General features: G+C 45.4%; 5 protein-coding genes, 1 long non-coding RNA gene and 3 pseudogenes across 7 annotated transcripts; 2 read left to right on the top strand and 7 right to left on the bottom strand.

Moving 5' to 3' along the window:
* Positions 1-1,926: 1,926 nt before the first annotated feature.
* Positions 1,927-2,234, bottom strand: LOC146193225 (uncharacterized). Its single transcript, XM_084600504.1, has 2 exons — positions 2,223-2,234; positions 1,927-2,175 (listed from the first exon to the last, which is right to left on the bottom strand). The coding sequence occupies exons 1-2, from the start codon at positions 2,232-2,234 to the stop codon at positions 1,927-1,929; spliced, it is 261 nt and encodes an 86-aa protein (XP_084456630.1).
* Positions 2,235-10,538: 8,304 nt separating this feature from the next.
* On the bottom strand, positions 10,539-24,119 carry LOC146193224 (uncharacterized; annotated as a pseudogene).
* A 121-nt stretch (positions 24,120-24,240) lies between these two features.
* Positions 24,241-26,244, top strand: LOC146193223 (uncharacterized). The gene is made up of 2 exons (XM_084602618.1): positions 24,241-24,552; positions 25,503-26,244. Exons 1-2 carry the CDS (start codon positions 24,241-24,243, stop codon positions 26,076-26,078), a joined length of 888 nt encoding a protein of 295 aa, XP_084458744.1. The 3' UTR covers positions 26,079-26,244.
* On the top strand, positions 26,210-27,149 carry LOC146193222 (uncharacterized; the record flags this gene model as incomplete). Its single annotated transcript, XM_084600503.1, has 1 exon — positions 26,210-27,149. A coding segment is annotated over one exon (927 nt), but the record flags the coding sequence as incomplete, so codon positions are not given.
* A 26-nt stretch (positions 27,150-27,175) lies between these two features.
* Positions 27,176-31,198, bottom strand: LOC146193221 (uncharacterized). Its single transcript, XM_084600502.1, has 7 exons — positions 31,113-31,198; positions 30,687-30,889; positions 29,985-30,084; positions 29,245-29,302; positions 29,135-29,204; positions 28,329-28,656; positions 27,176-28,268 (listed from the first exon to the last, which is right to left on the bottom strand). The coding sequence occupies exons 1-7, from the start codon at positions 31,196-31,198 to the stop codon at positions 27,572-27,574; spliced, it is 1,542 nt and encodes a 513-aa protein (XP_084456628.1). The 3' UTR covers positions 27,176-27,571.
* A 6,823-nt stretch (positions 31,199-38,021) lies between these two features.
* Positions 38,022-40,092, bottom strand: LOC146193220 (uncharacterized). The gene is made up of 4 exons (XM_084600073.1): positions 39,356-40,092; positions 38,970-39,071; positions 38,764-38,831; positions 38,022-38,503 (listed from the first exon to the last, which is right to left on the bottom strand). Exons 1-4 carry the CDS (start codon positions 40,075-40,077, stop codon positions 38,022-38,024), a joined length of 1,374 nt encoding a protein of 457 aa, XP_084456199.1. The 5' UTR covers positions 40,078-40,092.
* Positions 40,093-43,437: 3,345 nt separating this feature from the next.
* On the bottom strand, positions 43,438-48,202 carry LOC146193219 (uncharacterized; annotated as a pseudogene).
* A 3,358-nt stretch (positions 48,203-51,560) lies between these two features.
* LOC146193218 (uncharacterized) lies at positions 51,561-59,190 on the bottom strand. 2 transcript variants are annotated; one of them, XR_014706803.1, is made up of 4 exons: positions 58,689-59,190; positions 57,163-57,288; positions 56,517-56,683; positions 51,561-51,742 (listed from the first exon to the last, which is right to left on the bottom strand). It is a non-coding gene; the product is annotated as an uncharacterized LOC146193218 (long non-coding RNA). The 2 variants fall into 2 exon arrangements; XR_014706802.1 differs by lacking the exon at positions 56,517-56,683 and having other exon boundaries at positions 58,689-59,169.
* Positions 59,191-62,074: 2,884 nt separating this feature from the next.
* On the bottom strand, positions 62,075-68,047 carry LOC146193217 (uncharacterized; annotated as a pseudogene).
* Between the last annotated feature and the right edge of the window lie 2,534 nt (positions 68,048-70,581).

Raw genomic sequence — 70,581 nt, 5'->3', positions numbered from 1 at the left:
TGCCTGTGCCCTTCCCCTGGTAAAGCTCCAAGTCGTGCGCCAAGCCATCAGCACTGCAACGAACGAAGATTTTGACTCCCTCCGGGTTTGGCTTCCCTTTGATAAATTGCTTCGCGGCAACCCTTCCGGTGAATGGCATTATCTGCTCGTCGATGCTTTGAACGGGCAACGGGTGAAGGTCAAGACACCGGGTTTGTACTGCTTTGATTATTGGCCTCACTTTCCAAAACTTGTCTGTTGTAGGGTCCCTTGGGCTGTTGACATCAGTGATATGCAGCATGGCCCTGAGTTTGAAAAACCGCTTGGATGACATCATGTCAGCAATTCCAGGAATCCTTGTACCCTCTTGCCAATACATGCGTATCCTGGGAAACTTTAGGACTGCCATCCGCATCATTATTCCGAAGAATACCTTAATTTCATCCGCTGTAGTCTGCAGCTCTATTCCATCTTCCTGTAATGCGTAAATGTTTGTGAACTTGGCCAGCTCACTAAATATGTCCTGCGTAAAATACTTGAGAAAGTACTGAAGAGGCTCCAGCAATGAAGTTATAGGCTGCTGACTGAATGTGCAGTCAGTATTTGTAGGAGTAAACTCCTTAGATATCCACTTTACTTCCACTTTCTTTTTTCGTTTTGGTTGGGGCGGTTGGGGCAGCAGGGGCTCTTCGTCCTCGCTATCCTCACCAAATGTACCTGTTGCTGTATTTTCACTCTCTTCAGGCTGTGAGAGAGTCTGTTAAAGTAAACAAGAATTAGATGATGAATGTTATTTGCAGAAATGTTAGATAAATAGACACTTACTGTTACTTCTGCGGTCTCATCCAGCTCATCGTCGGAGAAGTCGCCATCCGAGGCATTTCCATCGGCAATTTTTAGCAACAATTGCTCCGCTGATGATGTGGTGGCCTTTAATCTTGCCCGCGAGTGATCTTGGAGACCTATAACACACAAAACACGCCCTTCAATCCACTGTAGCATACGTAAGGCGCGTAAGCAAGCGGTGTGTGTTTAACGAGATTGTGGGTATTCAGGCGCGGTGTGCACTTTTGTGCACGCATATAACTTTCTCGTCGTCACGCCAGCCTCGCTCCACAGATGCAAAAACAAATATTATTAGCAGAAACCTGATATCTTATATAACAACTCACCACAAAATGCAGTTACTATTGAACAGGCACGATGGCAAAATGAGGAGATTTTTCGGAGGTACTCACGTGTCAACCCGTAGAACACGGAAGCGTCCATCTTGACTGTTTGTTTGTGGTTGAGCTTCGCACTCTCAAAACGAGATGGCGCTAGTAGTCCATGCGCGAGGCGTACACAAATGTGCACACAGCGCCTGAATTCCAGAAAAGTCTTTTTACTTGCGGCGACCGCTGTTAGAAGTTAGCGTGCACAAATGTGCACACCGCCGCTGAAGGGGATAATTTGCTTACAGGAAAGGCACAGTATATCTGTCACTCGCGGAATCCCGCGCTGTCATTCTCACCGTAGACGAGGAGAATTATGAACAGTGTTTCACAATCTGGGGTGTGGCGCAGTTGGTAAAGCGCTGGGCTGGGGATCCATCCAAGGGATGGAAGTTTAATTCCCGGTGGAGACAAGCCTTATTAATTTATTTTTAACTCTCGCTCTTGAAAATGTGACACCTCTGCCGACAACCTTCTGTCGTCAACAATGAGGCATTAAAGGCTTTCACCTTAAAATGTAGCCAGCAAGACAGACGTGCATCAACCTGCATTTCTGCAAGCTGTGCTATTCAAGGTAGATATTCTCAGACAATGGCAACACATTATTCACTAAAACCACTGAAGTATATATTAAGAACTTCCATTGCTACGGAGCAACTTATAATTAAAGCTGGACACATGCAGGAATATCCTTACAAAAAAATTACCAAGGAATAAGGAGAGGCATATGTTGTCATTTCTGCTCAAATATGAAGTACTTACCAATAACTGCATTCACTCTGACTGGGTCAAGTGCCTCCTTTACTGGGCCATCCTTTTTTGCATTTGTCCCTTTTCTGTAAAGGGACCTTCCTCTCAATTCCTCTGTGGTGAAAACACTCTTTAAGAGATGCCGCGCAAATTTTGCTGCCGCTGTTGGGCAGTGTGCATGGAGGCGGCTCATTACTGACTTTTCTACCATGACACTACCTCCAATGTTGACCTAGAATAATATAAAGAGAAGCAAAAATAAAAAAAACCCGCACTTACACGAGACCACATTTACCATTCCAAGTGATAAAGCACTCCATACTTGCAACTGATCAAATACAATTTATTGTCTTGCACAACATTACTTGGAATAAAGCATTCAAGGACTGTACTAATAAAATGTACATCGAAGGTCAACTTTTGGCAAGCTCCAAACAAAAGGAACTAGCTTACCACAAGTGCATTATTTTGCAAAGACACCAAATGAGGGAAGAGGTTAAGTAAGGCTTAATACCCGACCTAAACATCCTTCTACAGGTCAAAAATAAGTTCAATTTTTCAGTTAACAGTGGCACATCAGTAAAAGAATGTCGAATTAAATTTGTAAAACTGAGCAGCGTCTGACAGGCTTCCACAGTTAACTTCCTTTTGCTAGAGTTGTACTTAATTAATTTATGCACAAAATTAAAAAAACATGAAAGCTAGGGATATATTCTGTAGCAGTAGCACCATAGGAATAACTATCACATGCTTTGCTAGGCCACTTAGAACGCTTTTACGTGCACACCAAAAAGTGATACCTCTTTGCTGCCTGCTAGCAAAGTGCTGTTTGCTGTTATCGATCACTTAGCACAGTTACTCAGTTATAAAAAGTAAGGCAATTACCTCAAAGAATGATTAAGTGCCATAAAAATTTAAGAGTCAACTTCCATATCTGTTCAGAGGTGGTTGCTTTGCTGCTCTCAATGTACTGACTCAGTGGTTCTCCGCAAGCTTACCGAACTCAGGGTGACAAAACAATAACGTAAACTGGATATTCAAAAACTTGCATCTCTGTCTGATGGCTCCACTACTTAGCTTCCCTGAATTTTTAAATGGTGAGTGCGCTTCCTCTTACAGGCACAGTTCCAATTATGAGCATATAAACTACAATCCGCAAAAGATTACGGAAAACAATCCCCTGAATAAAATTTACTGTAGCTCTGCCTTGTGATCTATTCATGTAGTATTATTATCAGTGGGTGCCTTTACACATTCCAGGCAACTAGATTATATAACTGGCAAAAATTCTTTCTGCACATACACATTCCTTCAAGCTCACAAAGCGGCAAAGATATGGAGCAGAGCATGCAGACCCTTTTTTAGAGTGCTTCAAAGTCTTTGCTGCAGACTGGTTCTTCGACTGTATGGACTGAATTTTATCTTTTAAGAATCTTAGAGAAATTCAGGTAACCAAAACCTTTTTTTTTGGCAGATGCAGCACATAGTGCAACAGAGGGTGGACAACAATATGGAGGACACCTATAAAAATGTTTTGACTGTGAATATGATATTTTATGGCCAATTCTGCATGATACTCTGTTGCTCATTAAATATTAATTACTTCTGTCATTTCAACACCACTGTCACTGATCTAAAAACCAATGGTCATAATGCCACAACCGCCTTACCTCACTATTATTTTTCTACCTTTATTCAGCGTGAACCAGAGAGCCTTCGCACCCTATAGGTAGCATGCTCAACTTACAATCTGAAGGTCCTGTGTTAGGTACTCACACCAACCAAAATTTAAACTCAAATACACTGTTGCTTCACTTAGTGGTCTGGGCCCCTGCTACTGCAGCTGATCATGATGTATTAACTTTGACGTGCCCAGGGCCATTTGTAATAAACTGCCTAGCCTGTTCTGCTCAGTGCAAGATGCAGCCAGCATGAAAGCCAGCAAATGGCATGTCTTTATAGCTCATGCTATCACTTTAATAATACATCACCAAAAGGCATGCTGTGGGCTATACAAGCATTGCTTTGTGTATCAACTATAAGGTTGCAAGATATGTTTCGGGGACATTCTCGAAGAGCTACCCACTGCAGCAAAAACAACAGAAGGTGCACAATTTCAATAGCAAACTGGCAAGCCACCGGATGATGTAGCGAATTTTTGCCAGCTCTTGCATATACTTTGCATTTTTGTCCTTAAAGAGCACACTACAATTAGTACATTTCAAAAGAACAAAAATTTACCTTCTCTGCCTCTACTTCCGGAGTTTCCAGCCTTCTGGTTATCCTTCTTAAATTTTTGACCATCTTGTATGAATCTGAAGAAAAGAGAAGGGGGATTAAACTTCCAGTAGACACAAACTCAATCAGTTAAACATTACGGGAAATCACTCCCAGGTAGAGTAGTTTGAAAGTTGGCAAAAAAGATTGGTGGCTGAAAAACAGAGATGTGACATAAGTTAGAAGTGCAGAAATGAAAACGATGACTTAATGGACCTATTGATTACAACGATAAAGTGAAAGGGGAGAAAAAGCCGAGCATGGTGCAAATTGCCACCACCCCATTTCAAAGGGAACGCTTATATTCCATACAAGTAATTCCCTGAGTGCAGCCATGAGACTACAAAGAAAGCTTTTCTTTGTAGCCAAATGACTATGCTCAGGTGGATGTTATATACTAATTGCACCTGATTCAAGTGAATAAGGCTGTTAACCATGCACTACAGTTTTTTTTTTTTTCAATGACTGAATACAAAAATTTGGTAAATACAGGAGGAGGATCCAAAGCCAATGGATGCAAAACATGCATGCAAAACAAAAATGATTCAGTACAAACAACAGCGGGTGAAAACTGCAACTTTTATGTAATATAAATGTAGAACACAAAGAAATACAAGATGTCATAAATGTAAACAGAACATAATTTGGGAACATGTTATATAAATGTAAAACAGAGGCAAAAGACCGAATGACCAGTTACGAGAAAGTGACAAAATTTTACCGCCTAGCTCGACGGACAATGCCGCCGCCTCACCCGGCTCTTAGTCTGGAGGAGGCGGTCATCCTAAGGCAAATGCAAACCGGGTCACTCCTAGCCCCGGCAGTGCTACACGTCCTCCACCCAGACATCTACACGAGTGATATGTGCAGTGTACGTCAAGTGGGTCCGGCGGACCAATGGCACATCATGTGGGACGGTGCCAGGTTCCCGACCGAAGCTGCATCCAGGACATACCCGCCGGAACTTCAAAGTGCTGTGCAGAATACAGACAAGGACATGCAACTATGGGCCGTCCAGCAGGCCCGGGGTGCACTCGAAAAGCACAAGCCTCACAACCCACCACAAACGGGACAAATGAGGTAGTGCAGAGTAGGGCTTAACCCCGGGTAGACGCTTGGCCAACGTCATGACGCTTTAACCCGTCATTTTCCGCCTCCCTAATAAAGTTATACATACATACACACATACATACATACATACAGAGGAAACAATTGAATGTGGGTTAAGTATTTCTTATCAATGAAAAAAAATATTTAGCGCGATAGCAGAAAAGTACGAAAGCTACGCTTAAAAGCATGAATGTTAGAGGATTGCTTTATTGTGAAAGGTAATGAATTCCACAAAAATGAGGTAAAGAAATTAACTGTGGATTTGAAAGGTAGCCAAAACAGGAGAATGAAGAATGGCGCTAATCTTTATCTGAAACTGCAACTTGTGTTTTTTTTTCTAGAGCAGTAAAATGGGGCAGTGATCAAGACGATGCAAACCTGAACCATTGGCCACTATCCACAGAGCAATATCACTTGTAGCAAACCTTATTGCGCTTACCAGTAGACGTGATGTCTGCTAATGCAGTTATCTTAGCAGGAGAAACAAGGGTTAGCTCACACATGCATCTTCTAACTTTATTTTGTCAACAATACCCAGCCCTATAAATGCATGCATGACATTTTCTGTATGCTCATGATGCTAGGTACACTCTACTACTTTACTGAATTGCTGCTGTCAAATAATGTTGGCTGTTGTGCAACATGTGCAAAAAAAAAACTCATGCCCCACAGCTCCACAGTGATTACATTTGTGTTCTTTCTGGTGTCAATTCGACATTAGCACCGCATTCCCGGTTTATTCAGACTTCACAAAATATTCGACATTAGATGGCCTGTATGTGTTCGCTACTTTTCAGAAAAGGATTCAGTGAAGAATGTTGCTAGTGTCACATACTGGATGACAATGCAGTGCAATCAGTTTTTGCATTAAAAAAAATTCAGAACCCCCCTCCCCTCCCAATTTCCCAGCCACTGAAAAGCAAAGTCAACTACTCTCCAATGCTAGAGACTGACAGACCCCAGTAGGCTATAATGGATGATGCCTGTCACTATTGAGCCCATTCATGACATGCACAACAAGGAAAAGATTAAAATACTTAAAGCTCAGGATTAAATAAGACCGCCTGAGGTTCTTTGACGTGCAGTCACTGCGTGGCAGATCAATCCACAACAAAAACAGCATCAGTTTTCATTTCAATCTGTGCAGCTCCCTTTTCACTATAAAAAGGTTGTTTGAAATTGTTACAAAAATCCTCAGTAAGTCAATCCCATGAGAAAGAGCCAAGTTGAAGTGACCATTGACTCAATAGCTCATTAAACCCAATATGATAGGGGTTAAAATCAGCAATTGAGGAACGCAATGTAATATTTGGTACAACTTGATATACAACTTACTGTGCAATAGTGGCTTTTGCATTTTTTTTTCAAAATTAGGTTGTTTATGGCAATGATGAAAGCAACTATAGAAGGCATGATAAAGACGGCTTCAATTTGTAGTATAAAAGCCGCCCATACCATAGTTGTTCTCAGCCACTACCAATCTTTCTTCAATATTTTCTGTATACACCCAAAGCTGCCGCAGTTCTGCCGCGGCACAACTGCAACCAGGCACCTACAGAGGAAATAATTTTCATCAGCTTTTTTGCTTGTTCTTTTCATTTTAAAGCAACTCACCAAGCATTACTCAACTACACTAGTACTGACATAGTGGATCACAAAGATAGCATGAATGCCTAGGCGTGTCGAGTTTTGAGTGCTAAAACTGAGACCATGCTAGTGTGTGTCAGTCACCGCAAACACACCATGCAGCATGACCTCGTGCTAAATTGTAAACTGACAACTGTAGTAATGTTAATATTTCTCAAGGTAATCTGAACAATGACATTTTTTGATTACTTGGACAACAGCCTGATTGCAAAAACCAGTGTGCTATAAGAAGAAACCAGTATTTTTTTTTTCACGGCGTTTTTGGCTGGGGTTGCCTGTGGTTGGCTAGATTCATTCGAACTGTGATGTGAAGACACTGCTTCTACTAATATAATTGAGGGAAACACTGGAATTTGCTTTAGCATGCTGGTGTGCCACTAGTACATACCTCATGGCTAGGAACAAGTACTGTACACACTAGGACTGCACTTGTTCCAGTATCACGTTGCAAATAGCCAGCTGTCCACAAAATTCAGCCAAATTAAAAATACTGTGCAAGTGTTCTTTTTTTGGAACTTGCTTTCCACCAAATAGAAAATGATGCCAGTTTTTTGTTCTTTCGAACACTAATATGAACGAGTCAACAATTCTTATGTGCTCATCCTTTTTTGCATACTGCGGATATTGCAATATATAAGGGAGCAGGTTGGGTTGTGCACGGCAAAATCATAAGCCGAGTGACAGTCGAGTTTTCTGCTTTCCGCGCAAGAATTCGACCGTTCAAAACCCATAGGAACTACCATTTGTATTAGGTGATTTCTCATTCATGGCGGCAACACAAAACACCTGTCGGGAAGCCCAGGCAGACTATGCGATCACAAAAGCAAGTGCACGTACCTGCACAGAAGAAAACAGTCGTTTCAGTGACCGCACAGCTAGTAGCTTGGCATGCTAGGGGCTGCCCACAGTCCTGAAGATTTGGGGTTGACGACGTATTTTATAGAGGTCCGGAAGTGGGCATCGCGGCGACGATAAGCAGATCCCAGCTGCGCAGATCAGGACGTCGCCACGTGCCTCGTTGTACTGTCCACAATCACAGGCAGTCCGTCTTGGGGCTGAGTTCGCTGCACAGCACAGAAGAAACCGGTCGATTCAGTGACCGCACAGCTAGTAGTTGCGCATGCTAGGGCTGCCCACAGAGTGCTGAAGATTTGGGGTTGATGTATGTTATAAGAGGAGAGGTCCGGAAGTGGGCATCGCGCCGACAATAAGCAGATCCCAGCTGCACAGATCAGGACATCGATGGATCTTGCCATGCACCTTGCTGTACTGTCCACAATCACAGGCAGTCCGTCTCGGTGCTGAGTTCGCTGCACTGCACAGAAGAAAACAGTCAATTCAGTGACCGCACAGCTAGTAGCTGCGCATGCCAGGGCTACCCATAGAGTGCTGAAGATTTGGGGTTGACGACGTATTTTGTAGAGAGGTCCGGAAGTGGGCGTCGCACCGACGATAAGCAGATCCCAGCTGCGCAGATCATGACATCGATAGATCTTGCGACGCACCTCGCTGTACTGTCCACAATCACAGGCAGTCCGTCTCGGTGCTGAGTTCGCTGCACAGCACAGAAGAAAAGAGTCGATTCAGTGACCGCACAAGGTCAATGTACAACTGGTCGCGCAACTTGGAAGAAAACTGCCAGCGGCATCAACTCGATGATGAGGGCTCCTGCGAACTGTGAGGCAAATTACTAGCGCACAGAAAATAAGATCTGCCAGAACTCCAAAGAATAAGAAAGTAAACATAATATTCTCGCTCAGGAATGAACGCAGTTTTTGTTTCTTGCGTAAGAAAAAAACGTGTCACATTTTTAATAATATTTTAACTTGTTTCTAACGGCCTCTCTCGGCCACTTATTATCCGCTGCCTAGTTGCCCAAAGCTCCGATATGGCTCAGACCAAAGCTTTTTTCATCCTCGGAATGGGTGCGTCATCGGCCCCGGTTCAACGTTCATCGTTGCGTGCTGCGTACAGAGTGGGTTATCTGTAACAAACAGTCAGTATTTTATTATGCTGGTTGTGGTAGAGCTTTACAGCAAGGCGAAGACTGTCTGTGCTCGATGAGAAACTGATTGCCGCTGCATGTGCGCATTTCCGGACGATGGGACAATGCTGCGTCACAGCTCGGCGGCTCGGCTCGGCCTCCCAGGCACGTCGCAAAAGTGGTGGCTTGTTTTACGGATACACGTCTGCATGAGCGGCGTATCGCTGCATGTTTTAATTGAGCGGTGAAGGTGAGATTTTATTGCCCCCAAGACGCTTGTCGCATTGCTCAATGCCTTCCGTTCCGCTCCCTTTGCTGCGTGTTTTGCTTACTGCGTCGTATTACCGCACCAACGTTCGCTGAACGTGCTTTAGCTGTTATTACAGTGATCTTCCTATTGTCAATGGGATCTTTCTCATGAACATGTTAAATGCTTAAGTTGTAAATTTGTAAGCTCACATTGACTCCTCTCAGTGGCAAATGAAGCGCGAGTAAAATAATGGAATCATGAACAGGGCGAGATTTATTGGAGCAAAGCTATATCATAGATATTTTGATTTCTCAGACGCATTAACTTCTAAATACTAGCAATCCCAATTTGAATTGCTTACCCAAGCTCTTACAGGTTGGCGTTCTAGCGCTAGCGTTAGTTATTCCGTTCGTTTGTTTTTGTTGTTCTTTGACACTGATATGTATTTTGTTAGCAAGATTTTTTACCCTTTTATAATCTCACCGCATCTCGTTAGGAGACCTACGCTGAGGTCATTTTGTTATCACGAGGATTTCATGAAGACCGTGACGAATGAGCGGTGGTCGCTTTCCTACACTTAAAGATTTCATTGTCGTGAAGCGTCTATGTAAGTAATCGTAAATTAATAAAGCCTGGCTTTCTATGCAGCACAGCTTCACTCATTTATGCCCTTAGTTGAATTCCTCAAGCCATGTGATTCTATCCATGTGCTTGCCGAATTCACTTGAAGGCCCTTGTTCACAAACGTGCCCGAAGAAATAAGCCCCAGAATGCGTTTACATGATGCGCGACGAAAGACTAGGCTAACGACGACGGAGGCAGAACGATGCTATGATAAGGTGGTTAAAGATGCCGTAACATTTCAGTTAACGTAAAACTTGACTGTAGAAATCCATGTCAAGTTGGCTGAACAGTTACGGTGTCCATTTTTCTGCCTTATCCGAGCATCGTTCTGCCTCCGTCGTTGTTGGCCTTGTTTTTCGTTCATAAGTAGAAAGGCGATCAAATTCCCCGCCAAAAGTACGTCCCTGTGACGTCACAAGCAACGTCACGTGTTTGTTGTGCCTCACAGTTCGCAGGGGGCGCTGGGAAACTAAAGCCTCGCTCAGAGTCGACACGCAGGCTTCTATGGGAGTTACGCTACCATTTGTTCTTCTACCATGGTGCGCATGCCAGGGCTACCCACAGAGTGCTGAAGATTTGGGGTTGACGACGGATTTTATAGAGAGGTCCGGAAGTGGGCGTCACGCCGACGATAAGCAGATCCCAGCTGCGCAGATCAGGACATCGATAGATCTTGCCACACACCTCGCTGTACTGTCCACAATCACAGGTAGTCTGTCTCGGTGCTGAGTTCGCTGCACTGCACAGAAGAAAACAGTCAATTCAGTGACAGCACAGCTGGTAGCTGCGCATGCCAGGGCTACCCACAGAGTGCTGAAGATTTGGGGTTGACGACGTATGTTATAGAGGAGAGGTCCGGAAGTGGGCGTCGCGCCGACAATAAGCAGATCCCAGCTGCGCAGATCAGGACATCGATAGATCTTGCCACGCACCTCGCTGTACTGTCCGCAATCACAGGCAGTCCGTCTCGGTGCTGAGTTCGCCCGAGCATGCAAATAAAAGGAACTCCCTCTGCTTGGTCGACTGGAGCCGTATTTTCGAGCTGAACGCTATTTGCAGGTCAGATGTTATTTTTGCGGGTTCAAGCCAAAGCAGCACACTGCGCACGTTTATGGACAGGTACCAGAATTTGTTTATGACGACCTGGGGACAGCCCACGATAGGAACATAGAATGTTAATCGGCCGACGTGGGCAGTTAAAGATAACAAGCCTAGCATTACACGCAACCATACTCAATGCGCGAGTAACCCCGACGGGTAGGAGGCGCTCGCCAAAAACTTTTATTTTTAGCTATTTCTTGCCTGTGAAAGAACGCATCAAGTTGTTGCCGAAAAAGGCGCCGCATTTCTCTTGGCTGTGAGCCAGCGTTTCATTCTCAAGCAGGAAAAAGCGCTCAGGGCTCTTGCATTACCACACAACATTTTATTGCAGGTACAGACAAGTATGTGGGCAAAGACAGCCGGTAAGGGCAAGCAAGTGATGCAGCCTAAATCAGAACACAAAAAATTAAAACAGCTTGCAAGGGACAACACAGCCTCAAGTAGCACGCCTCAGCTTAAGGTGCCGCATTCTCTGCCTCTTTCCGTCCCTAGCCTTGTTAGTGCATAAAACTTCACAACACGGTTTGTTACTTCTGTGCTGTGTTTGTCGCAGCCAACTGTATTTAGCCTGTTCCTTGCTAAAGAAGAAATCAAATCCATCACGCTGTTGGCCTTCAACTTATTGATGCTGAAGCAATGTGTGAATGAATCCTCTAGCTTCACAATCAATTTCTGAAGCTCGTGAGATGGATAGAGCAACCCTCCCTTATGAACCTCTTGTGTGAGGCCAGCTTCCTTTGGAAGGTTACAGCCAGCTGGAAGGAGCAGTGCTTTAGAGCAGTCATGGCACTTTGTTTTGCTCATCATCTTCAGAGCAACATATCCTGCAACATAGGATATCCGCGAGTCACTCCTTATTGCAACAGTCGCCTCATGATCAGAAAGTAGATCGTATGATGCAAGCACCTCATGCACTTCGTTTAGGCATCCAATATCCATCAGCTGATCAAGTTTTCCTTGAATGTTTCCTGGCCTTTCACTGCTTCCCGAGAGCAGGCTCTTCATTAACGAGGGCGACACATTTCCATTTGGCGGGGCCTTTGCTAAACTACAAAACGACAAACAATTGACTGAAATCAAGAACTGTGACGGTGTAGGGCGGTCATTGTTGCGTGACATTTGCCTAAGGATACAGAATAAATTTTCTAAGCGATCCTGACTCAAACGAGAGGTCATTAGGTACTTGTAGTCGAGCTTTTCTGTGAGGTAATCAAGAAGGGATATTGTGCTTCTAAGCGTAATGCAAAGCCCTTCAGCTGTGCCTTGCGTAAGAAAGCCTACCTTTCCTATTTGTGCTTCCCAGGTGTCTATGTAGGCTAAGAAATCCTTCACCTCTGTGTGACTTTCGGAACCAATGAGCATAGCACCACGGCTGCTCCGAGATGTCATAGCTGCTATAAGCTTAGACATCCGCCTTACAAATGATGCTGTTGCTGCACTAGAGCCAGCACCGCACACTCGTTCAATGTCATCTTGGTAAGTATAGAGCCCTCTCAGTACCTCGTCGCCAAATAGTGGAAAAGAAAACTTGGCCTTCATTTTCTCAAATCCATTCGGCTCAATGACTGCCCTAGTTACATGTGGCATGGCTTTTAGCCTCACAACCCCTGTTGTCACATTTCCAGGCTTCTCTTACAACATCCATTCTAACGTATCCTTCCGGTGTGTGAAAGCCTTTGGACACAACAGAATTACGTACACATTTAACAAGATGCGGAAAGTCAGACAAAAAGTGTAAGCTTCTTTTGTCATCTGCAGGGTGCTTGACCTTGCAGACTGTCTTCTTAGCGGTCCCTTCGATGCCGAAAGCACGCCACATGCTCCTGTTCCATGATGCAGCGTCTGTTGTAGCAAAATCCACAAACAGGCCCGACTTTTCAGCTGCTAATGTGATGTCAACCACAACCTTTGAAAGAACATCTGCTTTCACATTGCTATGTGAAGCAAAGGTGGCAAGGATCTGCTGGAATTTTCCAGAAAATGGCTGAAATAATACCACTAGACCATGGTCACAGGTCTCCTTGCTTTGGTCTGGAGAAGTATAGGCACCCAGATCAACGAAGCCCTCAATAAAACCACTGTTTGCCACCTTCAGGCTTTCTGAAACGATCAAAATGCCCCCATGCCTCTCAAACTCATCCATGCTCTTGGTTTTTTCCGTGATTGCAGCAAACATATTCTCATTGAGGCCAAAAGAGCTCTTATAGCTCTTCATATACTTGTGCAGGCAACTCTTGCTAGGAAGTATCATCACCTTTTGCTTACGAATGTACTCGTATAGCTTGGGGCTCCTTATTTTCATTAGGATACACTCCAATACCTGCTCTTTGGCTATATGTCATCCCCTGAGTGCCTTTTCTTCTTGAAGCTTGAAAGCATGCTTGAACTTGCTGCCGCTGCTTTTCAGGCAGTTCAGAGAGGCTCTCCTCTAGCTTCCCCTCTGAAATAGAGGCATTTTCTTTTTTCATTGCTGTCATAATTGCTTTCAGCTTAGCAACCTTCGCCTTTTCGCGACGCAGCTGCAGGCTGCACTTTACAAGTTTTTTTGATGTGTTGGAAACAGGAGCCGCCTTCGCCTTCCTCTTCTTATAGCAAGCTTGATTTACTAAAAGCTTCTGCAGGTACTTGCACTGAATGCATGGCTTTTCGCCTTGGGACACCCCTCGACAGCCTTTGCTGTGCAGCCTATTTCCGTGCATTTTGTTATTTACTCGGCTGCGACTTTGATGCTGTACAATCGACGCCAAGCTCTGCTCAAATCCAGGACATACATTCATTTGATCAACCAGCTGAAGCAGGCTTTGCACACCTTGAGGGTCAAACACATCGACTTGTTTCACCGCCGCACCTTGCACGAACACGGCACAGTGATAGTGTGTATCTTTCGCCGAGCACAACACTAGCTTTTTAAAGCACACGCTGTCACCAGCCTGAGAAAAAACACTGAATGCAAGTGACTTGGGCGCATCCGCGACAGTGTTCCTCGACCAGAATTCACTTGGAAGATTTTCACCTGTTAACTTGTCCAGCTTTTCCCGGCTGTAGGCGTAATGAATCGCTGTGCCATCCGCTGCTGTGTCGTCAGTTGCCACGGAGTCCTGGGTGCTGTCAGCCCCGAATGAAGCAACCTTGCATGGAGAGCTGTCGCTCTCTCCTCGCCTCTCGATGTTCTTGACTTCTTCTCGGGCAGCCTCTTCGAAAGATATGCCGGAGTGTTCGGAAACAGAGTGGGGACGGCATCTTCAGACAGGCATGGCCGGCCGCGGGGAATCCTTACGGTCTCCCCATTTACAACGTGGATGTAGTCTCGTACGATGAACCTTTGCTCGAAGTGCAATTCACAGAGCACAGATGTTTTCTCCAGGGGTCTGTCTGCACGTGGTACCGCATGTTGCCACACTTTCAGCCTTTCTTCGTCGCTCGGGGCAGCAAAAGTGGAGACTTTCTTGCCTTTGTTCCTGGCAGAGACGTATCCTGACGCGCACCCGGGCCCAAAACAATCCGTTTGACGCTTGACACGTCTCTCCATTATACCCGTGTACTCAAGACATGTTAAAGTTACACTGGGTAAACGTAATCAGAAAACAAAAAAGGTTGCTAGCAACACGGCGAGAAAACGCACAACAGCACAGACGCGCATGCACCTGACAAACGTCCCCCAGCAAAAAGAGGCATCTGATGATGATGATGATACATCGGTCGTGCCCTTTGCAACTGGTGGACGTCGGACTAACCAAGTCCGACCAAAATGAAAAATTACAACACCAAGAAAACAGCATGTGCGGTGCTAGCGGTGCTCCGGGCACCATCAGTCAAAACCACGCACCACGGCCCACCACTCAGCCAGGCGGCGCTTGCAGGCTGCTACTGCTGCCGACTTAACCTGTCCAAACCAAGGAGGTTATATAAAAACTGCTGGTCCTCAGCTTGCAGTATGGAACACCTTCGCATTGTGGTGACAGCCGTAGTTGCGCTCTCCTCAGAAGCAATAACAGATGCGCCCAAGACAGACACCACGTCTTGTGAACAGTTTCCAGATTCGGAGGACTTCACCTCCGTCTGCACGAGCAGATGCTTGTAGGCAGCCATAAACTGAGCTGCTCTTGGATTATTATTGAATCCACCTCGCCCTCTTATGCAGCCAAAAAATGTCTCCGCATAATCTTGGCTCATCTCGTGAGTCAGCAAGTACTTCAAAGGGCCCCTGTGAATAAGCTCATCAAAATTCTCCTCGGTGCTTTGCATGCATATTGGAAAGTCCAGAAATCCTGTTTTCTTGACACCTTCCAGAACGGGCCGTCCAGCTGGCTCCTTGAGAGCGCTTATATACGCTCGAGCATCAGAAAAAAATGTCCTCCAGTAGGATTCATTTTGTGTTCGCAAAGGCGCCTTGTAAGATTTCGCCAAAGGATTCCTTGAATTCAAGATGTCGAACAAATCGTTGAACAACCTCACAAATCTGGCCGTGGCAGCAGCGCCTCTTAACTGTGGGAGCTTCAATACCTGCTCACAAAAATCGAGAGTGTCAGCTACCGAAGAACTCAGTGCTTGGACTGCCAGCCGACTTTCATTTTTTGTTTTGCCCACTCTATGTGCATCTTTGTTAGCTTATTTCCAAGTCTCAGACCTTCCTCACGCTGCAAGGCATCTAGCGCTTGTATGTAAGACCACTTCACAAATTGCCCGTCAACATCGACAAGATGGCTTACAGTCGCTAATGAGTTTCTTATCAGCTTGATCATATGGCATGCATCTAACATGATATGCACTTTTTTTGAGGAATCATTTGGTTTTTCAAAGCATGTGCAAAGGTTTTCACCTCCACTGCAAAGCTCGGCCCCCAAACTTGCAGCCATGCTAAAATTAGACGATGCACCATCAAATGTCAGTGAGATGACCTAGACTCCTACAGAAATCAATTTTTCGATGCACTGCTTGGTGAGTTCAGCTCTCTCTGAACCCGTGAGAGAGTCAATCAGAAAATACCCTACAGGAGTTTTAAGCCGCATGTTGACTCCAACGAGCACGTAGACACAAACGTTCCTTGCCTCAGGAAGGCTGTCATCTTCCAAACCTGTGCCAAAATCGACATAGCCGACCACCCTGTCGCCGACCAGCTCAACATGCTTTCGTAGCGCCATGTCATCCACAATGAGTGCACAGTAGAGTACTTCTGATCGTGTTTGCACAAGGTTCTCCAGAAAAGCAAATGCTTCAGCTGTGAAACCTGGACGTCCATCAAGGGATCGATACCACTCGCAGATTGTGCGTTGCGATGGTAGATCCATCATTGAACTTCGAGCGAACGTATTCATAGGCTGGTGGTGAATAAAAATGTAGTGCAAGAGCGAAGGTGCGCAATGCTGGAGGAAATTTCCCTTTCTTTGCAGCTCCTGCCCTTTCCAGCAGCTGCTGTATGTCATCTGAGAACGCTGCTCTAAACACTTCAGCTCCTTCATCGGATAGAAGCTACCTTTCTTTTATAGGGGATATTCAAAATGCTAAGTGTTCTGGCAACACTCAAAATGCTAAGTGTTCTGGCAACACTGGTAGCGACTGCCATGTTTTAAGGGGCGCGATCGGATTTTTGCCGTTTGATGCTGTGCGTGGGAGGTTCAGCAGGTGCCGCCTTGGGAGATCTTTTAGCTTTCCATCATGCAGCATACGCCTTCAGCGTCAGTTCTGAAATGGTCGCCAGACTTCAGTGTGCTTCCGAAGCTAACCGATGCATCCCTGGCAGCATTTTGCACGCACAGTGATGCGTCCGGCAAGCAGCAGCGTAAGGCATACAATTTCGCCGTTGAGGCGTACGCCGAGCCTTCTGTGTCAACATGCACGCCAGAGCGGAGGTAAGCACTTGAAAATCATTACCTTCACTAATAGATTGTTTGCCATCCAGAACAAATGCGTAGTGCTTGCTGCTTGTCTTCAGTTTCAGAGTTGTGCTGCTGTTTAGCTCCCCGCTGACAGCGGTATGGAAGTCAACTTTAGAACTTAATAGGCACGCAAGGCTTTGCTCTCACGAACAGTGCTTGATCCTCGATTGCACAACTGGACCTTTGCTATAGTGTCCTTTGCGAAAAGTTGCAGGACGAGCTTTCCGAGCCGTCCCATCGTTCTCTCATAGTTTCTGTAAAGCAAAAACATCCCATAAAGCAAGGCTGTGTGAAACTTGAAGACCTGGTTAGCTTCAGATACCTTTGAACTGTTCCGTAATGAAGATTGAAACTTCGGGGATGATACTTGGCTTTTCAAGGGGCGCCAACTCATTATCTTGGATAACCTGGGTACGCTGATACAACGTACACGCTCTCACATTTTCCGAATCATGCCGCGTCCTTCGTTTTCTGCTTACTCGCTTGCCGCGGACTGGTGGAATGCCGGCCGATAACTAGACAGGCAAACACTATGCTTTTAATATCTCGTGCCCCACAACCTGTATTGCGTTGCTGACGGCATCACATATTCTGCGCGTTCGTTAAATCCACCCGTGAAGGTAAAACAACAGTCCTCTGTTTTTTTTTTTTTTTAAATTCCATTCTACAAGTTGTTTTTTTTACCTAGTTGCAAAGATGGCATGTAATGTTTGAGAGAACCCTTGCTCTCTTTTGGTGGTTGGTTGATGTCCAGCTGAGCACTTGTGATAATATTCCAAGAGAACTGTACTGCATTTGATAACTGCACAATGGTTTATGTAATGCTTGATCTGTAAATTGCTTGCGTCTTCCACTTTCTACTGCAGCCCCGATGTTGTTCTTCCCCGTGGCATCTGCTACAGAAGCCAGAAGACTGGAGCACCCTACCCTGTGACAATCACACTAGAGAGAGATACGGATGAAATAACTGCCAGCATTTGTGAGTGTCCGGCTGGAAACGGAGTCTGCAGCCATGTGCTAGCTCTTCTGCAGCTCCTCACCTTCCTTCAAAAAGGCGGCTACAAAGAGGCGCCTCCTGCGCTATCCTGCACTGAGCTACCCCAGCAGTGGAGACGCCCTCGGCAAACAGGACTCAAACCAGCCAGTGTACAGACCATTGACTGGCGACGGGTGCATGATGGTGGATGCAGTGTGCCCAAGCGACTGAAAGTTTCGACGTCTGAATGCCAAAGTGAGGACAGTTGCCAAGTTGTCAACTCAGTGAAAGAGCTTGGACAAACCCTGGGAGCCCTGGGAAAAACCTCATTTGCTTCCGTTCTGAGCAATATGCGACCTTTAGTGCCGACAAAATCTGGCTTTGCACCACCCGGCTCTCCTGCGACATACCACCAGTCTCTCCAGCCGTCTGGGTATGCAACTTTGCTGGGCAACCTGCTGCCTGGAACAAATCAGACATGCACTTTTCCGACCATTGAGCTTTTTGTCGATGTTGAAGAGCATGTCTTTGAAGAACGATGCTCAAGTGCAGAAAAGGCTATATTTGATGCAAGTATCTCAGTACCATAACTAAGAAGTTCTGCTATTTTGCGAAATGAAGGGGTGTTGTCTCGAGCATTTTGACTGCATCGTGACTTAAGTCATTGAAGAAGACATTGCCTTTTTTTTTTTTTTTTTAAGACAATGTGTCGCCAGATATGTGAAAAAAAAGCAGGATTGTATGTCGGAATACGAGACTGTAGATGATATCAAGAAGAAAACAATGGCACTGCTGAAGGATGTGACACATAAATGCCTAAAACACCGTTTCCAGCTGTGATAGGTTTGTATGCAGTGGTACATAGTGTAGGATTGCATGTTGAAGGTGTCAGTAGTTATGAGGCTGGCGCACAGAAAGAATTGTGATACCAGTCCAACATTTATTTGCTACATCTTGAATTACTGCTACAAAATGTTAAGGAGCTCAGCACGCTACAAGGTGCAGAGCAGTTGTGCAGAATAGTTGTTTCATGTGAGCGCACGCTACACAACATCCCAGTTGTGGCAGCCACTTGTCTATGGATGCAAAAAGTAAGGTGCCTGTGTACTGTGTGCTGTCAATGCACATTAAAGAACCCATGTTGGTCAAAATATCTGGAGCTCCTCACTGTGCGTACCTCATTCTAGAGTAGTTTTAGGACATTAATACTCTATAAACCATCTAAGATGCTGCATAAATCACTAGTGCCTAACAAGGTCTTTGTATCCATGATCCTATAGCTTAAACAGCATTATTTTCTTAGCACTTATTTCCTTACTTTTAATGCTACAGCTTTCCATACATTATGGTAGCTGACAGGAACTAGGTGCTTGCTAAGCAAAGGGTTACTCGAACTTTTACAGCCATAGCCAATATGTGTACCTGTATAATCTTTGTCTTGGTTTATATACCATGCCATTGGCTGTACAGCTATCATCTCAAATAAAGGGCATTCGAACAAGTGACCCATTTGCTTATGGAATTCTTTTTCTTCACATATACTAATCAATGAGCATAGCTCTCCTTGTTCGAATTGTTGTAACCTGGGAGTATCTGGCTGTCTATAGATAACAACATGCCGTGATTGAATCCAATCAGCGCTTTAGTTTCGTGCCTTATAGTGTAGCTTTAAATCTTATTTGCAGGAAATATCCATATCGGCTGAAGACGCCCGTGAGCTGGAGAAGAATACGCGACAACAAGCACAGAGCCAATCTTGGATTGACGCTCGCCGACACAGGCTGACTGCTTCAGCCTTTGGCAAAGTGATGATGAGGAAGGAGTGGATGCAGAAAGGCCTGCGCAACTTGCTCGACCCCAAAGACCTTTCCAGAGTGCGAGCCATTCAATACGGCAAAAAAAATAAGGCCATTGCTGTCGAGCGCTATGTGGAATTGCTAAGAAAACTGGGGCATGATGTGACAGTAGAACACTGCGGCATTGTTGTTCCTCCTTCATGTCCGTGGTTGGGGGCATCACCCGAAAGGTTGGTGTTTGACCCAGAAGAGGGAACTTTTGGAGTCCTTGAAGTTAAATGCCCATACTCGTTGAAGGATTCAGATGTGGAATCAATGAAGGCTTCTGACTTTTATGTTCAGTTTATTGACAATGGTGAGCCTAGATTATCATGTGGTCATGAGTACTACTTCCAGTTAACCGGACAGATGGCTTTGACCTCCTGTGAGTGGGGGGACTTTGTTGTTTTTTCTCAGGAGTGGATAATCATTGAGAGGGTGCGCTTTGATTATGCCCAGTGGAAAGCAATGAAACCTCGCCTAGGTTATTTTTTTTTCAATGATATGCTGCAGTACTTCTGCCGTGAAGTATAGATCTCATATAGAAATCATGTACGTCACTCTTACTACGTTGTTTTGTGCACATTTTCTATTGTTCACCATCGAATCATTCAGTATGCATTGTTCATTGTTGCATTCCTTGTCACTGCAGTTTTTTTGTTCTTGGCTTTTTATCTTAGTGCTATCTACTTTGTACTGTTTTGCACTGTTTCTTCGACTTGAGTTAACATTTCTTTGTTTTATTTAACTGCAGTATATAATTTTAATCTTTGGCCTTCTAGTCTTCTTACCATTCCTGTATGAACCTGAATATATGCATTTTTATACTGTTACCGACAGTCGACTGTCCCTTCAATAAATGTCACAGCCTAAACAGGTCACAACCATTGTTATGTTTCGCCCTACACGAAGGAGTACAGTGTTAGTCTTGCTGGGCTTCTTTAATTTGGGTAGCTACATCGCTAAGCAGTATGCTTCACAGTGTTTGCAAGGAGCATCAGTTTGTCATATTTACGGCCTTTGGGAAAAACTGGTGGACTTATGCTCTTGAGGCATGCAATGTGGCTTCTTTGCATCTCCAAAGTTCCAGATATCACATAGATGTAGGGAACTCTCGTCCTTAAATTGCAGGGCTTCCTCCAGTATTACAAGAGCCCCACTACATGTCTTATAAACAAATCTTGTGAGATGTATATTTTTGACAATGTTCATTCAAATGTGAGCTGCAATGCCCATGGCTTTGAGCTTGGACCCACTTCACCTGGCACCTGGACATAAGAGCCAGGATCTGTACATTACTGGTTCAAAATGCTGACAGTGCAGTTAGCCAAAATGATAGTTACACGACATAGCAGTGCGATACGAATTGTGACACCTGTCACAAAATAAGATGGTGCTAGGTGACGTGGCCCGAGCCAAAATCCATGCACTCTATCATCTACGTGAAACAACTGCTGTATGGTGCAAACCGTCAAATGTTCAAGAGATTTGCAGTGGCCATGTCATAAAGTACTTGTTTTTGATATTTTTTTACTGTTTCTGGTCCATGCTACTGTTCGTCACTTAGAATGAGCTTTCCGAGCATGTAATGCTTCTGTTACAGAACTATTTTTTGTGTGTCCTGCCTTGTAGTTACACGCTTAAGTGGTGATTGTGTTGCATAGATAGCTTCTTGCACTATTCAGTGCTTACGTCATGGAACTTGTTTATGTTAAGAAGTGGTGTATGGTACATAAAATAGCATATTAAAGCACACTGCAAGGGGAGATTCCACTTGTTAACTCTTCATTTATTGCACCGTGTACTACTATTTTGTATGTGCTTGACAAGAGCATGCACTCATACTCTGCTTAGCATGCTGCTCTAGTAGACTCTTGCTTAGAGATGGGGTCTGACTGAAAATTAGTCAGTATGGCAACCACAGTCCACATCTGATTAATTAATGGTGCCAGTGTGAGAGGAACAGGGCAGTCAAAAATGTGGAAGGACTTAATTCACTGTATTCTTCTCTCAACATGAATCCTGAGAGATGCAATTTCTTGTGTTGCTTTCACTTCTTCTGCAGAAAACTTCCTGTTACACAAAAATGGAGGAATGTTCAGGCCCACACCTTTCTTTTCTAGAAGATCTCGAATCTTGAAACCTTTATCAGCCATAACAGCATCTCCTGCGTCAAACTGAAGGTTTAGAAAGCCACTCTGAATGACTAGTTCTCTGTCAGAAATTGAGCCTGTAAACAGTTCCGAAACAAAGGACAGAAGGCCATTTGGCATTATGCCGACAAGTCCTTTGAACGTGTTTGCAGACTTGTACGAAGAATATGTGCTTGACTGCAGTGCTAGCGAGCTGGGCACTGCACACTTGACTTCAGTCGCATCCAGAATTACTCTTGTTGCTGGATACTTTTCGACGAACACAGCAGGCATAGTTGCATCCACAGTTTCTCGTGGTGCCCACAGAGGTAAGTTCTTCAGCTTGGTATAGAGCAGACTGATCCATGTTGTGCATATCCTGGATACGGTTGCTTGCGATATGTGAACCTGTGAGCCAAGTCCTGCTCAAAGAGGCAAAGTCTTAGTCTGACCAGAACCAGAAAGAGCTCGTCGTCCTTGGCCAACTTTCTTTTTCTTCCTTGACTATACAGGTCCTTTGGTTTTCTGCACTGCAAGTTAGTATTTTCGTCGGGGTGGATATATTTTAGCAATGCGACAAAGTGTTCGTAATCGGGGAGCCCTGTATAAAACATAAAATCCTCATTCGATTCTTTAATACGGTCCAAGCAGAAGGCAGCAGTTCTTGACTTTTCTGCTTTAAGCTGACGTCGCAAAACATTGTTGTCGCCTTCTAACTTATAAACGGCCGTTTTAGCTTGTGCCAGTTCATTCCTTAAAGTCTACACTGTAGCTTCAGTCGATGAATTTCCTCGGCCTGTGTCGACATCAAAGCTTGCCCTTCAGCAAGGCAACTTTGCTGTGTTTGGGGTGGCAGCTGCTCGTCTGCAATGCAGACTTCACTTTCCATTTCTTCCTGCGGTGTTGGACTCTGTTGCTCTTGCGGCTTTGTCTTTCTTGACGGCAAAGGTGTGCGTGCTTTTGGAGCTTTTCTTTATTTTTTTGCGTGCGCGAACACGAACACGCTGGGAACCACTTCATCTCTGAGCATTCTTTTGCCACTTGCCACTCCTGGTATAAAGTCATCTCTTTTGAAGTGCTTTTAGCATACCTGTGTATGCATGGTGACCTGAAATAAAGGGCCTTCATCCCGTTTTATGGCAATAATCCATCTTCTGCGGAGAGCAGGATCTCGCGGAAATCCGTGGTAGGAAACCTGAACAATAAGTACAAGAGGGTTTAGCAGCGATGAAAGGGCACACAACGACAGGATTCTAATATTGCGCTGCCCTGACGGCGAAAAGAATGCCCTGAAACTGTAGCGCAAACTCAGTACGGACGAAGAAAGCTAAAATCCAACTGAACGAGCACAAGCTGCGGTAGAAATCGCCAGCGTTTTCGCTTGCATGGCGTTTTTCTCGTGGGAGAACAGCATTACTATAAACGCGATATACACAAACTCAGTTCACTTAAAAAAAAATGCTGCTGACTTCTCCCTGTCACAAGTTTAACTCTTAGGAATATTTTTTAGAAACAAGGCGAAGCGTTACGCAGGCACACACCCGCGTGTACACACTTGATGGTGCCATTCAAGTGTGCACGCGGGCATGCAATATCGCGCATAAGCAGCAGCTTGTATTGAACAAAAACGAGTAAACGTAAACTACGAATGCACAGCGTATATTTGACACGGTGACGCACGACGGCAACAAAAGAAATCGAGGTTGACACGACGCCGAACTGGCAAAGCATTGAACGAACGGATGGCGGCGTTTCTTTTTTGAATGTGGCGCGTGAACTCACCGGTAAGAAAAAAAAAGAATTCCTACCTTGTTCCCCGACTCATCCTTGTAGCCTCGCTGCGTACACAAGGGGACACAGCAGTGGGAGGGCATCGTTCGCGGGAGGGAGGGTGACTGCGACCCATGGAGGAAGCTGCGACCGTTCCTGCCGTTCCACTGAAGCATGGATGGATGGATAGATGGAATCTAAGAGCGTTCTCTTTGAAATAGGGTGCTAGCAGTTGCTATCATGGTCATTTTTTCCCCCTATATCTAATTATTGCAGCATGGAGCCAATCAAAGAGCTAATAGAAGCTCTATGGAACCAGTAGAGCCGCCAACGACGCCCCTGACAAAATGGCGCGCAGTAGTTCGCGTTTTTCCTCCTAGATGGGGTGCCTTTTTGAATATCCCCTATTGTTTTAATAATTTCTAGGGCTGTCTCATTTCTTTTCTGTAACCTTCGCTTGGTTTGCTGTAGAACTTTGATTTTTTTCTGTAGGTGCATTGTTTCTTCTTCAGTGGCGTGGAGCCTATTCTTATAGGGGCTATGCACATGATGTCAGACACAAGGGGCGCTAGTGTCAGTGGCAACTGCGGCCATTTTTGCGGTCGTGACGTGGTGGCGCAGTGCTGCTTGCAGTGAGACGCGAGCAGACGCGACGCTTGTGCCTTCGTCCCACGCTTATTACCCTCCGTGAGTGGAATTGTGGATTTTGCACAAAATGCGCTTAAGTGCCTACGCACGCGAGCTGTGTGATGCAGAAAAAACTCGCTACTTGCAAAAGGTGCGTCTTAGTGACGGCGTCGATCCGCTGGACCTTCGAGGCGAAGAACTTTGTCGCGATGTCGCTCTCTACCCGCGCGTCGATTTCACCGATATCAAAGACTACCTTGTTCACACCACAAGCTTTGTGACGCGAGAGGAATTCAAAGCTTACAAGGCAATGGAGGGTCATAACTTCCTGACCAGCGGTTGGGTCCAGCAGCCGTGCCTGAAGGTGCTGTCCGACGGCCGCGTCGTCATCGTTTGTCAGGTAAGCAGATTGCTTTTCTTAGTCCCGACGACTGCAAAATGCTTGTACGATGCGCGTTTTCCGCTGTGAAGCTTACACGTGGCGAGAGCGGGGTGAACAGCAAAGCTTAAATCTAAGAGGCATTGTGACTGATTTCACACAGTTTGCTAATGCAGCGCGCGTAGAGCATAACCTGTTATCACACGCCTGGCCGTCACACGGCTCGGCTTTTTGCGATTTTTGCTATTTACCCCGTTTTACCTCATCGTTTTCGTCATGCATACTTTGCTTTTGGCTTTTCTTGCTTTCTCGTTAGGATCACGGCATCGTTACTGCAGTACACGTTTCAGTGATAGAAAAGCCAAAAGTGTGTAAAAGAGTTCATGTATCGTTCCTAGTTCGCTTTGCTTGTCTGTCTAAACGTTCAGGTGCACAATGGATAAAAAATTTTCAAGGGTGTATGCAGTCTCACGCGCAGAGACTGCGTAAGCTTGAGAAATTTATGACTGGCCCACCTGAATTTTGAAGGCACAACTAAGATGATCATAGTGAAATTAGGTTGAACACCAGTAAGGTAATATGTCAAATTTTGGATGTCGGTTGGGTCAAATTTTGGGATTGGCTCCCTTCAGTTGTGAAGGACACCATTGAGTTTGCCATACTTGAATTAGTTTGCATGCCAAATTTTATCAAATCAAATTGCGGGGTTCGGAGAGCCAATTCTGGGGGTGCGAGCATTTAGCACCATGAGCCTGTTAATCAAAAGCCCTCTGCAAATTGCAGCTGGTTAAAACAGCAAAGGAAACATTGAATAAGGGGGTTTCACTAATGCTGCGATTTTAGAGAAAAGGTTAAAAATATGCAATAACGTTTCGGGCATTTTTTTTTTTTAATTTCAGCCTCTATTGTAACTGGTGTTTCTAGGAGTAGTTTGTTCTGTGGCATTCAGCACATTTCCATCCTTTATGCAGGTCCGGCATTCCCAGTCAGTCAGTGACAAGCCATTGACACCTTGGCTTATCATCAAGGAAGACAGTGAAGTGCAAGCTGCGCATTGTACATGCAAGGCAGGCCTCGGAGAAGCCTGCTCTCATGTTGCAGCAGTACTTTTTTACATTGATGCTGTTGTCAAGAGACGGGACGGGCAAGTATGTACGGATAAGGAAAACTCATGGCTGCCTCCAACAGTGCGATCCGTAGAGCCAAAAAAGGTTTCGAATGTAAATTTTTCGTCATTAACAATGAGGAAAAGGCTAATGGATGGGGAAGAGCCTCTTCGCAAGAAGAAGCAAAGAAGAGCTGTCAAGGAGACCACAGATGCAGAATGGGCAGAGTTTCTTCAAGCCTGTCATAGCAGCGGAAGACGGCCGGCACTTCTCTCATTGGAACCCAATTACGCACATCATTATATTCGTGTAGCAGTGAGGTTTCCCCAAGTCATCCTTACAAATTTACAGGAAGAGGACGTTCCGGGCACGTGGAGTGAGACAAGAGAGAAATGCTTTTCCCTGGCTGAAGGCCTGTCAATTGAGCATGAGGTACAGTAGCTCCAGTCAGCATGTTTCTTACTCTTAGTGTAGCTGTTTTCCTGCAGCTGTACTACCCTGCAATATCAAAAATTACTGGGGACGCTTAAGTCTCCTTATGTACTGTGAATGCGTAGTATTGTCATTGAAAAACATTGCTGCTTATCTTCACTGTCTTTCAGGTTGCTGAGTTGATTGAAAAAGAAACCAGAGAGCAGGCAAGGAGCTCCAAGTGGTTTGCCTTTAGAGCTGGCCGTATCACAGCTTCAAATGCCAAGGCTGTGTGCAGGACTTCAACGACAAACCCCTCGTTGTCTCTACTGAAGAGGCTGTGCTATCCCGAAGATGCTCAATTTTCAAGCCCACAAACAGCATGGGGAAAGGAACACGAACAAAAGGCCACACAAGCTTATGTTGCTGCATCAAAGAATATTCATGTCAACTTTAAGTTCAGCCAGTCAGGTCTGCATATCTGCAAAGAAAGACCATTTCTTGCTGCAACGCCCGATGGCATGGTCAGCTGTGACTGTTGTGGCCAGGGAGTGCTTGAGGTGAAATGCCCATATAACAGTAGAGAAGAGTCAGTCAGGAGTTATGCAATGTCTGACTCATCATGTCTTTCCATTGAAAATGACAAAGTCATGCTGAAAACAGACCACAGTTACTTCTACCAGGTTCAAATGCAGATTTTTGTGTGCAAGGTGAGATACTGCGATTTTGTTGTTTGGACACTGAAGGATTATATTGTTCTTCGAATCTATGAAGACACACAGTTTTTCAGTAGAATGCTGCAACGTTGTGCGCTTTACTTTAAGCTGGTCATTTTGCCAGAATTATGCTACCGCTATTGGACTGAAAAACTTTGTATACAGCCACAAGAGGTTAGTGATGAAGACTCGGCACCACAGGATGAGGTGTACTGTGTATGTAGCGGTCCCGAATCAGGCAGAATGGTCATGTGTGACAGCAAGACGTGCAAACGTGTTTGGTTCCACTATCAATGTGTTGGTCTGAACAGGGCACCTAAGGGGAAAAAATGGTACTGCCCCGAGTGCACAGAGCAAAGTAAGAAGGCCTAATTTGTTTGTAGCAACTGACAAACTTTCATCTTTGTGGAGAACATGTGAAGGAAATAAACAGTGTGGTATCTGCAGTGTGCATCAGTTTCACTGCTGAGTGCGATTCCCTCTGCCTTTTCGCAGGGAAAGTAACAAAAAAAATTGAGAACACCTTTATTTACAGCCATTTTCTAAGTGTACTTGCATCACTTAAGAAATAAATGTCCCACCATTGCTTGGTGGGACATTGTCATACATAATACAAACAATGGCACATAGCAAGGCCGTAAATTCTTCGAACTTGTAATCTGTGTCGCACAGATTAAATCAATCAGAATCCATGCAGAGAGAATGATGGGACACATTTTATCCTAGCTCACTCTTAGGAGAAATGCACTGTTTCGTGTGCTTTTTGTCCTTCAAATGACTGCTTATGTGAAACAATGGTGTGTGATTTCACCCAAATGGCACAGTTGAGTTGTTCATATTGCACAGTGCTGCACAAACAAAAACAATCTTGTCGAGTACTGTTGGCCCATTTTCTTCCGCAGCGAGTACTTCTACAGGGAGTGTGTGCTTTAAGATTTTATACTTGTTACGCACAAGTCCAATCACTCTTTCGACATGGATCCTCACGTTTGCTATTTTTCGAGTCTTTTCTACATCAACAGCAGATAGTTGCTGCTTACCTCTAGTGAAAGCAGGCATGGCCAGCTTTGCACAATGTAAACCTACACTGTCGGCAATTGTGAATCCCCGATCAGCTAGAACTATATCCCCTGGTAAAAGGTTGTTGAGAACACCACATGTCTCTGCAATAACTTTATCGCTAGTCTGGCCGCACCATCCTCTAGATATAAATGTGACAACACCTTGTGGTGCAATACCAATGAGATATTTTACAGTATTGTGGCTTTTGTAGTGTGAATAAGTATGCGATCGGGGTAACATAGATGAAGGCCGCTCAATGAATATCTCAAAGCAGTCGAGGACAACAGCCACTTCCACACCAAATGACTTGCGAAATGTCATGGGCATGGTTGTCCGAAGTGTCTCGCATTCAGGCCAGTGCACAGTACGGGAAAGCCGCACGTAGGCCATGTCCAGCCACTTGTTGAAAATCCTTGATACTGTGGATTGTGACACATGGAACCTGAAAATATAAAGGCTGTCAGCAACTTGCATCACAAGAAAGCAAATAACAAGGTTATACCTGTAGGCCAAATCTTGAAGAGGAGTGTTGAGCCGAAGGCGGATTAGAAAAATGAAAAATTCTTGGAATGCCGTTAAACTGTTCCGGCTTGAGTGCATCACACCTTCCTTTAGTATGTTGAAGAAGGCAAGCAGTATTGTAAAGTCGGGCAGTCCAGTGTAAAACTGGATCATGTCCTCTCTTGTTTCTAGGATGTCTTCTGATAAAATGTGCATGCCAAGCTTCTCTTTTGTGGATGCAAGCTCTGAGAGGAGATGCCTGTTTTCTTCCTCGAGCTGTCCTAGGTTAGCCATCGTTAACTCGGTGACTTGACTGAAGTCAGCCTTCCCTGAAAAAATGCAGATAAGCATGATCATAGTACCAGGAATTTCTTCCAAACAGAATACATTTCATGCCATTACTTGAACATATGTAACTATCCATTCAGAGTTTGCCAAAATACAGTGCTACTATAAACATGTTTGTATTTGTTGCTGCAATAGGATCTTGTTGAAACCTTTATTCCTGTTGACGTAATTCTATATTATTTGAATGTGTACACATTGTTCACTATTGCCTGTTTTTTTTTCATTGCTCACATATCAGGATGCATTCATCAACTGACTTATTTTTATGCTTGTAAAAGGCTACACAATTTTTCGTTATTGACACATGGGTACGCAATTCTGTGCATTTATTGCATGGTCCCAAACTAGCAGCTTGCTAAGGTCGCAGGGGCTTTTGTCACACGTTCTTGTACCACTATTTCCAAACGGAATAGAGTGAATTGAATTGATATACAGAATAAAACTTGTATTACTTATTACCTGTACTTTCACAGACTTCCATAGAAACCGGCGGCTGAGCCGATTCTTCATCCTCGGCAGATGAAACTGTCTTCGGAAAGAACATTATCCGTCATTGTGTTCGGGCTCACTTGACAGTCTCTGAGGGGACTGGATCTTCTTTCTGAGCGTCTTTGCTTTCTCTTGTACCTGGAAATATTAACGCATAAGCATGAACAGACTTATGGTGACTGAAAACAGTGCTGCTACACAAGCCCTTCCTCTCGATGAACCAACTAGCCCAACATTTTTTTTTTTTTTGAAAGTGAAAGTTAATGACCTTGAACATATTTACACAGTGCATAAAAATAGGCAAGGGTCCCATAGCCAGAAGACTGCACTGGAGCCCTCGGCAAAGAAAAGTGCAGCAAATGTCTGGCCGCAACCGCAAAACTGGCCTTCAGGACACACAAAATTTGATTTGATCAAATTAGGTGTCCAATCTAATTTTAGTATTAATGATAATCTCAAAATTTGGGTGGTCTGACCCCACCCGCAGAATTTGCCCCCTGGACAGCCAAAATTTCTCCTCGTCATATGACTAGGTATTGAAGTGTTGGTCATAATATGACCAACACTGATGTCTAACCTAAATCAAATAAGTCCACTGACTTCCATATTTAGGTGGGCCACCCCCAGAACTTGGCCTGCTTACACATTCTTTGTGCAAAGGAGGCTACATACAACCCTAGAATTCTTATAGTCAGTGAAACATGCATGAGCCACCAAAATTAGTGAAGTCCTCAATAATTTTGTGCTGAAGGCATAAACCACTTGAACATAGGAATATTTTTGTAGGGTAACTGGCACCTGGAGAAATAAGAACACCTACCTGGAAGCCAAACTTCCAGAGTCCACATGTTTGCCATGCCCTAAGTGAAGAGATGGTGCCCAGTCTGGGTCTGCCTCGGCCATTGCATATGCTGGTCGGCCTGCAAAAAATAAACTGTCAACCTTTAAACAACTGCATTCATCAGAGTGTTCCATGTATGCTGGAATTTTACATACGAAAACTACAATAAAGTAGAGAGGTCTAGCTTATTCTACTGCTCTAGGTCTCTTTATCGAGTTCTGCACTTTTTCGAGTTGTGCTCATACGTGTTCGCGGAAGTGCAGTCGCGGAAAACGCGAGACGCACGGGTCATCAGTAGAACCGACAAATCTACAGCGCTGGTTAAGAAGGACGCAGTCTGATCTGCCAAAATTAATCGGAACGCGTTTCTCCTTCTACCGTGCATATGTGTACACGTCCGCACAGCGCTACTCAATTGAGGCATAATAACAACGTTTGCTACATTCGGCACAGAGCTTATTCCTTTTTGAAACAATGTACAAAACACAGCAATCATTCAAGCGCTAACATCAATAAATTGGACGAAAGTGCCGTGTCGAGGTCGTCGCGCGGATGCTAGGTTTTAGTAGCGACTGTCGCTGACCCTTGCCACCTACGAGACGGTACTGCTGAGCTGCGCTGGTCATCGTTAAATGTACATTGAACTGGCAATAACTCATCTAGGCATCTTAATTCGCTCACCTGAGATGAAGTGCTTGCCGCAGACTCGGTAGTGATTTGCTGAGTGGTTCAAGTCCTTGCGGTTGATCCGGCGAAACCACTCTGCCCTCCTACGAGCAGTCGTCTCTTCGGTCTTCCGGCACTGGTTTTTTACAACCTTAGGTATGGAAAAGAAGCCCACCTGTGCGACATTTTGGTCGCCGGGCTTCTTTTTTGTGCGGTTGCTGCAGCCAAACAACGCAGTTCACCATTCTCGCGTGTGCAACACGCCGGCACCGCAGGTACTCGTGAACATGCAATGATAGTTTTGACACTCGTAACAACCAAAGACGGCAGCACTGCGAACACGTTGCTCACATTGACGGATGCGTGCACGCTAAGACAGGTTGAATGATGAATCCGCGGGCTCCAAAAAACACAGGTAACTTATCCGGACGGCCATCTTGCCGGATAACTGGAACGGAATGACCGTAAGCATGGCGCGCAAGCTGGAATGACGGTGGCGCCATCTCGGGGATCAGGCCCCAGTGCATACCTCCTATACCATTCCTTACTAGGTGAAGGTAAGGCAGCGTCCTCATAATTAGCAGGAGTTTCTGGTGCTTTAGCATCCTCATTAAATGGAGGGTCTCGGGACTTTGGTGGCGGACGCTTCCTTTTAGCCTGAAATATAAAATTTTGTTTATTCAAGTACATGGAAAGACAAGTCAGCAACCGGATTTAAATTAGAGGGATAACGCCAGCACTTTGACTGCTTGCACGTCAACTTTCCTAAAAGCACACACGCGCGCTAGCACACCTCGCCAAGAGCACAGCACTGCGCACGGCAATATACGATGACCCGAAATTTCTAAGCTAACGACACTGAACGCCTATCAGGATCTACGCACGAAGTGTCGAGACAAGTTCAGTAATGTTCAGCATGCAACATTAGAATAATAATCATGCGCGGCTCCGTCAGCCGTCTGTGTTTTAATGCAAATCAGCAACTGTCTTGAACATCTTTTCGTGCTTACCGGCGCTTGCAGTCGCTCCGGGAATGCAGGAAACACTGCCGGCACTGTGCTTGGGCACAGCTGCGTAGTCTGGCCGGTCCGGTCAAAGCATTCCGGAGTAAAGTGAACCGAACACAAGCGATCACAGTCTTTTGTGTGCCAGCCTTTGCCCTCAGCATCCTTCGGAAACCTAGCAGTAAAATTGTTGGTTGTGGGCACGCACGTGCTGCGCGGCGCAATACAAGAAGCACAGCAGTCCGGAATAAACTTTCACGAGTTCAACTTACTTGTGAAATGTGATACCTGGCGTCGTCTTCACGCGGTTTGTACAACCGTAAGCTACGCACGAACCAACCATGCTTGTTCTGGCCGTGTTACATGCCGCGCAAGTGAAGCAGTACCACTTGTCCGTGTACACACTCGGCGCGCGCTGCGGCGACAGGCGTGCTTTCTGCCCCCCGCAAGATGGCAGCGCGGCGGCTTCACTTGACGGGCGCCCCCTCCAGCAGTTTTTATATAACCTCCTTGGTCCAAACCACGGTGTAAGAATAATTTAGGTGAGAGGACGCCGCCGGTCTCCGCTCCACCAGAAAGCTCTGCTTCTCAAGTTCTCCAACAGATGGCGCTACCAACTCAGGCCCGGTCGCTGTGTGGGCGAAGTCACGGCACAAGAATAGGTGGGTCAAGTAAACAAGAAGCCAACTTGGTCTCGCAACGTCATCATTGCGAGGCCAAAGTAAATCGTCCAGTAAAATAAATAGCATGACCTTACTGCCTTCATGTCAGCCCCTAACGTTCGGTTTTATCTGCAGCGAAGGCGAAATAGCTAGTTGGGGGCTAAGTCCCGTGCGTCCGGTCGATGCCAGAGAATGCGTTAGGTAGCTTCTCTGATACCGGCTATCGCACGAGTAAACGTCTGCAATGTTTACGCTTACCCCAGTCACCCGTCGTAAGCGGTCAAGCGTACCTACAGTTATACGCCGAGTTTATATTCCACCACTCACGAGTGGCCCGTTATAGCAATAACATCGTAAATTGGTGATAAGCGTGAAAGGAAAGGGAATTCACAGGAAGCAGTCGCAACGTCCTAGCTCAGAAAACGGCTAATAAACTGTGATAACACTTGCAGCCTTATCCTCCTGTGTCTAACCATGTGTCGGCGTGCCATTGGCAACTACAGATTCGATACTGTCTGTATAAGTTTGTATTTCTAATATAAGATACATACAGTTTATAGCCTTTTTCATGAGAAGAATGCATACATTTGTGTGGATGGCAATAAGGCATTGACCTCATAAATTTCATTTATTTACAAAAGAGAAAAACTACATTGGTAAGTATGACAGTGTACATCACACCAAACGCACACAAAACAAAGTTTAGACATATATGCAGTACACATAAGCACACATTGCGCTCGTCCTGGACAAAGAAAATCATACAAGTTTAGACAATTTACGCAAGTCTTGGCTTTTCTTTACATGCTTGTTCTTCAACTGTCGGCAATACTGTCGCATTCGCAGGCACACATAATAGTGCAAGAGCTTAGCAAGCATTTCTTCTTTATGAGCAACACATGGAAATGTGAAGTTGAAGTTTTCTAGCACAGCGTCAGTCGTGCGATCATATACATCCCTTTCGCCGGAATGTTTTGCGAAGTGCTCCTCGGCCTCTTTAAAAAGAAGAAACAGGTGCACATTCGGATGCATGAGCCCTCCTTTCGTTTTACAATTTACCAAATCAGCTTCAGGTAACTTTGAAATACCCCTCTGTCCGACCAGAGCCTCCTTACAAACTGTACAGGATGTATGAGTACCAAGCTTTCGTGACACAAATCCTGTGACATAGTACACAATGCAGTCAATAACTGCAGCATTTGAATAGTCTTGTTCAAACACATCATCGCACTCCCAGGTTTCCTCACTGATAAGGCCATCCAGCTTCTGCTTGAGGTCATGCATTTTATCGGTGTGCTGAATAGCTCCGGATTTAAACACCTCTCTAAAGTCACTGAGCGTGAGAAAAGCAGATTGCTCTTTCTCGGAAGCTACACAGTTGCCGAACTGTGGTGGCCTCAATAATGAATAAAGAGAAAGCATGCGGTACAGCTGTAGGAATGTCGGGAATGTGGGATGCTCATTTTGGCCACCTGCTTGTCTTATAATACCGAAAAAACACTCCAAGGGGTCCTGATTCATTTTCGCTGTCAGGACATACTTGAAGTCGCACTCCTTGAGAAGAAACACTGACAGTTCCTGAACAGACTTAAGGGTAACACGTAAACCTTCGGCTGTAGATTGTGTTAGGAAAAGATCTTTGTGAATATCACCCCTCACAACTTCCTGCTCCCAGCTATCTAGCCACTTAGACGCAGACTCGAGAACATGGAAATCTTTGCATCCAAGTGTGAGGCCTTCTGCGGGAAAGCGACGATTGAGGGCGTCAAAAAGGTCATTCATCAAGAGAGTAAACTCCACAGTTGGCTCGACATTTTCAAGCCGAGGTGCGCCTCTCCGTGCATAGAAAGATATTCCCTTAGCAACTGAGTGGCTGAAAACTTGTGTGGCTAGCTTCACCCGCATTTTGAGCATATGTGAAGGATTGACATGGCAATACGTCAGCTTTGGACACACTCTAAGTTCAGCGGCATTTTTGGTATCTGCCACAAAAAGTGCATCGTAGCACGACCATTTCACTAGTTGCCCATTTACTTTCAAAATCTTTTTGTCATAGAGACGATTCCTGATGCATTTGAATAAATGCGGTGTGTCTGCCACGACATAGACTTTCCTTGAGGCATCTAGTGGATGTTCAAAACAATTAACATGTCCTAGAGTGCCACTTACTCCGAGCTGCTTCCACATGGCCCTGTTAGTAGATGCACCATCGCAGACTACACCGTCAACAAATATTCCTGCCTGCTCTAAGTGTACAATGCACTGCAGCAACAGCTGGGCAAGGACTGTTCCCTTTGTTGCTCCTTTCGAAGCAAATACTGCTACAGGTTGTAAATAACTGTCAGCAAAGGCAAACACTAGACCATGGTCTGCCAGCTCATTGCTTTGCCCTCCTTGGTCTCCATAGTCAACAAGTCCAGAATACGTCATGGTCTTCGAGTTTACAGCCATCTCTTTCCTGACCTGTATCTCGTCTAAAATCACCATCCCTCTGCGCTGAAAGGGCGTCTTCCTTGCCAGTTTGATTTTGAGAGCTTTAAAAAAATTCTCATCAAAACCACATTTGAGCCCAACCATGTTTATATACTTTCTTATGGTTGATATGCATGGCATGGGCAGTATGTTATTATTCTGAAGGAATGAGTAAGTGGTGGGGCTCCTGATGTTCAGCAAGAGGCATAGGAGTAGCCAGTCGTCGGTGTAGCGCCTATTATTCTTTGTTGTGCACTTGGCTGCGGACATACATTCCTGCACAAGAAGGAGCTGCATCGGTGGAATGTTAAGAGCTTGCAGTTTCTTTTCGACGTCTTCCTCTTGCAATTTCATTATTTCACCTTTGCTCTCTTCGAGTTGTTTAGTTATGAGTCGGTTGCGCTTCAGTAGCCGTGCCCGTGACTTTTGCAAGACAGCCCTAGCCCGACGCAAGGCGTCAATCTTCTGTTTTTTGGCAGGTGACACAGACAGCCTGATGCGCTTCAGTGGTTGCCGCTGTTTTGCTCGAGCAGCTTGCCGGTCGGCATGGATTCTGAGAGTATCCGATAGGCTACTGCATGCACGACATATATCTCCCCCCGGTAACAGCAGTGGGCATCGTTTATGCCTCCATTTACGCTGGCAGTCAACAAAAGCACATTCAGGAGCCACAGAAGGAAAGTCCTTCATATTAGGTCCTCCACTGCAAATGTGTAAGTTGTGAACCGCTTTTAGAACATCCTCAACTTCAGTTGTCGACACAGCAAAATTATTTATGCCTACAGCACTGCATTCAACCGGCTTGTTGAATATGTAAACTTGCAAAGCCATGTCACTTTTCACATGCACAGACTTTCGGTTAAAAAGCACACATGCGCCGTCACTTGTGCGTAGCAGGGAGGCGTCGTGGAACACGAGGTCACGGAACCCTTCTGCGTCGATGCGATGCACCGCCCAGGACGGTGTCGGAAGGCAGAGAGTTGATGCTGTATTGAACATTTCTTCGAACGGCGATGAAGTGCAGAGGTCACTTGCCCCGACAACATTGCTGCTGTCGTTGACTTCGCCGTCTGTGCTTTGAGCTGATGGTGTTGCTACCAGGGTTTGAAGTCCGGTACCTCCACTGTTGGGCCCGCGCGTATACGCGGAGGAAGGTGCACGATAAGCCTGCCGCCTTGAATTCTTGCGAGGACTTCTTACCTTCTTTGACAAGTAGCTCGGCGCTCCCTTGAAAATAGTTGGCAGAGCATCCTTGGCAAGTCCCGCTCTCCTGTTGCCCGACATCAGAACGCGGCCATCAATAGCAGCGGACCACGTTTTCAATATGAAGTGAGGAGCGAAATGTTTTTCACAAACACGGTCCGTGCGCTGCAGTACTCTGTCTTTGCGAGGGATCGCCCGTCTCCATGCGTCGAGCCTTGCTTGGTCTTGCGGCGGCGTAAAAAGCGATAACTTCTCTTTACAGGACTTATAACCCGTGTTGCAGTACGGTACAAAGCACTTCCCCATCGCGTAGCATACCAACACGTAAAACAACCAAACAGATCGTAGCGTAAACACACGTGCGTGCGAACAAAGAGCAGGCGCAGAGTGGAGAACCCGCATGAATGCGCTGGCGCAATGGACTTTAGCGGGCGCTAGTTTCGCGCGCCACCTCTCGAGGGCTCTTCTAACCAGAGCTCAACTCTCCTCTCCCCGGGAAGCGTCGCCTCCGCGCCGTCCTCTCACCTAAATTATTCTTACACCGTGGTCCAAACCCGAGAGCTTCTTAAAATCCCTCGATAATTTGAAAGTAGCGACACTTTCCTCCTCGAATATCCTCGCCCGCCGCCTGCGCGCGCTGCACACGGCACGCTTTTTTGGGCAGCGCTCCTTCGCCGTCCGGGAAATTGGCTGGCACGAGCGCGCGCTCTTAAGTTTGCGCTTTTTCCACGCTCTGTTATCGAATAAAGACACGAATAAGACATGCGACTCCCTTGACTGTACCGCGAGCCGCATAAATTAGCGTCTCGTACGCGCAATGAAAGTGCAAATTACGACCGCTTGCCGCATGAACAAAAACCGCTTGCTGCATACACCTCACATTCCTTTTGACTTTTGATTACCGTGTGTCTCAACCCGTCATAATATATTAAGCATAATGTTTACTATATATTTGAACATTCCTGAATATTTTCAGCATACCGATGCTGAGATAAATGTATTTTCACCTCAAACTAATTTTAGCGGAAGTAAAGTTTATGCAGTTGGTAACGAGCGGAGTTTCATTAATGCGATGGTTGCTAGCAAGAGGCTGGAACAAATGCTTTGATGGTCATCCTAAAATTTTTCAATAAACTTTAGACTGAGGTTGGTACCGCGCAGTGCACATGCAGCTGCTTAGTTGTTTTCGTAGTTAAGAATTTTCGCGGCTGCTTGAAAACGATCGAATATCAACTTTTTTCTGTTAAGCATGAAACGGATCTAGCTCCTGCTGTCGGCGGCCTTGAAATGACGTCGAGTCGAAACCGAGAGCCAAGATTAGGGCACCGATTTCCCATCATCCGTACCTCAAAATTTGGCCCTGTCGACCATCGATACTTGACCTTGTCGGTAATTTAGTATGACCAATATTTTTTTTCTTTTGCTTTGACTAGACTAAGAAACGTGACCCACAACGCTTTCAACTCTTTAGTGGCAAAATGCGGAAGAAGTACAGGTCTTATGTCGATAAGTACGACAGGGTGCGCACATACAAAATACTCCTATGTCAACTCAAGACCAAACAGCATTGTTTTCTTTGTACACACTAGACCTCCCAGGTCCAAGGCCGACGGCGGCTCTATGCTACGAAAGTGGACATGACGCCCGTTAACTAGGCAAATAATTAAGGAGGACCACCTAAATTTGGAAGTCAAGACTGAGTTGCCCATACGCAAATTAGGTAATAGACACCAATTTCCGGTCAGACTCGGACCAGGTCAAATTCCTATTTTGGCCAGGGCAGTGCACAACAGCCTGCAATGGATAAAGTTTTTTGACCTTGTAGTGGAGGGAACTAAGGCGGATTTAGTCTTTTTCTTTTCATCCTCGGCAAGCAAAAAAAAATTCAATAAACCTACAGCTTGGCAGGAATACAGATAAAATCATTTGAGGATACAAATAGCACTTTATTTAAAAAGACAAAATTGGAGCCATGATGCTCAGCATCAGTTTTTCACATTTTCTTTATTCTAAACGCGCAGCACTTTCCTGTGCAGTGGCTTGCAGGCGAGCTTTTTGCGGTATGCTGCCCGGTCCGTTACAGTAGCGCCGACGTTGGATAAAAGTGGCCTAATGAACTTGTCGAAAACTACAGCTAGTGTGCTTGTGGCGTGGTCATCTCTTGCTGGGCATACGAAAAGGGGGCACTGCTCCAGTCGAGGCAGTAACAGTTCAGCCAGTTGCTGACGCACGTTGGTTTTTTTTATGTGCGGCAGGGCAATATCAACTGCTTTTTTAATGGTCACGAGGACAGTGACAAGTTCAGACTTTGGGAAAATTAGCCCACCTCTTGACTGCAGGCTAATAAGCCGCATCAGCACCGAACTTGATCCATGCGACTGGTGGAGGGAAGGGCAGAAACTGCATGTTCTTCGCTCCTCAACTGCCTTCGCCACAAAACCTGCTATATAAGCGATGCTGGCGTTTGCTATGGTTGATTGTGGCCGCTGCACTGAAATAGAATATACCCATATTAGCATTTGGAGCTAGACATTCTGCAATGTACTGCCATTTGTGCGAGCAAAAAAATTCAGCTTATGGCATAAACCTATAAAAAAGGTTTATCATGTCCAAACTCAGCGGGCATTCTCTAAAAAATTTCACATTTAGGCATTGCTACCAGTCATCCGTTAGAGCCGTGCAATAACGCGAAATGGTCGGTTTTCAGTTCCAATTCACATGAATAGAGTGGGTGAACGAGTGTGTACTCACGAGGCATTGCTTTCAGGGATCTGAAGAGCTCGTCGATTTCCATCACAAAATCCTCAGTTCCCGTGAACCTGGAACAAAAATATGCATAGTATTTATATCAGCACAGTATGTGTTAGCCAAATCGCTGTAGGCTGCAAAATAAACACAATAATAGTCCAGCGAGCCAACAAAGCGTAAGTTCTTGAAAAATCGTATGCAACATATACCTGGCTGGGGTCTCTGTCAAAGCATGCGGGGTTGTCTGTGCTGTTGCTCGAGCTGGAACATTCAGTTCGGAGGACGTCACATTCAGGGAGGCACCATGCAAACTGCAATATATGTAAAATAGTTATCGCCACTAATAATCAGCAGCCACATAAAAGCAAAAAATGGTTCTAACACATTGCCCATCGGCAAAGCAGGTTTTACGCGCTCACATGGTCTGAACTAAACATTTCCACCAAGCAGGCAGACTACAACAGTAGAGCTGCTCGCGTTGTGAAATTTTAGTTGTGCAAGGGCATGAAAGTGATTAGCTTTGTGTTTTGAAACAAGAGACAACCAGCTGCCAACTACGAGCACTCGCTCCAGAACTCAATTACCATGTACCTACCTCAAAACAGTCTGTCCATTTTCAACGTTTGAAGCTTGAGATGGGCACATGCTTCCAGTCCGCAAGATCCTTTCCAGGCTAAATGTCACAGCCCTTGCATCAAGACAGTCGTTCCCACCAGCCATTTGCCGCAAAGAACTGAAGAGGAGCTCTACGGGGTCACTGGAGAGGTTTCTTGTTAAAACATAAAAGAAGCCGTTCTCGAGAAGGTACTTGATGCATAGTACAGTAGATTTGCTTGTCAGCAAGAGAGCTTCGTAGGTTTCAGCACTAAGAAACTTTCTCCCGTTCGTTTTACAGGCATTGTAGATAGTTTCGAGGTAGTCTGGGAACTCCTTCTCCAGCCATTGTAGGCGTTCGTCGGTAGCACAGAAAAAGTGCATTTGGTCAGGCTTTCTCAAATGCACATGTGCCGTTCGGTTGGCCACATTGTGGATGGAAAACCACTTCTGCATCATCTTCATAAACAATATTGTTGTGTCAGCGTTCCTGAACTGTTCTGCCTGAGGGTGGTACCTGGGGTATTCTTTCAAAAGAGAAAGCGCTGAGATAACTTCATCTGAAAACAGCTGCACTGCTCTTCCCACATGCATCTTCTCAAAATTAGTTGGCTCTATGTGCTTCTGTGTTAGGAATCGAATTGGTTTAACAATCTCGTTCTTTTGAAGGACATAGAGCTGCTTCACAAACTGTCCAGTTATTGGCTGGGTTCCATCTGTCATGTCCCCCTCCAGGAGAAGGCTTCACACGTTTTTTATATGACACTGGTCAAAGGACAAGAATAGGCTTCTCTCTGGATCACATGGATGGTTGACCACTGGCTTGAGGGAGCCATTGCCCAGGTGGCGCATGACTAACATTAATCTTGTGGTTATCCGTGACGATCCGGACGACATAGAGGCCACACTTTTCAACCTCAGTTATCACTTTTTTTGTCAGCTGATACAGGAGCTTGCCACTTAATCGGTTAGTGCAGAAAACGCCGCAAGGAATCTTGTAAGACGTGGACAGGCCTGCTGCAACGAAACACAACACTTTGTTGGCAAGCACGATGTTGTTCACGTTCTCCCTTGTCCCAGCGTCTTCTCTCGCAGTTTGTTGACCGAAAAAGCAGTCCATTTTACGATCATAGATGTATTTGGAGCTTATAGCCATTTCATCCACAATAATAGAGGAAAACCGCGCTTGCTCTTTTAATTGCCCCACCTCTTGCTTCAGGCGTCCTTTCATTAGTGGTGTGATCCCACTTTCACTATTGGATTTGCCAACATAGCGAAGTAGCGTGTTTTTTGATGGCAGTTTCAAAAGGCCTCTGTTACGTATGTAACGGTATGCCTTAGGGGACAAGTAGTACAAAACTACACATTCCCGTACAAAGTCTGAAGACCACACGGGCCGTTGCCTTGACGCATTGGTGATCTGTTCCGCTAGGCAGTCCTCTAAGCAGAACTGGGCTGTGCCGACCTTGTCCAGGCATTTTTTCAACGCCGAGTGGAGAGTGTGGTTTTCATAACCACCGAGTTTTCTTTTTAGGCGACTGTTTTCTCGTTGCAGTCTCCTGATAGTGTCTGCTTTCCTGAACAATTGCACTCGCATTCGGTTTAGACCCCTTGCATCGGACTGCTTGCGTAGAAGAAGGTCATCAGTAGTTTGCGTTGCGCAATCACTAGGCTGCTGCTTCTCATATCCTGCACCGTTAGGACCTGCTTCATCTCCTTCCAAGGATGAATGAATCAGGCTGCCTTCATGCACTAGAGAAAATGAGCAGGCAGAAGTTGATGAACGGCTTGTGCTTTCTTCGCGACCATAGGCTGACTCTGCATCTTCATCGCGGCCGCTTGATAAACTTGATGCCTTTTCTTAGTTTGATGCGGAATTCTGCGACAATCGCTCTATCTTACGTCTTTTTTTGTGGCTGTTGCGGCTGCATGTAGCTCGGGTAACCCGCGAACACGCTCGGAACAGCATCCCGTTTCAGACGGCGCACCTTTGTGAACCCCAAATTATAATCAGAGTCTAAAAAGTGATGGCTGCAGACGACACTGCTAGCAGACTTGTCATTTGGCACAAAATCTTTTCTTGATATGGCCTTTAGCCATGCTTGCCTACGCTCATCATTTGAAGGAAATTCATGAAAACTTATTCCGTGGTTCTTTTTTTCTATCGGAGCGACAGAAAGGGACACAGCAATACATTTATCTGAAAAATAAAGAAAGAGATAGGATTGCCGTGTGAAGCGGATGACAGAGAATCGATGCAGCTTTCGTCACACCGCAAATAATTTAAATAGCGGGATCACACTAGCTGCGCGAAACCACTTTCACCTAGAGGGAGCACATGCAAAATAGCAAAACAAAGGCCACGAAAGTATTTTCGCTCAAACTACTCTACTCAAGTACAAAAAACAGAAGTCAGAACTTGTGACTAGCGTAGTGGCGTATAACAATGCACGAGCGCTTATCGTAATTATATGTTCGAGCCAGAGAGAGCTTCGCTATAAACAAACGTCGCCTGAAAGGCACAAAAAGGCATGCGTAAGTTGTGTCATATAGCGTGGCAACCTTTGCAGCACACACACATATACACAAAAAAATTCAGCACAATAGCATGCACACCGGACGACATGCTGCACGGTAAAAGCCTCGGTTGCCTCAATCACCTTTTAAACGGCCACAAAAACTGCATGCAAAGGCGATCCTAAGTGTTTAACAATGTACCTGATCTCGATGTAGAAGTCGAAAGAAATTGACAACGCATTCACGTCTGTTGCGCGTGGAAACGTGCCAAAAAAACTGACGATGTGACTGAAATCGCAGTGCCGGCCACGCGCGCGCCGCTCGAGCCATGGGCTAAGGTCGCCACCTCGCGGCGTGTTACGGAGCTAGCGAAATTACAATTTTCCGCAGGGGCGCGCGCCGAATGGGACGGCCTAGGGTGCCTCGATGTGCGCCCTCTCCCGCCGCTCCGTGCAGGGTGGGGACAACCGCGTCGTCTGCTGCAGTGTCCGCCATATTTGTGCCCACTCGTTTCAGAACACTGGAGGTAAGCTTCTCTGCGCAGCGAAGGCCCCTTCACCATCGCGGCGAAACAGGTTTTGGAGGCAGAAATAGGGTGCAGCGCTGGGGACATCTATTGTTGCCGAACCCTTTCCTACAGGCTTCTGCCCTGTGTTGCTTTCACAATCAAGAGATTAGGGGCCGCTCTCTCAACGCATTGCTGCGGTTACAATGCACCCTCCCCGGGCTGCATTCCTGAAGGAAATTTGAAACGCAGCTGTGCCAAGGTGCTCGCCTGGCCGTGCACACCATAACATAAAGGAATAAAAGTCGTTTGCGCTGCACCCAACTCTTCTCCCTCGGACAGTTCGCGTCGCAATCGTAAAGGTGTTTTTTTTATGCAGAAAAGTTGACTTACGGAGTTTTGTAAATTGTCTGGGACTCAGTGCGCTGACTCGCAAAAACAGAGTTTATCTCGTTCGCCGCAACGTATTAGTCAATATTAAATGCTGAGAATGATAAGGCTTATTAATGAAAAATTTTACCCCCTCAGAATCAAATGGACGCAATCTGTAGGCCTTTGGACATTCGTAGTCGTTTGATCCTTGGCATCGCTTGTTTTTGTTTGTTAATTTGTGCAGGTAAAAAAAAAGAATGCTGTGGTACAGGAGTTTGCACTGTAGCTGTAATATACAATGCAGCTGCATAATTCGTGCAGCTTTTTTTTTCATGTAAAGTAACCACTTTAACAAAGCATGGGATAATTTCGGCGCCTTCATACCTTCACCGAAAACATTAAGTGAACGCAAACTTGACTGTGAAAAATACTTTCATGAAAAGGCAAAAAAATAACATATATCAACAGAGCCTATATTGGGAAAATGCGCGTGTCTCATCGACTGAGGAAGTTTTTCTTATATAGTGTGAAGAGTTAATGAGAAACGTAAGTGCATAAATTTCACTTACTTAGGAGTTGTAATAATGCAGTTTATTTATGTTGTAAATTATTAAAGCTACTGTCAAAAAAATAGGAGACAAGCGAACTATGGTGAATTTGACATTTATACACAATATTTACAAATCTCTTCACGGCAAGCTGACGCCAGCACACGTTTTGCTTGCATGTCCATTGACTTTTTTTTCTTCCAGTTGTCGCAGGTGAATTCGCAGCCTCGTTCGAGCGTAGGTCGAGTATAACAACCTCTGAATGATTTCGTTGTGAACCTGGCATGTTTCAACATTAAACGGAACCATTTGTCTTAGGTATGTTATCACAGCCTGCACTGGAGATTTCATAGTTAGAAGGCTTTCCGCCCATTCTGTGATGCCCTTAAAATGCTCCTCGCACGACTTCAGCACTTTCATCACTTCAGGACTGGGGTAATGCAGGTTGTCGCCATTTTCGAGGTACTCCTTCAGCCTTGTGAGATATGCATTTTCAGCGTCACTAGAACCGAGCAGAGTAGCTTTGCACTGCTCGCAATTATTTATGGCTTTCAGAATACCTTTAACGAGGAATCCGGCAATATGGAACAGAATGCTGCATTCAGTCGATGTTAGCGCTTCAATGAAAAGAACCTCCGAGTCATCGATTTCCTTTACCTCGGCTTCAGCGAGTTCACGTTTCCCGTTTGACAGAAGGTCAACCAGGTACTCAGAATCGTCAACGCTGTAGCTGGTGGTAGACGGCGTGTGCAAAAATTGGCTTATGCACACAAGTTTCAGTGCGCATTTCATATCATAGGCGTCTGGGACAGGCTTCCTGAGACGAACCACAGAGAAAAGATTCTCAAGGCAATCTTGTAGCAGCCTGCTGGTGAGTAAGAAGCTGTAGCCCTCCGAGTTCAAAAGAATGTCTTGCAGGCGAAGCACGACCGTTGTGGAGATCAGGAGGCCCGCCTGCGATGGCTTCCACTGAGACGTGCTGCCCATGCTCATCCCTTGAAAGGTGTTTAGAGCCAGGTTTAGAGTTTCCAGAGCTCTATGATGCTTCGCCACATCGTGCAGACTTAGGGCAACAGATGGATGACGCGACGACATTAATGCGTACCATCTTGATACCAGCTCTAAAAACCAAGCTGTTGTTTCTGCCTCTATGTCCAGCACTTTTTCCTTGATGAGGTATCGGATTGCACTGGGAGCTTCTCTGAAAAATTGCACGGCAAGTCCGACTTTCATTTTCGTAAAATGTCCAGATGAGACATGGGCTTCAGAGAGCTTCGGTGCGAGCTTTAGCTCCCTTTCCTTGTCAAACTCCAGCACAGCATGCACATGATCCAGTTTCACTTCACGTGAGGGAAGATCGCACTGGCTGGCTGTTGCTTCACTTAATGTAAATGCATGAGATGTTATCAACTGACCTTTAATATTCTTCAAAACATGAGCAGCGTCTGCGTTGAAGAACAACTCCATATCATTGAGCGAAGGGTGTGGTATTGAGCAGGTTGTCTTCGAATTTCGGTGGCTAGAAAATCCCAGCTGACGCCACATCGCTCGATTTGAGGCGCCCATGTCGGACGTTACAACCCGAACTCTGAGGGAAATATCGGCGCAGAGTTGGACAACTTGCAGAACAATGTCCTTGAGCGTGCGGCCATCCACATGGCTTCCAGTGAAATGATAAGCTATCACCTGCTTCCATCGCTGGTTGAGACCTCCAACCATAAACACCAGAGCGTGATTAGCAGGCTCATCTGGCTTTTGTGGCAATGTCACTCCCCCATACACAATGTCTTTAGCGCGGTCAAGCTGAAACCCTCTCGCAATCTCCATCTCATCGATAAAGAGGACGCAGTCTTTTTCTACATCTTCCATGCCTTGTGCCTTCGCTTGGAGAAGTTCTACAACGTCTGTAAGAATTCCTGGTGAGAACTTGAGCCAGTGGAGGCGACGAGATAGAGTTCTTTCTGCCGGAAGTGGATAGCCGAGCTGTCTGAGAGTTCTGTAACCAGACTTCCCACAAGAAAACTTCAGTTGAAGCCCCTGTTTAATAGTCTGCGGCGACCAGATGCTTCCCTTGTTGCTTTTTCGGGAAAGTGCACGAACTTGATCTTTATTTAAAAATTTTATCCTTTTTTCAAAGTGCTCTACGGCGCTTTTTAGCTTTCGCACCTTCTTTCTAAGAGAGTTAATAGTCAAGTTGGCTTTTTTATGCACTTCTTGAAGTTGTCTGTGGTTCTTTCTCACATCTTCCAGTTGTTTTCTCAGTTGAGCGCAACAACTACTGGATGAATGTGCATCGCAGCCTTCATTTTGCTCTGTTTGTCCATCGCTAGGCTGATAGACAACCTCTTCACTTAAGTTCGTTCCCCCAGGCTCATCGCAATCCGCAAAAACGCCAGGTCCTTGTTCCTGCACTGTTGAGTTTGAGTTGGTAGAGCGGGTGTGCCTCTCTCCTTAGGAGCCTTTCTTTGGTGGTGGACCATAGCTGCACAAACAAAAGGAAATGCAAGAGCAGAAATGAGTGAAGTTCGTCAGAATTGCTCAGTGTCGGCACTTATTTCATAGCCGCGCGAACCATAACCTAAACGCGAAAATTTTAAGCTTGAAAAGTTCCAATTCCAATTCAATTCCAATTTATTTCAACATCAATACCCACAGACACTGATGTCACGGACAGTGGGCAAAAAGCCACAAAAATAGGGCTTGGCAGCGCCCACTGACCGTCTTCTTGACAGCGACACAGCAGTGCAAATATACATTAGATATGAGCAAGACATGAAATCAATGAAAAGAACTTGTGCAAAAAAACTAGGCAGGTAACACTTTGCATACAAAAAATAATGATAGGAAAGTAACAATATCACCACACATCTGAACAAACAGTCAATAAACAAGTGCAAAAAACACAGAGGCGAACGCGTTGTAAGTGGAAAATATATATATATATATATATATATATATATATATATATATATATATATATATATGTGTGTGTGTGCGTAATCAGTTAAGTAATTTCGGCAGTTGAAATCGCAGCATCTGGTCACCATATTTTGTGCGGTTACACGGAACCTCCCAAGTCTCGCGATAGCGAGTGTCCCGAACATTTCTGTTTAGTGTTAGACTCGATATAATTTCAAGAGTTTTGTTTTTCTTTCTGATACCTGTTTGATAACGCTTTCTGAGAGTATGGTGATAAAGTTCAGGAAGCGGCACTAATTTTAACTCCCTGAATAGTGGTTCGGAATGAGCAAGGTATGGGACATTCATGATCGCTCGAACAGCCTTCTTTTGTATTATATGTAACTGATTAATGTTTGATAAAGTGGTTGTCCCCCAGACTAAATAACAGTAGTTTATTATTGACATAAAAAGAGAGTTATATATAAAGCGTTTTACACATGTAGGGAGGCAATGTCTCAATTTAGAAAGTACTCCGGATACTCTGGATATTTTCCTAATGATTGTATCTACTTGCAGATCCCAAGACGTGTGCTGTTCAAAGAGCACTCCCAAACATTTGGCAACAGGCACAATTTCAATGACAAAGTTTTAAAATTGCAATTGGTAATGCAATTGGTACTGCATTTAGAAGGCCAGATTTTAAGCGCTATTATTCTAACTCATGAGTCACAACAGTGATGCACATCATATTTGCCATCAATAATAAAATATAGTGCAACTTACGTCTGAACGAAAAAATGGTTGGAACAGCGTTTGACTTTAGCAGCTTCCTTCCATCCGCGCGGTGATTCTCGTAGCAGTTGTCTTCGAAATGGGCCTGCATAAGAAAATTAATTCAGGCGTCCAGTATGTAGTACAAACAGAAAGAAATGCCCCTTTTGAAAGATACACAAGTTCTGGCACTGCTCCAGCGATGTTAAGGAGTCGCGCACACTCGGCAGCTGCATTTATCAAATCCTAAAAGTCAGACTAATAATGGCTGCGCACAAGGGAAATAGCCGGCACTGCACAATAACTGCGCCAACGTTAGAAATGCCAGATAGAAGCAACAAGTTCTTAGCGAAGCTACTATATACGAAAGCTCACATTCACGGGAGTTTTACCAAAAGTAACTAATTCCTGGCTTCGTCAAACAGCCTTGGAACAAATAAAAACTCTACAAAACTATTGTCAAAGTTTCTGACGCTTCTGACGCATGTCTCTTGATGCGTTTGCTTTTAGGGCCATTTGAAAAATTAATCAAGAACCTGTCGGCTCTAAGCTAACCGACTACAAGCAAGCAGTCTGTTATTGCATAAATGCCGAGTGCTTCTGCAACGCTTCACTGTATATAACTAATATTACCGTTAGTTGTGTTTATTAGCCTGTGCACAGAAATACAAAATCCATGTCCACACCTGCGAGTTATGAAAATGATTTTCCGCCACTCATCTGCTGTATAATTCCTCCTTATATATGTTTCATAAAAGATGTAGTCACGTAGCGTGCGTAGTTAGCCTTTCCAGGAACACTAACACAACTTCCAGCGCACATATTAAATGTAAACCTGCAGCGACAGACATAACTACAAAAAATCGCAACCGTCCAAATAATCACTGTACTTACATTGCATATGCGCGAAGAGTTTGCAGGCTGCCATTTGTCCCGCTGTATCTTCACCGTCCAGAGGAGCCTTCTTTTAGGGTCTCTTGGGAATGAAAACATTCTCCAGCCATTTCTGGAGTGGTTTGAGCACAGTGGCACGCAACAGCCAGGCATCTTGCGAGTTTTGAAACCGAAGAAAACTGCGACCGGGCGGACGCGCGACCACGCACGTGCAACCGGCCCGTGGGGAAGCGAGGAGTGGGCTCAAATATGGCTGCCCTCTTCCGCGGCGGCGGCACTGACCCTGTCAAAGGATGGCTCCACCCTGCACGGAGCGGCGGAGAGGGCGCGCGCATCGAGGCACCCTAGGACGGCCGGCGCAACGGCGCTGCGACGGAGCCGATCGCGGAGGCCACGGGGAAGGAGCCCCCGTGAGCCCACTACCCCATTCTAGCTCACTTTAGCGGCGCTGACCCTCAATTTTTTCTTGGGATGGGTGCTTCGTTTACTCCTGTCCGCACCTGTACATCCCTTGGTGCTCCAGTGAAGCAATTCGGCGAGCCAAGCCCAGCTTCTCGGCAACTGAGCCGCTAATAGTCACGGATACGTCGTCTTCCACTACGAAAAATTCCGTTTCAAATGTTCCCTCGGGTCCGGTCACATGAAGGTGACTACGTTTTTTCTGAGCGCCAAAAAATGTGCTCAGCTCGACAGTGCAGTTTTCGGGTTGCTTTTGAGTTATCTTCTGCAGCTGGCTGCGTGATATGACCTATGTTACTTTTCTCCACCGACAAGTGGGACAGCTGACGCGACCACCGCATAGTAACAGGCAGAACCACGAGCGGATCGGCCATTTCGGCGCCGTTCATCGGCCGCGCAACGCTTCCTCCCGCGGACAAGTCTCAACGTGATCCTGCCACGCGCCAAATGTGTGTGCGTGCGTGTGTGTGCAAACGCCGGCCAAGCCTGGAGCTCGTGAGAGAGTGCGCCGCCCTCGCCCGTCTACAGGAGGTGGAGGAGATGCGTTCGGACTACCTGCGATTGAGTCATCCCATCTTGCCCAGACGTGTTGGGCTCTCCCTTTCCTGTGAGGGTTTACCCTTTCCCTGTGAACTGGAAAGCCTATAAAAAGCAGCGGCGGACTCCGCTGCGACAGACTACTTTGACGCGCCGTGGAGACGACGCTAGACACCAGCTGTGTGAACGTGCCTGTATGCTCTCCGGGTCAGCTTCTCTGCCTGGTCCTTCATGATGTTGTAGTAAAGGTTGTTTCGTTAGAAGACGCCTCGTCTTTGCTGGGACCGTTGATGCCGTCCGCCGTCCACGGAGCCGCCAGGCCAACGCTACCGAGGGGCGCGCAAGCGCGAGCCGCACGTAATAACTGCTGGCAGTGGTACGCTACCCAGGCGCACGCGACCCCAAACCTAACACCTAGCAATTGGCGCCTGTGTTAAGCTTGCAGACAATGGGCTTTTCTACAACTTTCACGATTGCAGTCCAGCGGCCGTCTTTCATGCTGCTTTGCGATGAAGTTTCCAACCAGAAATTATCTGCCTGGCCGTCTGAATTCGCTTGTAGTGACGCCACGTTTTGCTCTTTCACGCAAAGGTTAGCGCTCTTCGTTTTGCACGCAGCTGCAAAATCATTTCTTTTGCCGCATTTTAAAAGCACGTGCGTCCTTTTGCAGGGCATGTTTCACTGTTGTGAACATGAGCACATTTGTTACAGCGACAACGTTTCATTTGGAAGACTGCATTGACCTCCACTTGACAGTTATTGCTGGAGTGTATTTCTTCACTTTGCTCTTTGCAGTGTTCCCGAGCTGGACACATTTCTTCAGTTTTGGCAAAGAAAGCATTTTCGGCAAGAAGCGGTTCTTGAATTTTTTTGTCTCTCATTCCCATGATGATTCTGCTTCTTAGCATGCGGTCTTCCAGCTCACCGAATTCACAGCTTTTTGCTAGTACGCGCAGCTCAGTTAACCAATCGTTAAAATGTTCGTCTTCCTTCTGGTCACGCTTTCCAAATCGAAACTCGTGATAAGCTAGGTTTAGTGCTAGTTTGTAGAACGCTTCAAACTTTCGCTTCTGTAAAGCAATGTCGCTTTTATCCTCTTCAGCGTCAAATACGAAAGTTCTGTACGTTTTGCGTGCGTCTTCAATACTGATGAGAAAGGTGGCTGCTTGTACCTCTTTCGGTTGTTGGTCCAGGTATGTTGCAGTTGAGAAGAGCTCGAACTCTTTCCTCCATGCTTTCCAGCTATGCCAGACATCTCCCGCTGTATCCAGGGCCCTCGGTGGTGGTAGCAGCGAAGTGACCGGGACAGCAGGCTAGGGGCGGTGTTGCTCGGCGTCTGTCATGGCTCTGGTCCGATGCAATTACTCGGGCTTCCCGGATTGCCGCGCTTCTGCCGTTGGTTGCGTTGCGCGGTCGCTAACCGGCCACTTCTGACACCATGTAGACACGACGAGGCATGATGCATGAATGACGCTCTATTCAAGAAGGCGAGCGGTTAGATAACAGAAACGGGGGGGGCCTGTGTCCAGCTAGGCGCGTGTGCATGACTGCATTACGTCACAGGTTGGATATGGCTATGCGAAGATTACAAGGCCACCCTAAATCCTTATCTTTAAACTGACCGGTACCCACTCTCTAGAGTTGACGAGTTGTTTGCCGCGCTAGCAGGGGGCGAAGAGTTTCCTAAGATGACCTAAACCGAGCCTATCAGCAGGTACTAATGTCCACGGAGTAAGATAGACAGGAGCGCCGACTCCGCTCTTGGGAAGGACGAAATTTCGCTACGTCGGAGAAAGGTTGGTGGCGGATTCGAAAATGGCGCTAGTATTTATCACCGACTCTTCTGAAGCGTGCCGCGCCTGCGCTCCGGCGGTTCGGTGCTGCCGCCGCGTCTGTCGTCTGCTTCGTGTCGCTGCACTTGCGTATCGCCTGCATCGGGGCGGAAATATATCCCTTGAAATCGCGTTGTCTGCATTTTCGAGCTGCACTCAGGTATCACCTGCCTGCTTCATCACTGGCATTTATCCCAGACGGCCATAGACGTCCGACGGTCGACCGACGGACGTCCGTTTTCGGACCTTCGGACATCCGACGGAAGTCCGGTTATGTTCGATATACGTACAGCGGACGTCCGTCGGACTATCGTTCGTGGATCCGGATCGCGTCCCACGGACGTCCGACGGGCAGCCGGAGGCGGACATTCGGACGTTTCCTGGAACATGCTTGCAGGGCCCGCTATTGGTGTAAAAACTTGCCAATAACATTCGTGTAAAGCTCAGCAAGCATGTGCCATGGAAATTTCAGTCACATACTAGTGCTCAATGCCTTTGTTGTGAGTAAAGCAGACAATAGAATATGCAACAGGTTCTGTTGTCTGCTTTACTTTCACACACAAAGCACTGAACAGAAGTGTGCAATTAAAACTTCCATCAAAGAGGCACATATGCTAGCTGAGCTTTACACAAATGCACCATTCCTGAAAACATGCTAAGTGCATAGGCATACCAGCATGCGAGGTTGTAAAAAAAGCTTTTTTTTTTTTTGCTTTATTGCAAAAACTGCATGCATAAACTGTCTACACTAAAAAAATATCGATGTTAAGGAATGGCATGGTAAAATGCAGGCCAACTGGAGTATTAAGAATCTACTTGAATAATTTTTTTTAATTATCCTTGGCCGTGACAGCTCTTCCCTTGGGGAGGTGGTGGAAGAAAAGGTATTTATTGAAACCTAATATTTCGGAATTAGCGAGAAGATGATCGAGTTCTCTGTGGGCGGCCTCCGCAGGCCAGGATTCCAGGAGCAGTTACTATCCTGTGCATTTGCTCGATCAGCTGTTGCTGGTCTTTCAGGCCTAAGATGGAAAGAGCAGGCTGGGCTCCCCCTGCAATAGAAGGGAAAATGAAATTAAAGTTATCTGTGCTGAACTTTGATTACACATCTCCAAGGGCAACTGCCAGTTTCTCTCAATTGCTTTTTCCAGATGGCACTGTACGCATGCATCTCCATTCAGAACTGTCACATACTATATAGAAAGGTCATATAACTGCAGCAAAACCCATGCAGAATAACAAAAGATACAAACGTAGTTTGACCAGAACCTGGCATTCAGTATTTTAATGTTTTTATGTCGTCTCTTTGAACATGCCACTCTGACCAAACATGGCATGTTATGCTTGCTGCTATGCGCCCTCAGCAATGCCCAAGACATGGAGTGCACATGCAGAGAAACTAAGCATAAAGGATGCTGTATATGAACATAAAGCACAGCCAAAGCATTGCAGTATTACACAGGTACGCATTGGCGGCAGAAACCAGCATTTTGAGCGGTTTAACAGGCAGATTTCTAAAGTCATTGTTCCTGCTCTGAAAAGAAGTGATCAATAATAACATCATTTAAAATTGTTACCTTTTTGTTCTGTAAATTGCACATTTCGCTGGTTTCCATGTACCCTCTACCGAAGTCATTCCCTGGGTGTGTCGGGGGTATATCGACATCAACATCTAGGCTACAAGCGTCTAGAAAGCGTCTCCTTAGAGCAGCTGCGACGAAGTAACTTATCTGATAACATGCAAGCTGCTGCAGCAGAATAAAGATAGACATTTGACATGTGGCTAAAGCCCAATGTGGAAGCATAGCCCGCCGCAGTGATTGCGCAGTGTTCATGCTTCTAGAAGAGTTAAAAGTAAAGTTATTTGTTTACCCACAGCGCTATATGTGACATTACAATAGCAAGGCTTATAGTTACACAAAACCCAAAAAGCTGACAACCACGAGCTCCTGATGTATTACCGGCAGCATGCAGCATGGATGTTAGTTACTGAAATATGGTTGCATAATTCTGGCAACCAGCTGTGCATGTATGTCATGGATTTCTCAACTACGCACAACAAATTACAAAAAAAATAATGGTATTTATAAATGCAGCCAGCTGTTCACAAGAAACACTGTAGTTTTTTTATGGGGAAGGTAGTGGGCGCCAAAGAAACTGCCCTTGTAAAGGCGCCTAATTTGCCCCTATGTAATATCAGGGACAAGTGTGTGGACTACACAAACTGCAATCAAAGCACATAACTTTCACATCGACCAGGAAACTCGGACCATACTTGTCGATGTGAAAGTTGAGCGTTAGTTCTTTCATGTGTGCAAGAGAAATAAGGTCACAATTCGTTTACATCACGATTCTAGTCCAAAATCTCCAGACATATTGTCCAGAGACTTTCGCCTCCGCAGTATAAGCCACCACTTGGGTAAGAGATTAGTAAAACAAGTGTATAAAAGACATTAGTGCTGTTGGACAGCCATAGCTATAAAAATGGTATTGACATTGGAGTAGTGCCTTAAGGCGGGGCCTCGGGCATTACAAAAGCAAGAGTTAGTGTCCGCTGGTCCTCATTTGAACGAACAAAAAGAGGGGGGGGGGAGAAATCTACCTCAACTACATGTTTTGAGTGGCACCAAGCCGCAGTTAGTATTAAAGATATCACACAATTTTGTGGAAGATTTGGGAGCGCTTTGCTGCTTTCTTACAGGATTGGACAAAAGAGCTCACCATCTTCAGAAAGGCACGTTATATAGAAATGAAAATAGTGAATTTACTGCATCTGGCCACAACAACTTGCACACGGAGAGGAAGATGAACTGAAAATTTTATACATGAATGTACGTATTTACAAGAGGTGAAACAATGACCATGATCTATGTCGAAGAGGAAAGAGAACAAAATCTAGCTCAGAACGAGTTCTCCAGGCCGCGGGGCCGTTTCATTAACTTCGGGACTCTGCCCACATTTCTCATCCCCAATGACAACGAACTCACACATGATTGGCTAACAAACATTTTGGCATGTCTTTCCACTTTCATAAGTTCTTCACCCTCTCCATAATACAAGCAATGCAAAAGGGACAACAAATTCGTTTTACAACAAACGGAATTTAGAGAATGGATCTCGAAATGATTGGCTCACTAGGTCACATGCCAAACTCTCTCCCCTAGGAAAAAAAAAGAAAAACAAAATTAGAACCCATCAAAACGGTGTCCCACGTGCGCAACCATTGCCCAAAGCTTGCATCCTTGGCGGCTCCTTTTACAGGGCAATTATTGCAATTATGGGCGTCCGAGTCAGCACCATTGCGGACCACATCAGAAGAGCCAACCCACATCCTCCAGCTCCGCATCATACCGTCTCTGTTACACACTTGCCCTTTTTCAATGCCGCCATCTCCCACCATTGTTGACATCCAGGGTTGGAATCCTCAACGAGACCCCACTCAGCGCGCCTGCACTGAATAATTGTCACTTTTATGGGCTCCCCAACAAGGAAGAGGGCCTTACACCCTTCAACCTGACAGTGATTTTTCTTTGAACGATAAGCAGTTCTTCCAAACGAGGTGCTCGTTTCAAAGCTGTGCTGCCTTCGGGTGATGGGAGTACTAAGGACCCCTTAGTTGTATACTGTTTGTAAAGCTCCTTAAATAAAAATGAGCCCCCTACATGACACAGCAACGAGAACAAACTGCCTGTCCCCGCGTCTTCGAGTGCGACAGCAAAGTCCTCGGAAGAGGGGACTTCTTTCCCTCTCTGCCTACGTTTCCGTTAAGCACTGTAGCTGCTATAGCTGCCTCTCTGTGCGCGTCTCTCCGCCTCCTGTCCAAGGGCAAGTGGGAGACGGCCGCAGCTGGGCATTGAACAGGTGACCCAAAAAGAGCAGACTAATAATGGTGCCTAGCATACCCACCGGTCCCTTACAGAAATCATTAAAGAAATGAAAGCAACACATCATATAACGCTACAATGTTTCTAAGTGCAAAGTCGACAACTCCAAGTCATATAAATATATGTACATCTCCGCACATTAACTAGACAGAAACAGTGCAGAGTAAACTAATAATTCAGTGTCTAACAACACTATTAAAAGGGGATAAAGGCCATGGGGGGCTACGATTATTATTAGTACCGTTTTGCCTTTAAACTACAATAACATACTTGTTGCAAACAGGTGGTTCAGTTGCTTTTATAAGCCCAACCCACCCTCACCTGAACACCAATCGAAGTTACCTTACCGACGCCAAATCAACTCTTGCATTCGAACTGCAAGCTATCTTAAACGCCATAGAAGCGTTACCTGCCGACCCTACGTTTAAGAAAGTACAAATAATGACTCACTCTAAAGAAGCCTTAAAACATTTAAAGAAAGTCCATGGCACTCTTAGGGTCGCACAGACTATACATGCTGCTTGTCACCGTTACCCAGTGACTATAACCATTCACTGGGTTCAAGACAACAAAAATTTGAATACCATAACAGCAGACGTGCTTCGTCATGCAGATGATGTGTCACAACCTATTCATGATTCCTTGCCACCAGATCCACTCCTGACCCATTTGACATCATCAGCATCCCTCAGGCAGCGTACACGTGCTCCAATTCCCCCGTGTACGTACCCCCTTCCCCCCAATCTAACAAGGGTGGAGGAGGTATCTCTGAGACGGCTGAGGGTCGGAGTGGCTCTTACGCCCGCCGTTCGACACCAGTGGCAAAGTACTACTATTCCAGTTCCCGACAAATGCCCACACTGCGAAGAACCGGCTTGCGACACCACTGTACGGCATCTAATATGGACATGCCCAGGAACTTCGCATATGCGCAACACCATTCTACAAAAAGCTGGACTTTCATCAAGTAATGACTCTCATTTCCACTTATGGACAACAAACAACATTTATGCACGCAGTTTGTGTGACTTCTTGCACATGGCTGCACTCCACACATTCCTGTGACGCTATACCACCACCTTTTATGCCGTGTGGCAAACCCAGCGCCATAAATAAATAAATAAATAAATACTTGTTGCAAGCTTAAAATCAAAGATTCACACCTGTCCCACCCACAGCAATGGAACACACATCTGAATCAAGTCTGCAAAGAAAGAGCAAGCTAGACTATTACAGACGCACCCTTGGTTATTTTTCTGGCATTTCTGAGGGTGAAGAATCTGACTTGTCAGTAGCATGTATATGAATAAGAATCCTATGACAGTAAATGCATCAGATTTTCTGGAGTGGCTTTTCTTTGCTGACCACATATGAGGTGAGCTATAATTTATCCAACTTGGCCTAGGTTTATTCTATGAATAACAAAGCTATAGCAGGTACACAGTCGTCCACTCAGGCAGATCATGCGAGTGCGTGGCATGCACTTTTTGAGATGCCACTGCATCCATCGCAGCTGCACACCGTAGCGAAGAGGCAGACAGCGTGAAGTACCAGCCTCTAGTCCCTCTACCACCACTGGGGTCCCAAACTAGGCACCCCTTGTTTTTGTCAGGACAGGCCCCCTCAGGGTCAGCTAGTGAGTAACCTCCTGTATTTGTATCTGATGGCAATGTTTTCCACCACCACCCACAATACGCAGCTGCGCATCATAGCAGATGTGAAGCAACAGCTCCTGGTGCTTCTACGCATAAGCCACTTTGCCTTGATGCATGCCTGCGCACCATAGTAAAGAGGCAGACGACACGACGCAGCAGCTCATGGTACCTTTACACATGAGCCAACTCCCATTGTACTTCGATACGCACCATAGCAAATATACAGACTACGCCACACAGCAGCTCCTGGTCCCTCTATGCATAAGCCATTTTGCCTCAATACGCACCTGCGTACCTCAGTGAAGAGGCAGACGTGAAGCTGCAGCTCCTGGGCCCTCCATGCACATGCCACTTAGCATCAATGCACGGCTGTGCACTGTAGTAAAGAGGCGAAGGACGTTAAGCAGCAGCTCCTGGTCCCTCTACACATCAGCCATTTTGCCTCGATGCGCATCTGCACACCGTAACAAACAGCCAGATGTGACAAAGAAGCTCCTGGTTTCTCTACACATAAACCACTTTGCCTCAATGCACGTCTGCACACCGGAGCAAAGAGGCAGATGACGTGAAGCTGGAGCGGCTGGTCCCTCTACGCACACGCCACTTAGCCTTGATGCATGGCTGTGACGGATGCATTGCTATTTTGCAAACTGCATGCCACACATTCCCATTCAAGCTAAGAGTGGACGACTGTGTAAACGTAGAATACTGGTTATTTACTTCAATGGACAATGACAAAAAGTAACATGGTGGACAATGTAAAAAGAATTTGCTGCATAAAGTCTGTTGAAACCAGTTCTACATCCTACATGTAAACAAGCTAAAACCTGTCGAAGGGATGTCCTGTGTGTTTAAAATCATCACGCTCAAACAACTTCAACACTGACAATCATGATTCAATATTAATAATATAGATAATGATACAATACTCACTTTTAGCCATACCAAAGAAATGAGAATGCAAAGGGATGTTGCTGTTTTTCCCCCGTGGATGAGAGTTTTCCATGCTCAAAGTGCTGCTTCCTGTTGGCCTATGAAATCGGTTACAGCAAATGGCATCTGAAAAATTTTTGGAAGCCTTATGCTAGTCTTCAACGAGAAAAGCATTGCCATACAGAAGCAGAACACAAATATTTTTACAACACACTAAAAGCAACAACTGCGGTGCTGTTTTTAGGATGACTAGGTACAGGTTTTGCTGTAGCAAGCCAAATGTTAGCTTCAAATAAGGAAAGCATTCCCATACAGAAACAGAACACAAAAACTTTTACAACACATTAAAAGCATCAATTGCACAAATGTTTGTAAGATGACCAGGTACAGGTTTCTGCTATAGCCCACATCATGTGACCGGCGGTTATCAGAAGCCTTGTATGTGAGCATGATGCCCTAGATTCAATTTATGGCTATCACTGCATTAACAAGCATGGGTTTAAAGCTACTTTAATATGATAATCTAAGAACATGGTAAGAGCTTTCAGTGCAAGACATAAGCTCAGTATCATGCACTATAAGGTGCTGCATGGCTCTAGTGTAGCTTTGGCATTATCTCGTTGTCAATAATGCAGTGAAGTTCTTAGGAGCCTTTGAATATCTGTAAGGACAAAGCAACAACAATTTTGTTTTCATCTCACTTTTGCTCAGCTCGTGTTTTTTTTTTTTCTCTTTTTTTCTTTTCTTTTTTTTTTTTTTTTTGAGCCCGCGGCTTGCATGGCCTCCCAGTATGCCTGTTTTGCATAAAAGAAGGCGTTGCAGGCACCAGAGCTCACAGCCCAACTGTATAGCGGCGGCGGTATGTCAAATTCGTGCCAGAACAGCGCAGAACAACGGGTCAAGAAAAAGACAAGTGCTGACTTTTTTTTTTTCTCTCATCTCCTTGTCCGGTTGTTCTGCGCGGTTCGGTCCCACATGCATAACCAACATGCGCAAGGTGCTGTCCTGGTTTGTCAAAGCTGAAGGAGAGTACTAAACCTTTAGTTATTTAGTAGCTACAGCCGTTCCTTCTAGAAACTGTAGTTGCCGTAAAGCTCGAGAGAGAAAGATCAGCGGCTGTCCATTAAAAAAAAAAAACAACAAAAAAACTCGCGACGTTTTCACAAGTGTAGGCATGTCGCACGATGGGCTCGAGGAGTGCAAAAGTTTTCTCGTATAGTTTTTACAACTCAGCACGTTGCGCATGGTAAACAAATTAACTCCTTTAAAGCTCGGACAGGCACTCCTTTATCAGAGACAGAGAAGTTGCGCGGCTTACTGGCGCAGCGTCCAGTAATGCCGAGAAAGATGGCCCTCAGACTTGAGGCTGCACTTTAGTTAGTCGGCGCGGAGCCATCCTGTCAGTCTCGCCTAAAACACTCGACCGTTCGGCTGCTGTACAGAGCTGTTTCCTTACCCAAAAGCTCACCACTATCGGTGCATAGAAAAGTTCCACTAAAGAAACAAAAGTTCGGTGAAATACTTACTTTGGAATCGGCGGGTGAACAATGTGTGCCAGCCGCACCAAGCCACAGCAAAAACAATGCTAGCAGTGCATTACAGCCGTAGGTATTTGTAACTGCGCAGAAAATGCAGAACACGGAAACGTGAAGCCATCTTCCATGACTAAACTTCAACTTGTCAGGTGGATTGGATTGGCTCATTTCAGATTTTTTTGAGGATAGGTTCGGTTTCGTTCTTTTTGAGCTTGCTGCTTGCTGCGTCTATTCAGCCACTGATTAAAATTTCACCGAAGCATCATGATAGAAAAATGTTTAATGGTCATGTAACTTTTAATCAAAAATTTTTGATGGAAGAATTCAACGATGAAACATGCGGAAAATAAAAAAAACTGTTTAATGGAAACGCTTTCTATCGCATCGATTCGCTCTGGCATCATATAATGCAGACTTGACGGCATTACTGATTTATACGCAGTTCAGACGAGCACGACGACTACAAACTATATCATAGCTGTGTAAAAGCAAATCCAGTGGCGGACGTACGGCGGCTGTCCGCTGGGCGAACGGATTCGACCATCCGCTTTCGTACGTACGCCGGAATTCCGGCGGACGTCCGAAATCGGCCGCCGAGTTGCGGCCGAGTTCGGTTGTCCGTCGGACGTCAGTGGCCGTCTGGGATCTCAGTCCCGTCGCGCTCGCCTGCTTCATACAGCTCACCTGCCGCGTCCCGCTGACTCCATATTTGCAAAGATCCCCATGCAGACGGTGCGTTTCACGTCTCTGTGTTTTCACTTGTGTCCAGTGATCCTGTGGATGAAAGTGTAAGTATTACGATTAGGAAAATGGTATGCGATGTTAAGTTCGGTCTCCGGCGCCTGCACATAGACGAACAGATGTCGAAGTGGATGGTTCTGGATCAATTTGGACCACCTAGGGCTCTTGAATATGCGCTGACATTACACAGCGCGCGCATAGTCTGCGTGTTTATAACATTTCTGCCACTCAACGTTATAGATGCAGCATCGGTGGCAGACTTATAGTTCACCGCAGAGCGAACAACTTGGTAGGGCTGCAAATGACTGAGGGTAAGTCTTGCAAAATGAAACCTCTGTCACAGTAGCAAATTTAATGTCTTTCAAATCGAATGACACTCGATGCATCGAATGTCATTAGTTTTCATTTGGCCCTACACGGTGAAAAATAACGTCATTCGCAAATGATGGCAATTACGATCAAGAACTAAAACTGTGCAGTTTAAAAAATTCGTTGCGCTATAAAATCGTTTAAAAACTATTATTTTTCAAAGGAAGAAAAAGTATTTATTGAGGTTAACCATCCAAAACCCACATCAGTTCGGTGATTAAGCCAAGCTATGACCAAAACCAATCATGAGCCAACTACAGATCCGATAAATATCAACAACCAACATGGCTGACAGGGTGCCGTGCGGAGGTAGTGCGGTCGACGCGGTTGACATGCAGAAAGTGAAAACTCTAGTCGCCTCTTACTTGTATTTCCGAGTTAAACGGAAACACGAAGAGAGGGCGCTAGAATTAGCAATGGAAGCCCAGTCTAAACTGAACGAAGGCATCGCACTGAGGCTGGTAAGCAATTCGTTTGCCATAGCTGCAATGGTAGCTACCGACCGTGTAGTTCACCGTGAACGGTGGGCATTTCAGCGAAATGAACGCTGGTTCGAAGACACTTTGCCACATCTTGGAGAAAACCATTTTAAGCAAGCTTTTCGTGTGTCGCCAACGACATTCCGCTACATTGTGGAGTCTTGCAAACTCGTCTTAGAGCGCGAAACGACAAATATGAGGCAGCCCTTGTCTGTTGAGAAAAGTGGCCGTTGGGTTATATCGGCTTTGTTCAAATTCCGAAGACCGTACGATTGCCCATCTCTTCGGAATTGGCCGCTCAACTGTGAACGTCATGTTCCGAGAGATGTGCAGCGCTATCATTAATCTACTTTAGGCAGAGTGGCTCCATATGGTCCGGCACCACGAATTGAAGGAACATGTCAAGGAATTGTTCTTCACTGGCTTTCCACAGGGAATCGGCGCTCCCGACGGTTGCCATTTCCCGATATCCCCGCCCAAAGACAACGCCATTGATTACCATAACTATAATGGGTGGTAGGTACCTTGCAGACATCTCATGTGGCCGCGAAACTTTAGTGAATTGACATTTTATTGCACGTTGTATCGTGATATATAATTCATAGCTAGTCGTTACTGAACAAGCTTTACAAATACTACCTGTCAAATGCAGACGTTTCGGCAAAAAATTAGTTTTTTTTTTTTGCTCCTGCGGGGAGTGTAATATGGTGTATTTTCTGGTATTTCCTATGCTAGAATTTTATAATTAGTGTTGTCCACTGTCTGTACTGCCACTGTATAAGTGCGCATCGGCCTCAAAAAGTTATTTTGCCGAATTAGCAGTTGCTTCCAAGCAACGTCCTGCTGTACAGTGGTAGTAAAAAGAGACTATTGCCAACTACAGCATGTGCTACTTTTGCCCACAAGGTGCCTTAATGCCGCCCCCTCCCCTTTTTTTTGTCCCCAGCAGTGTAGAAATATTGTGATTTGCAATGTAGAGGTCCAGGCTGAAGATGTTGCAGCAGCGTGCCAGTCTGTGCACATAGCCTAAATGCAGTGGAGTGCAGGATCCTGTGCCCATAGCATTACCCTTAAGAAAAAAAGATAAGCATGCATGCATAAGACCGCAGCTTACCTGCTGTGTGGCCTGCACCTGTTGCCTAACTAAACAGCTCTTTGAGAAGGACGTTTTTTCAGCATGGCTGTTTTTGGAAGTTGGGCACATCACAAATAGGACTATCCACTGTTGCATATAAGCGAAAAATAAATTCTTTCTATCGTTTCTTCTGTGCAGGTACAGTATAATACTGCTGGTCTTAGTAGACCATCACTACCGTTTCCGGTATATCAATATTGGAGCCCCCGGCCGATGCCATGACGCCAACTTGTATGGACGCTCCAAGCTGTGTACACTTATCGACAATGGACACTGAATCGCCTGTGGCCACAATCGAAGGTGTTGCTGTGACACCGGTTATACTCTGCGATCAGCCTTTCCCCTTAACTTCAACTTTGCTGAAACCATTTCCGAGTACATTATCACCTGGCACCTGCGAAGCCGCCTACAACTACAACCTCTCAAGAACAAGACGCATAGTGGAGAATGCATTTGGAAGACTTAAAGCTCGCTTTCGTTTTGTGATGAAGCGGAAGGAATGCAAGGTGTCCAATGCGAAGCAAGCCATCAGGGCCGCGTGTGTTCTTCACAACATATGTGAAGCATTCAGAGACACTGTGGATTCGCAGTGGGAGCAAGGCGTGCCTGCCTTTGATCCACTCTTCCAGTAGCCATCGCACACCACCACTCTGTCACGTGGGAATGGACATGATGTCCGAGCTGCTCTTGCTCAGTACTTCTGGAGGCGTGCTCAGCGGCTGCATGACGAGCAGCATTGCACAACAGAACCAGAAGTGTTGTAGCCGTCACAATTATTTTCCCTCGTTTTATTGCTGCATTTTGTGTAAAAGTGTTTGCCGTTTAATGTAAACTGCTTCGATATTTTAACCACTCCAGAATAATATATTTGCACCCAAATTTTATTCTAGTAACCACTTTGAAATGAAATATTTGATATTTGCACGCACTTAAAATTTTCAGCTCTTTGAATAAATTGGGAAAATGGTAGGCTCTCATATTGCGCAGCTGGTAGAGGGGAGGCAGTGATTCCTTCACGAGTCAGTTCGAAGCTACACTGCCTTCTGTAAGGAAATTAGCTCTGTCAGAAAGGGCAATATGTTTGTATTCTGATGTTTTCAGTTTAAGTGAATAATTATTTCGCATTGAATAATCTTTTATGCTGTCCATTATTATTGGCCACTTCTTTCCTGCCACTGCAGTGGTCAAGGAATACAATGAGAAATCGGGGAACTTGAAAAGTAGCTTGAAAGGCACCCCGGTGGTGAATTCAAGGGCAATCATACCGCTTGACAGACAAGGCAGAAGTGTGTTTTATATGCAAGGAACATTTATTTTCTAATACTGCACTCAAGCATGAAATAAATTGGTGTTCACGCTGTGCACCTTGCTGCTCCTGATGAATTTGTTTGTCTTGGAATTTCTGCGTCTTCTCCATTCCTCTCTCTAGTAGTGGGCGCAGCTGCCGCTGCTCCTGAATGCGTTGTGCTAGCGCATTTGCTTGCGACGGTCGTCTTGTCCTCTTTTTTCGCTGCTCCGTTGAGGTCAGGTGGCAGATATTTGGTTCCACTGGCTCAACTGCTGTGGCATACTGTTCAAATGCTTCACACGCATCGTTCTCTACAGTGCAGGCTGCGTCCTCATACAGGCTGGCGGGTGCCGCATCATCATCTTGGGTGACCCATTCTCCATTTGGTGGATGAGCTAGAAAGCAATGAGATACTAATAATATCTGAAGCATTTGGAAGCATTTTTCAGTGCAAGCAAATAGTATGAATCTACAGGCTATTGAAAATGGCAATATGTAGTATTGCATAGCACTAGGAAATTGTGCTGACATGCGCCTGCAACCTATTCATCACTGCTCAGTGCTGCAAGTATGACGAAAGGTTTTCTTGTGAGTAAATTTTGTACTACCTTACATATCTAGCATTTTATAATGCCACTGTTAACAAATACAACTGTACACAACAGGCAGATATGTGGTCAAGAGAACTCTAGCATTCCGAAAATGTCATTTATTTTTTTTATTACCAGTAAACATCTCCAGCAAAATGCATCCAAGATGTGCACGTCTTACCTCCTCCACAGTGTAGCACTGGCTTTCTTCCATCTCTCTCTGGTTATTCATCGGCAATGTATTGAGAAATTTGTGGATATCCCAGTAATAGGGCCAAGTTATCCGTCCTTGCCCTGTCCCTTTTTTTTTTGTTGATGTCACTGCATTAATAAAAAAATTAGCGCTTTCCTAATACATTTTCAGCACGTATACAACTCTCTGCAATGTCATTTGGCCCCGAAACAATAAATAATGTATCTCAAGTATGCATTGTGTTGGCTGCATGATATAGTGCGCGAGACGCAGCTGATAAAGACCACTGAAGGTGAAAAACTGATTAAAATTTAGTGCAGTGCTTCTCAATCGGCCTGCACCGCTTAATGCGTCGTACAATATACGACAAGCTATGTCTCAACTTTGTAGCGGAGCGGAAGCTTCGACCGCAAGATGACGGTTTTCCGACATCGGCAGCTGGCTGTGCAGCTATGTGAAAACTTGTCAGCTGCCCCATCGATTCAGGATCGCACAAGGAAATTCAATATCCTCTAGTGAAAATGACTAAACTACCGTACTTTATACCGTGGCGGCTGCGTTTTCAAGCGAACTGTGCTGCGCGACGTCGGGGCGCATTAAAGCGCAAGTGAAATAATAATCATCCAAGGCTTTCCACAACGGCGTCCCTCAGAGCCTGCGTGTAGGGTCTCGACATTAAACGGCACATACTATATCATTAGACACAAGCCATATCTGATAAGTTACCCGCGGCAATGTTTACAAAACAATGACACGTGCACGCGATACAGCTGTTTTCTCTTTGAGCGAAGTCGTGCTTCAATATTTAACAAAATACGCTTACCTGTACTTGTTTGCCAGGTTCTCAATTTTTGTCTTCGTTTCTCGCAAATATTTGTTGTGCCAGCCTCGCGCAGCTTTTCTACTATCAAATGGTAAACCTTAGAGTTGCACTTCGCTCTCCTCAAGTCATGAAGATGATCTTCCCGTAATTTGATGAGAGCAAATGTTTTCTCGGTGCTCCAATGAGCTTTATCTCTCGATTCTGCAGCCGCTGCAGCCGTAGCCATCGCACCACACAGTTGACACGGGTAAACCACAAACCAAACACCCCACCACCACTACCTCTGCCGTTTAAAAAAATGGCCGCGGCCGCGGCAGGCTAGTCCGGGCACTACTGATATCGAGAGTAATGGCGCATGAGACAAGACCGCGGCGCAAATTTCTCAGCACAGATAACTATTCTTTCTATGGCGCTTAAAAAAAATCTTAGCTTCGCTAGTACGCATATTATTTATTCACTTTGCTTGCTCTCGTCACTCGCCTGGGGCGAAGAGTATACATTCGGTTAGAGATCGAATGCTAAGGAGTTCCCCAAACTCGTTCGATGAAAAATGTCATCCGAACCTAATGTCATTAAATTTTCTCGTGTAGCAAGTGAATAATGGCATCAGATGCTAACATTCAATTCGAATGACATTAAATTTGCTTGTGTGACAGAGGTATAAGAGTACGGAGTTTTTCGGCCATATAGTCTAGACCATCTAAACACAAGAAGAATTTCGATGCAGAGCCATAGCTGAAAGGTAAGCTAGTTCAGATATTTGAGAGGTTTATTTATTATTATTAAAAAAGAAACCGGCCACTGCAGTGTGCACTGACTTTCACCACTCATGCAAGACAGTGAAGAACTAGGACACTCTAATAGACTGATATTCTTTTCACAGCGTTGTTGATTCTTGCCTTCTAGCGGCGCATTTGTATAAGCTGAAAGTCATTTTGACAATTCTAATAAAACAAGAAAACTTGACACGTGCGTTTTTGGGCGTCCATGCATTCATAAGATAATCACCAGGCAATGCCTCAAGTTGAGAATTGCTTGGCCATCTTCTTTCTTTGTTGAGATGCTTTGACTATTGCTTTGTATTCTTGGCGGCAAAATTGACGCATCATCATTGTGATACAGTAGTGCAAGATGCCTGCCAACAGTTCTTCCTTCTGCTCTCGACACGGAACGTAAAACTGGTTCTCAAGAATGTGCTGCATTGTTCTCTCATACACGTTCGTCGATGATGCGTGGGCAATGAAGTACTCTTTTGCTGTGAAAAGCAGATTGTAGAGATGGATATTTGGGTATGTCAGGAACCCACGGGACTTGATAGTGGTGACTGCTGATATCCTACCCTGCTATGGAGTGATGCCTCCAAGGGCTTCCTGGCATACACTGCAGGCTGATTTCTGTCTGAACCTTCTGGCTACAAACCCGGCCACGAAGTACAGTATACAGTCTATTACTTCAGGACTTTGATAGTCCTGGGGGAAACTTCCTCGCATTCCCAGCGGTCTGTTTCAATGCGTCCGTCCAGTTTTTGGCCAATTCGTTCTGCTTGCTTTCTGTTTTTCTTTGCTGCGAAAAAATTGTTTTAATGTCTTCGACTGTTACACAGGGCGTCTCGCGGCACTAGGTTACACTGCAGTTTCCGAATTTCGGAGGGTCAACAAGTTTGTAGACAGAAAGAAGCCGGTACAGCTGAAGAAAAGCTGGCATGGTGGGATGGTCGTTTTGGCAGCCCGCTTGACTAATGGCACCTAAAAAGCACTCTACTGGATCTTGGTTCATTTCTGCACTTAAGACGTAGGGAAATCCACAGGTTGAAATAAAATACTTGCAGATTTCAATTTTGAGTGAAGCGTCACTCGCAGCCCTTCACACGTACTTCTTGTCACACGTACTTCTTGTCACACTATTTCTTTCTTTATTTCTCGCCTCTTTAACTCTGCTTCCCAGGAATCCAGAAATCGCAATGCCTTTTCGAGGACGCAGATGTCTTGGCCGTCTAGGCGAACACCGTTTCGAGAAACTTTCCTGTTCAACGTGTCGAACGAATCGTTCATCAGCTTCGTAAAGCGAATAGTTCCAACAACTCTTCGGTACCAATGATTTTGTAGTAGGTCATTCCATCAGCTACTGATTTTACTGGACAACTGTGCTGCGTATCGAACTCTCATCTTCTCTGCCTGGCTTGGGCAAAGTGCGACCAAGTTATCTTTGGGCACATTTTTAGCACTCCAGGGGAACTATTATGTGCCTTGTAGAGTGCGACGTAATGATCCCACTTAATGAGGTCACCTCCTACCTTTAATATCTTGTTTTTGCATATTCTGTTTCAAATGCACTTGAGTAGGTATGGGGTGTCTGAGAATAAAAACACTCTTCTTTCAGGGTCAGTTGGGTGCTCAAATGAGTTGCGTACGCTATCCAGTTTTTCTGATACACCCAGGAACCGCCACAATGTGCGATTGGTGGTGGCACCATGACAGACTACTCCATCAACTTTAGCGCCGGCTGCCTCTAGCAGGGAAATTGCCTGGAGCGTGAGATTTGCGAGCTGCACACCTACAATTATAAGAAAATGATTGGTATTACGACGACGGAATAAAAATTTGCACCATATAGTGGTAACTGTAATGGCTATAGCTGCAAGCAGCATAAATCTAGAAAAGTATCCCGAAAATGTAACTAAGTAGACAAGTAACAAACTAACGAGGAACAATAAATCCCGGGGTTTGAGATTGCCTTGGTTGTAAAGAAACTGTAACAGAGTATGCACAGTTAACTCGTTAACTCTGTAACAAAACCTCCACACAGAAGTCAGTGACAGGAAGGGTGACCTCGAAACACACTGGTGTTTTGATTATTATTTGTAATCTTAGTCTCGGGACTGGAAAGGCATGCTTTAAAGTTTAATTGCTTGGTTTTCTCTGTTTACTAAGTGCAGTATAAGAGCAAGTTTATTCGAACGAGTAACTGATTTCCTATACCTCTCGTGGGTCCTCTTGAACCGAAGGCGCCGATAGGCTGAGTGCAGCGACCGGCGAAGGGCACAAACATAAACACAAGCCCATGGTTTCCAAGTTGAGGCTGATCGGCACTGTCTTCCACTTGGCCAAATGTAAGACATCGCATTCACGTTCACGTTCCTGCCTTGCCGTACTTGCAATGTGAATTCACGAACTTGTTTCATTATTTCACCCCATAGAAACGCTGTGGCCTAGCACACAACTAGGGCTGGATTTAAAGGGATGGTATGGAGGGCGGGCTGAGTTCAGCTTCCAATCTAGAAATTCTGGCACACCAAACGATTCTCAATGATAAGTTTGCTGAAGAACTTCTAGGCAAACAGGTCTACGATAATGCGACTAGCTCCTCTCCTACACCGCCCCCTGCAACATTACTCAATAATTCACCCATGCTCGTTGACGAAAAATGTTTGGTGTCCATTTCTGGGTCTGAATGAAGTACTGCTGGTCTGTCGCGAATATACATCTGGCTTCATAATGTACTTAAAAAATTTAAGGGTGTTCAATCCTTTTTAATGAGACATTTTTGTATTCGCTTGACATCAAATTCCGGTTCATTTATCCTTTACCGTGAAAATGTCATAACAAGCATTGTGCTAATTACCTGAATTTTATCGAACACCAGCATTCCATATCTTTTGCAGTCCTCCATCTTTGTGAGCTTCTTGCAAGCATCAAATAACTTTTTGTCAAATTCATAGGAGGATCCTACCATGGAAACATATTTTCGGACTCTGGATATGGCGGGAAGCTGCATCAGCTGGTTATTCTTTAGAAAACTGTAAGTGCTTGGGCTGCAAAATGTGCAGCAAAAGACACATGTTAATAAAACTTTCGGATAAGCGGCGTCCCTCCAGCGATGCGCATTTGCCCAGTTTTAAGCATACTTGCAAGACTAGCCGTTGACCTTCGGAGAGTTTATTAAAAATGGTTTCAAGTTCTTTCTCTTTTAGTTCCCGATTTTTTGTTGGCATCTTTGTAGCTCCTTCTCGAGCGTGTTTTGGCGGAGGCGAGCCCAGGAAGCCTGCTTAGAAAGGGTTCTCCGGTACTTTTGCATCGTTTTCAGTCTTGGCCTCTTTGACGGTGACAGAGGGATTCTGAACTTGAAAATCTGCTTCCTTTTTTGCTGCCGCACTGAGTGAGAACGTATGGTTCCCTCCAGACTGGCACAATAGCGACACTAATCGCTGCCGTAAATATTGCATTTGTTATGCCCCCAGACACCTATAGAATCAAGGTAGGCACATTCAGGATTGACAGTGGCGTATTTCTCTGATTTTGGTCCGCCTTTGCACATTAATATGCCATCAATGCGTTTAATCAAGTTGGCCACGCCCTCAAAGGTGGACGGTTCCCAAACAAGGTCGGGAACGTTTTTCAGTTTGCTTTTCAGAATAAATCCCTGGAATGACTCACCTTGTCGATCGCTGCTAGTGGTTACATATTTAGTGACGACAGGTGTTGTCTGGTAGCTGGCCATTGTCATCGCGCTGGACACGAGACGGGTTCCGTGAAATGTAACCACCTGCAAGAAGGAACATCTCAGATCAACACAACAGCGAGTGATCAAAATAAATAATATTCTTAATAATATTCGATGGTGTTGCGGCCCTTGTCAGCCACAAAATATTGCCTTTTGCCACATCACCTGACCCTTGTACGTCTCAAAGAACTAATAAAGAAAACCGTCTTGTGGTACTTCAAAGAATATTCCAAAACTGTAAAAAAGTCACTGAAGAAACTTCCAATCAATTTTTTAAGGTATAAATGTATTGTGCGGTATTTCTAGAAAATTTTTCTTTTGAGACTTGGAGAAACGTATTACTTAGATAACTGACTTAAATGTTCTTCTGAAAATTGCTCGCAACTTCTGCTGCCTACAAGGAAGTAACACTCGCTTTCGCTTTGAAGTCTACGTCTCTCAGATTCGCTACCTGAACCCCTGTCGACGCAGCGAAGCTTAAATGGCCGGTGGTGGAGACACCATGTATTTCATTTATTGGTATTTCGAATCTGAGCGACTTCTGTGTTCGGCAAAAGTGGTTTTTCTCTAATCAAAACATTTCAATATGTGGATAACAACCGACTTTATTTTGACTTTACTGCTGCCTAAAAAAGAGAATAAGGCTGCAGTGGCTCGACATTCTGTAAGCTTTTTATCTCGCCGCTACTGAAATTATAGCTGTTCTTTATCCGATATTGAGCAATTCAGGCGGAGTCACACTGCGGAAACACAACTGCTACATCAACCGTACAAGTTCGCCAAACAAGTCTCCAACATGTTTCCGAGCCAACTTGTTCCCCAACAGCATGTCACACCCACGACCGGCCGGTCGTGGTCACACCGCACGAACAGCCGGGAAGCTCAACAGGTTGTTGCACTGTTGCTTCAGTGTGACAGTGTTCGGAAACCAAAACAAGCAGGAAACAGTGTTCGTCAAAGCTGTTTGGCCTGTTCGCCGGCCGGGCGAATTTCAGGGCGACAACGCACCAACAAAAGTACTCATTTCTGAGCTGTTTGACTCATTTTTGCGCATTTAATACTTGCAGATACGTGTTTTTGATTTACAGAAAGTTTCCTTGCGAACCATTTTGCACAATTGTGGCTGTTGTGGCGTCTTGCGGGCAGCGCATGCAGGCGAGCGCTCACGCGGCGGCGGTCGCTCCTCCAGTTGTCGAGCGACATTGCTGCGGCTGTACACCGGCGCTCCGTCGGGATTGCATGCATTTCCATGCTATGACGTAAACATTATTGAGTACACCTCACTATAACCAAAACTATACTTAATTGCCATTTTCATTTACTAAAACTTGTCGAGGCTGTCGCAGACGGTTCGCCGATGGCCCGCGCTGTCTGTCGCCGCAGCCGAGACCGCGGAGCGGCGCAGCATATGTAGCGCTGTTTGGTTTGATGCAGTGCATATTCGGATCAGAAAAAAAGCTGCTATCAGAAGGGCTGCCTGCTATACCTGAGCAACAACAGCATGCCTGCACAAAGCGTGGAGCTTTCGGCAACAGGACCTCCCGGGGGTGCGCCAGGCGATGATATGCGCTGCTGCCTGCCTGCCGTACTCGTCGCTGGGCCTAGTCTGTTTCGGCGGACGGCATGGAGGAAGCAAAAAAAAAAAAAAATATGTGCAGGGTATGAAGCCTATAGCCATAAAAAATATAATAGAAAACATCTTGGGAATTTAACCGTCAAGTGACACGGCAAGCGATAGACGGTATCGCTCAAAATATACTGGCTTT

The sequence above is a fragment of the Amblyomma maculatum genome, chromosome 4, assembly GCF_055883805.1.
Source record: "Amblyomma maculatum isolate TAMU_Amacu chromosome 4, ASM5588380v1, whole genome shotgun sequence".
Taxonomy (NCBI): Eukaryota; Metazoa; Arthropoda; class Arachnida; order Ixodida; family Ixodidae; genus Amblyomma; species Amblyomma maculatum.
The sequence above is the reverse complement of the archived record's forward strand: the minus strand, read 5'-3'. Positions and strand labels throughout refer to the sequence as shown.

What these genes read in the sequence shown, in the direction of transcription:
- LOC146193223 (XM_084602618.1), top strand. Translation starts at nt 24,241, where the DNA reads ATGCGCTTAAGTGCCTACGCACGCGAGCTGTGTGATGCAGAAAAAACT. An exon ending in GCGTCGTCATCGTTTGTCAG is followed by an intron (nt 24,553 to 25,502) that starts GTAAGCAGATTG and finishes TCCTTTATGCAG; the next exon opens with GTCCGGCATTCCCAGTCAGT.
- LOC146193221 (XM_084600502.1), bottom strand. Translation starts at nt 31,198, where the DNA reads ATGCACTGGGGCCTGATCCCCGAGATGGCGCCACCGTCATTCCAGCTT. An exon ending in TCTGGAAGTTTGGCTTCCAG is followed by an intron (nt 29,303 to 29,984) that starts GTAGGTGTTCTT and finishes TAATATTTCCAG; the next exon opens with GTACAAGAGAAAGCAAAGAC. An exon ending in CTTCAAGATTTGGCCTACAG is followed by an intron (nt 28,269 to 28,328) that starts GTATAACCTTGT and finishes TTATATTTTCAG; the next exon opens with GTTCCATGTGTCACAATCCA.
- LOC146193220 (XM_084600073.1), bottom strand. Translation starts at nt 40,077, where the DNA reads ATGACAGATGGAACCCAGCCAATAACTGGACAGTTTGTGAAGCAGCTC. An exon ending in AATGGACAGACTGTTTTGAG is followed by an intron (nt 39,072 to 39,355) that starts GTAGGTACATGG and finishes CATATATTGCAG; the next exon opens with TTTGCATGGTGCCTCCCTGA. An exon ending in TTGACAGAGACCCCAGCCAG is followed by an intron (nt 38,832 to 38,969) that starts GTATATGTTGCA and finishes TTTTTGTTCCAG; the next exon opens with GTTCACGGGAACTGAGGATT.